Source organism: Coffea arabica, chromosome 5c (assembly GCF_036785885.1).
Source record: "Coffea arabica cultivar ET-39 chromosome 5c, Coffea Arabica ET-39 HiFi, whole genome shotgun sequence".
In the NCBI taxonomy this organism is placed as follows: Eukaryota; Viridiplantae; Streptophyta; class Magnoliopsida; order Gentianales; family Rubiaceae; genus Coffea; species Coffea arabica.
The window spans coordinates 39,692,546-39,763,066 of NC_092319.1; the positions used below are offsets into that span (position 1 = coordinate 39,692,546).

General features: G+C 33.5%; 8 protein-coding genes across 12 annotated transcripts in view; 7 read left to right on the forward strand and 1 right to left on the reverse strand.

The window, feature by feature from the left end:
• The window catches only part of LOC113688982 (protein DETOXIFICATION 40-like), a 5,807-nt gene extending 5,335 nt beyond the window's left edge, over positions 1-472 (forward strand). The window contains exon 7 of the mRNA XM_027206811.2: positions 202-472. Within this exon, the coding sequence (XP_027062612.1) occupies positions 202-270 (69 nt within the window). The 3' untranslated portion in view covers positions 271-472. The remainder of the gene's footprint in view (positions 1-201) is intronic.
• A 9,991-nt stretch (positions 473-10,463) lies between these two features.
• LOC113688983 (protein DETOXIFICATION 40-like) lies at positions 10,464-15,881 on the forward strand. The gene is made up of 7 exons (XM_027206812.2): positions 10,464-10,979; positions 11,091-11,722; positions 12,891-12,947; positions 13,849-14,087; positions 15,011-15,129; positions 15,289-15,375; positions 15,714-15,881. The coding sequence occupies exons 1-7, from the start codon at positions 10,677-10,679 to the stop codon at positions 15,780-15,782; spliced, it is 1,506 nt and encodes a 501-aa protein (XP_027062613.1). The 5' UTR covers positions 10,464-10,676; the 3' UTR covers positions 15,783-15,881.
• Positions 15,882-28,699: 12,818 nt separating this feature from the next.
• LOC113688833 (uncharacterized) lies at positions 28,700-29,844 on the forward strand. Its single transcript, XM_027206634.2, has 2 exons — positions 28,700-28,823; positions 29,095-29,844. Exons 1-2 carry the CDS (start codon positions 28,755-28,757, stop codon positions 29,662-29,664), a joined length of 639 nt encoding a protein of 212 aa, XP_027062435.1. The 5' UTR covers positions 28,700-28,754; the 3' UTR covers positions 29,665-29,844.
• Positions 29,845-35,184: 5,340 nt separating this feature from the next.
• Positions 35,185-41,354, forward strand: LOC113723420 (glutamate receptor 3.7). Of its 2 annotated transcripts, XM_072050882.1 has the most exons (7): positions 35,185-35,363; positions 35,467-35,927; positions 37,378-38,723; positions 39,088-39,365; positions 39,579-39,610; positions 39,978-40,387; positions 40,656-41,354. In XM_072050882.1, exons 2-7 carry the CDS (start codon positions 35,672-35,674, stop codon positions 41,070-41,072), a joined length of 2,739 nt encoding a protein of 912 aa, XP_071906983.1. In that variant the 5' UTR covers positions 35,185-35,363; positions 35,467-35,671; the 3' UTR covers positions 41,073-41,354. The 2 variants fall into 2 exon arrangements, with proteins under 2 accessions (XP_071906983.1, XP_027102304.2); XM_027246503.2 differs by lacking the exon at positions 35,185-35,363 and having other exon boundaries at positions 35,792-35,927; positions 37,386-38,723.
• A 4,833-nt stretch (positions 41,355-46,187) lies between these two features.
• LOC113690906 (glutamate receptor 3.4-like) lies at positions 46,188-52,122 on the forward strand. 4 transcript variants are annotated; one of them, XM_072050885.1, is made up of 8 exons: positions 46,188-46,292; positions 46,839-46,942; positions 47,067-47,432; positions 48,396-49,735; positions 49,930-50,207; positions 50,605-50,636; positions 50,771-51,180; positions 51,416-52,122. In XM_072050885.1, exons 3-8 carry the CDS (start codon positions 47,144-47,146, stop codon positions 51,878-51,880), a joined length of 2,814 nt encoding a protein of 937 aa, XP_071906986.1. In that variant the 5' UTR covers positions 46,188-46,292; positions 46,839-46,942; positions 47,067-47,143; the 3' UTR covers positions 51,881-52,122. The 4 variants fall into 4 exon arrangements, with proteins under 4 accessions (XP_071906986.1, XP_071906984.1, XP_071906985.1 ...); XM_072050883.1 differs by lacking the exon at positions 46,188-46,292 and adding an exon at positions 46,627-46,743; XM_072050884.1 differs by lacking the exon at positions 46,188-46,292 and adding an exon at positions 46,646-46,664.
• Positions 52,123-56,543: 4,421 nt separating this feature from the next.
• Positions 56,544-58,919, forward strand: LOC113690195 (septum-promoting GTP-binding protein 1). Its single transcript, XM_027208021.2, has 6 exons — positions 56,544-56,975; positions 57,134-57,254; positions 57,371-57,467; positions 57,589-57,628; positions 57,825-57,908; positions 58,534-58,919. Exons 1-6 carry the CDS (start codon positions 56,661-56,663, stop codon positions 58,696-58,698), a joined length of 822 nt encoding a protein of 273 aa, XP_027063822.1. The 5' UTR covers positions 56,544-56,660; the 3' UTR covers positions 58,699-58,919.
• Positions 58,920-62,848: 3,929 nt separating this feature from the next.
• Positions 62,849-67,410, reverse strand: LOC113688892 (uncharacterized). Its single transcript, XM_027206712.2, has 3 exons — positions 67,175-67,410; positions 63,442-63,521; positions 62,849-63,159 (listed from the first exon to the last, which is right to left on the reverse strand). The coding sequence occupies exons 1-3, from the start codon at positions 67,283-67,285 to the stop codon at positions 63,090-63,092; spliced, it is 261 nt and encodes an 86-aa protein (XP_027062513.1). The 5' UTR covers positions 67,286-67,410; the 3' UTR covers positions 62,849-63,089.
• Positions 67,411-69,210: 1,800 nt separating this feature from the next.
• The window catches only part of LOC113689721 (uncharacterized), a 2,174-nt gene continuing 863 nt past the window's right edge, over positions 69,211-70,521 (forward strand). The window contains exon 1 of the mRNA XM_027207471.2: positions 69,211-69,688. Within this exon, the coding sequence (XP_027063272.1) occupies positions 69,365-69,688 (324 nt within the window). The 5' untranslated portion in view covers positions 69,211-69,364. The remainder of the gene's footprint in view (positions 69,689-70,521) is intronic.

Here is a 70,521-nt window from a genome sequence, read left to right on the forward strand (position 1 = left end):
AATGCATAATGATTTAAAACGAATGTGACAATTAACATGAAAAATTTCTTTAACTACACTCAAAAACCTTTTGCACGTTCACTTTTGGCAACTGTCTTCTTCACCTCATCTAAATTGTGATTGTGGATGCTTTTGAGGTCAAATTAGTAAGGGACATAATAAATTAAGGTTCTTGATGCCGTCATTTGTTTTAATTTGCAGGTTGAAGCAGCTTTGAGGAGACTAGACAAATGGGAAGATGGGAAGAAAGAAGCTCTTCTCAAAGATTAAAACAAGCCTAGAATAGCAAGGGCTTCAACTCAATTCAATGAGTGTGTTTGGATTGTAAGTTATTTGAGATATTTTTATTGTAATACTTTTTGTGATGTGATGTATGTGAGATAAAAAGGTAATTGAGAAGATAAAAATGTGTATTGGAAATTGTAATGGTGATGTAAGCAAATATATTTAGACAAATAACTTACAATCCAAATATTATATTGTGGGCAGCGGTCATCAATCAAAGAGAAATGGGGAGAAAGTGGAAAGGAAAAGATTTAGAGAAACTTAAAATTGATGATTTGTTGACCATTAATTTAATTGTAGATTACCTAAGCCAGTTCTCCTCCATAATTGAATGTTGTGCACCTTGAAAGGGAACCATTCTACTTTCGGTTCCCAATGTTGGCTTAGGGTCACCTTTGGTCGCTAAAGTTATGCTGACGACAATTAGGTTTCTCTGCTCACTTTATATCAAAACTCTCTCTCTAAATTCTCTGTCTTCTGTCTAACTTCCTCCGTTCTTCTCAAACAAAATAACGCCTTACTCCATTGGAATAGGGAGGTCATTTAACCACAGAGTTTTGGCTCAGTGACTACTAAAAGGAGACTAAGTCTCTCTGTGGACTGTAGGTCAGAAGTTCGAATCTTATCTGCAGTCAGAAAAATTTAAAAGAGGTGTCAGAATATCCCATTGGTCTAATCAGGTTTATATACCTACTCATCTTTTACACAGTCTCTTTAGGTTCTCTCTCCTTGTAAAATAGAATAGATTAAATTATACAAATGTTATTGTTGTCAGAAAAAAAAATGGAAGAGGGAGACCATTTCATCTCCCTCTCTCCTCCCAATGATTTCTTTTTATGTTCATAGACAACAAAGTCTCTCCAAAAAATTTCCTTTGACAGTGTTATTCTCTACTAGGGTTTCTTAATGAGATATTTCTTTTCTTTTAGAGTTTTTCTAATGAGAATTTTTTCTTTTTTAGGTTCTTAGTGAGTTTTTTTTTTCTTAATTTTATACTTTTTGTTCTGTTTTTCTTTGTCTAATCTCAGTTTTTTCAAATCTATTTGTCAGATTTGCAATTGTTGAGTCTATTTTGTCAAATCTCAATGTCATATAAGGGATTGAAACAGTTAAGCAGTAGATTTGGCAAGAAAAGACATGCACAAATGTTCATTGGATTGTAGAGATTGAAATCATTTGGATTATGTTAGAAATTATATTTGTAATTTTTCAAATCTGATATATCTGTAGATCCTTCAGATTTGTTATTTTTATGACAAGTTTGATAATGTATTTTTTGCCGTTTGTGCAAATTTGATGGGATGGGAGAAACAAAAAAGTAGTATGTAAATTAAATGTAATTATGAATGACTATTGGGTACCCTTTGAAAGAGGTCCAAAATGCAATTGCTTATATGGAGCTTGTTTTATGATCGGCAAATGATAGAGTCACAACTTAGATTTGAATAGGTGTGAAAGTCCAAATGCAACCTTGACTTGAGAAAGCTAAGTTAGAAATTTCATCAAAATTTGTTTTGGCAATTAATACTACAAATATCAACAATATCATGGTTCAAGTGAACCACCACTAACCTGCCTAATATGGTGTAACTAGGTCACGCGCATTACTTATAAGATATATTTCTTTCTTGCACTCTTAATCACTATTTAACCGAAAAGCCAAAACAAAAAAAAAATTAATCCAAAAATGTAGATAAAAGAAACTAGATCGTAATCCAACATTGAGTCATATTTCTTTGTATTGAGATGTCAGTGGGACAGCAAAAGACATAGATAAATTAAATTTTGTCAAAGTCAACCGCTTAGAAGGGTTTTGGTAAGTAATTAACACCTTGAAAAATATAGTGATACACTTATAAAAAAGTCAACAAATTTTATTAGGAAATACGTTTTAATAATTGAAGTGTTAATGAAAATTAAAGTAATCTCTTCATACATGTGGTTTGTAATATAAATCTTACTTATAGAAAAAAATTTATAAATAAGTTAGAATTAAAAAAATAATGAACAAGTGATCTATTGATCAAACATGTATCTAGGAATATACTATTTTTTTTTATTAAAACATCATTTGTTATACTAGGTAACAGTTATTGTATATCTAAAACATTAATCGTTATTATATTTATAAATGGTGATATTTTCATCTTTTTACTTTTTAACCTTATTTTATTTTTTATTGTTGTTGTAATCTTCATAAGTAAGATAATATAAAGGTAGTATTAGAACAAAATTTTTTATCTTTCTTTCATTTCCTACAAAAGGGCTAAAATATTACAAAAATATCAATTTAAGAGAGATATGTGAGATTTTGAAAACCTAAAGCATGCTAGGGGAGGCTGCTGAAATTATCCCTTTACAAAACCAAGGTAACCAAAGGAGCCTACTACAAGAAATGTACATGCTTGTAAGATTCACGTACACCCGCCACGGATGCGTTACTATCGTTTGGGATCCTCTATATCACTATTCGGTGCCAAATTTAGTGCTAATCCCACTTATCATATGATGGTAAAAGAAATTTAAATAACTAACACATGACAAATTAAATAAACAAGACACATGGTACAAATATAGAAGTGGTATTGAATTGTCACTGAAAAAGTGGCACTGAGGATCCTGTGTGGGGATTGATTGATTCAGAAGATTCTTGACAGCCTCGGTCATGACAATCGTGGAGACACTGTAACACCTAAAAAAACCGCTCTGAAACGTTCCTTGAGACTTTCTTAGTTTTATGCAGACCAAACTTTCTTTTATCCTAATACACTATTTGGATCTACATCTCAGGGTCGTGTTGGATTAAAGGTATTAGGTAACCTTATTCCCTGCTTCTTGGTCAGCAACAAAGATTCTCTGTGATAGTTGTCGTTGGACTTCTCTGTATGATCTCAATTAAATTATGGCATGCTGATGATGTGGCATAAACTTTTTCTATGCTCTAATGCGGAATAACCAATGTCATCAGAAGCTGCCTTCATTGAATGAGATATTAGGTTTTTCTTAATTGTTCATATTGGACAATGATAATGTAGCTTTTTTTTTTTCCCCTTTACTAGGAATCGGTGGGATTTAAGAAATGGGAAGAAAGAAGGGAGATTTGAATTGAAAATTTTAAATTATAAAATTTGAACTTTAACCACTAAATCAAAATTTTTCCAGAGATCTTAACTTTAGTCATGGGAACTCAAAATTTATATAGCTTTTCGTAATTCTTTTTCCTTTTTCATTTTTTGCTAGATTTTTTTTTTACTGTTTTTTGTTCTAGTAGAAAAATGATAGGATTCATGAATGGAGAATCGGAAAAGGGAGATTTGAACTTAGAACCATTAAATCGACTTCAACTTTAATCACTAAACCGATATCTCCTCGGCCTTTTTTTCTTTTAACTAGCTTGTCTGTATCATTTGTATCTTTTATTTATATTTACCAGATTCTCTTAATTATTTACCATATGGTGTTTGTATAACATCCGCACAAAAAAGAAAAAAACTAAGAATCGATCACGAACAAAAAAATTGAGTTGAGTCCTTAGGATAAAACTATGCGATTGCGTTTTCTGCTGGTAAACATTATCGTGAATCTTTCCAAACTGACTAGTTCTTGAGTATTTATCTCACGACTGAAAGTGAAAATTTCAAACACAATCTTGTAGGCCTGACGGCCATGAAAACCAGTCTAAGTCATGTTATTTTAATTGCATAATTTGAAGTTTAAATTTCTTACAAATCCTAGTCAATAAGTTACAAGTTTATAAGAATGAAAGAAAAGCAAATCAAGTTACTAAACACTTCCATTGGGAAATTCAAAATTTCTCTTTCTACCTATTTGACATTAGATTCAATTATCAAAAGTGCTCAATGAACTTTCTAAACTGAAAATTGAATAAGTCCACAGCATATTAAAAAAAAAAAGGCATGAGCATGAATCTTTAATCCATGCTTCTTTCTTTTGTACTTTTATTTTAAAGGTTCCATCAATTTTCTTTAGCTATTATTGTTTGATATCAGTGAGGACAAAATGTGTTTCTTTAAACTAAGGCAAATCACAAACAATAAATAATTCTCCCATGGAGATCTTACAATTTCTTGTGGGCTAGTGAGGCCATCCAGTGCCCTTAGTGTACATATGATCTCCACATGTATGCCCTGTTCTCTTGCCGGCAAGAATCTGAATATCTGATAACTTTTTTTCAATGTAAACAGCTGATCAATCTGATAATTTTCATGTAAATAGCTGTGGAATCTCCCTGTCTTGATTATAATAGGACTACTGTAATCTGCACTGACATCACAATGACAAAACAATTGAATTGATTGCCGCTCGAAAGCGGTGCCATTTTGCTGTATTAAGTTAGGATATTTCAATTTTCCACATTATGCCAAGAAAGATAGGAATCTACGATTGTTAATGGGACCATCTCAAAGGTAGTGTTAATGACCACATGGTTAACATCTTTTAGATTTTTAGTATTTTTTTCGTAATTGCTTGTACAACATCAACGAAATATGTACTACTGATTGCTGAAATTATCTCACACCATCCACAGATACAATAAATTTGAAGATCTAGAAAATTAATAAAAATTACACTATAAGTGCTGACAGTACTAAAAAAAAAACAGATGTAACACTTGTAGTTCCAAAAACATATGTGTTTGTTTCAATCATTAAATTTGGTAATTAGGTACTTCAAACTCTGATATTAATACAGAGATCTGTTGAGATAGATTTAACTAGTTCCAAATCTGACAACTAAATCTGAAAATTTTGGATCTAATAATAAAATAAAAAAATTTTATGAAAAATTCTCATTAGAAACCGCTATAAGAGAAGAAAAGCCGCACTAGGAGACTTTAGAAAATGAGAAAATTTCACTAGTAACCCTAAAAGAGATGAAATTCTCACCAAAAATTCAAGAAGAAACCTTATTACAAAAAGAAAAAAAAAAAGAGCCATGCAAGGGAGACCGTCCCTCGTAGGAAGATATTGAGAGGAAAGAAAACTTAGAGAGAAAAAGGAGATTTCAGGTTCAGAGAGAATAACAGTTTAGACTGTATATATGATATCAACTCATAGACCCATGTTCTCTTTAATCACAATACTAATTGCAGAGTACAATAAACTGGGTAAAAGATGGGTTATTTTGAAATTATATGGATGAGATTGAGTGTAAAGCACAAATTTTTATAAATAATCTGCGTTTTCTTATATTGACATCTATGTTTATTGTATACTTGTGTTGGTGTATAATTAGCCCGGGCGGTGGATTCATGAATTTAGAGACCTGATTCCTATTAAAAATTTGAGTAGGTTTGACTCCAATCACTGTCACGGAATCAAGACATGCTCCTCAAGACGTTAGTGGATTCGTGAATTTAGAGATTTGATCACTATTAAATATTTGAGTAAGGTTGGCTCTGATCACTATCACAAGATTAGAGCATGCTTTCAAAACCTTTTACATATCATTTATTAACGTATCCCTCACATTAATAGTGAAATTTGAATATATAATTTTTTGTTAAAAATGATTCATTTTTACCGGTTAAATCAACTGATATCCCGTTGTAATCTTATTAAGATTACAACGGGATCAGGCTTACCCAAGATTACACTATTCAAGATTACAACGGGATCAGGCTTACCCAAGATTACACTATTCACAAGTTGGGTTACATCCATGGTGCAAAGCTGAGTCATCTGAGTATAGCAAGGAGAACCAAGGGAGATGTGAACAACGCATCTCTGTGGACCATGGAAGAGCCAGCACAGAAAAGAATTATTGGGTACTGGGCAGACCGGGTATTAAATGAGGGATCGATCACACAAATGGGAGGCAGGATTGGGAATAAACGTATGCCCCTGGATGAGTTGTGGGCATTGGCTACACGCCCAAGATTTGGAAGTAATTTATGAGTAAACCCCGGCAAGTTTCTAGAAATATTGTTGGAAAAAAATATCACAAAAGTGCAATTCTACGGTAGGCTTTTCTAAGCCTAATGTCACCGCATACATCAAATGCAGCAGCAGGGTGGAATTTTTTTTTTAATATCCTCAGTGATTTTCTTTAAAAAAAATCTTGTATCGCCACATCTTACTAAATAAAATTTTCTTTTGAGATATTTTAAAAAAATTCAACCTCATCGCCACATTTGATGTATGTGGTGACGTTAAGTTTAGAAAAACCCCCCACATAACTCCACTTTTGTGATATTTTTTTCTCCAACAATATTTCTAAAAATTTGCCTTAAACTCTAGAGGCCCAATTGGCGTGAAGGAAGTAAAAAATAGCAGTTAGAATACAAAAAAAATTGGTTTGACATAATAATTCTTGGGGTATGTGGATATGTAAAAATGAAAAACCAAGCTGAAGTTGGAATGAAGCAGCGGTATGACTGACTATTTGTGTAAAACTGAAAGGTGTATAGATTATAAAATACATTACATTATATTGTAAAAATCCATATGTATGATGACAAATCAATAGTCTTAAGCTTTAGATGCTTAGCTAACAAAAGAGTTATGATGGTTTATACTTAATTGTCAGTTGATATGGATGAGTAATCATCTACATAATGGACATAATGGCTTTCTAACTAGAATCGAAATTGAAATGTTGTCAATGAATTCGAAGTTGAGATTGAAACTAATAATAAGTAATGATTACAAGTGTAAACTTTAGTTTAGTAGTAAATATAGAATTCAAATTGTCTTAATTAAAATTGAAATAGAGAATTCTATTATGCAAATTCAAAATTGGAATCAAAATTGATTAAGTTGGTCAATTAGCATAGATGAATGATCATAAACATAATTTACATATTTGAAAACTCAGATAGATACCATAAACCTTTTTTTGGAGGGGGGTTTTATGTAGTGTGGAATTGAATTTTTTGCATTGAAGCAAATTATTGTCTAAGCAATTGAGTCATCAAAGTTATGGACATTAGATTGAAAAGATTTGAAAAATTGGCAGTCAAGTAATCGTGAAAAATGTTTGCAATCAGCCTAGTGCACAAAATTCTTGAAGAACAATTTCAAATTTGAAAAGAAAATTATGAATATGAGTAAATGTGAGTTGATTGAACAATAAATTTGGCTATTTCAATTTTAACCATTTCATTAGTTTATATTATCTTTGTATGTTAACCATTTCATTGTTTTGTTAGAAAACAATTCGATTTTATATTCACCAAATCAAAGCTGAATCGGATTGAAATCAAAATTTGATAATCTTTTGACAGATTTTATCGATATTGAAATTTGGTTAAAACACCAATATCGGTTCTAGTTAACTTTTGTAGTTCTTCTAAATAAAGTTAGTAATTGATAATCATGTCGTAATGTGTTCATGTGTGAGTAGCTATTAAGTAACTAGGCTGTTAAGTATTGTGATTGTGATAAGAATGTAAAAGGTAATTAAAACTATTAATAATCTACAATACTTATTTTGCTTCTTCTTCTTCCTTTTTTTTTTTTCAAGTCTATCTAATAGTGAAGTTTAATTATATCAATCCAAGTCATTTTGGATGAAAATTTGGAGACTCGTAGTTGGCGACTAGTTGACTTCTGCAATTTCACCCCATCCCCCCTTATTCCCTACTGAATCTTGAAATTTTCAATTTGCATTTATCGCTACAATTCGGAGAATTGCAGTTGGCAGCTTCATCAGTGGGGATTTCCAGACTCGCTCCACCAGAAAGGCCTTGTATTTGCTGTTCACTCCCTCAGACTGAACGACAATATTTCTTTTAGTTTTTGTCGCGGGAAGCTTGTGCCAGGTACCTTATCTGAATTGGTTCCACCAGAGAGGCCTTGTATTTGCTGTTCACTCCCTCAACTGAACCACAATTTTTCTTTTAGTTGTAGTGGTGGATAGCTTGTGCCGGTGACCTTATCTGAATTGAGCTCCAAACGCACAAAGAAAGATGTCCCTGCTGAATTGTCTTGTCAATGTTCTGCCTTAGGGTGAAAGTTCTTCCCACTTTCCACCCTCGAAGCGACCCAACAAAGTTGATGTGTTGTGTTAGCAAGTTTACTTTAATGTCTGTAGCTTACAAAGAAGTTTAATCTTTATGTCTCGCTCAATCAGATCTTTCCGGGAACATGCAATTGGTGACGTGAGAGAACTACCAGATGTAGGCATCCAAGGAAATTGGCTTCCAAGGAGAACTACCAGATGTAGGCATCCAAGGAAATTTCTTGGAAGCCAATTTCCTGTTACAGATATCTACATCTGGTAATGGTCTCGTCTCACCAATTCCGTATTTCCTGATAACATCTGATTGAGTGAGACATTAAGAAAGATATCTACCAGATATAGGGTTTGTTTGGATAAGGTATTATTTAAAATATTATTTGAAATAATTATTGTAACACTTTTTGTGATGTGATGTATATGAAATAAAAAGGTGATTGGGAATATAAAAAGGTAGATTGAGAAATGTGTTTGTGATGCAAGCAAAATATTATTTGAAATAATTGAGGTATCCAAACACTTCCATAACTTTTTTGTAAGCTGCACGCATAAAGGTAAACTAGCTAACACTAACATATCAACTTGTTGATTATCTCTGCAACGAATCTTCTATCCCGCACTCTCTGTCATTCTCTGTTTTATTTTTTATTATATTGCTATTTCTCCTTTATAAACATCATGTTTTAGTTCTTTTTTATTTCCTTAAAATCCAATAACTATTAATTCAGTAATACACAAAATTTAACAAACTCAAAAAATCAAAATGCATAAAAAATGAGATTTTTTATAAATTTTCTGCTGCATTTTTTAATTTTCTATTATATATTACTTTTTTGAAGCTGTTGTATTTATACAAAATTTAACAAACTCAAAAAATCAAAATGCATAAAAAATGAGATTTTTTATAAATTTTCTGCTGCATTTTTTAATTTTCTATTATATATTACTTTTTTGAAGTTGTTGTATTTAATTTTTACTAAATTAATAGTTATTGGATTTTAAGGAAATAAAAAAGAACTAAAATATGATGTTTATGAAGGAGAAATAGCAATATAATAAAAAGTGGAATAGAGAGTGGCATAGAGTGTGGGACAGAAGATCTCATTTTTTATGCATTTTAATTTTTTGAATTTGTTAAATTTTATGTATTACTGAATTAATAGTTATTAAATTTTAAGAAAATAAAAAAAATTAAAATATAATATTTATAAAAAAAAAATAATAATAAAAAATGAAACAGAAGATCCGCTGCGAATTATCTCTTCGTAAGAATAGTCCCAATCTGTTATTGACAGTGACACGGACACCATTTGCCTGGAACGGTGAATTGCTTCACATTTATGTGTTAGTTTGCAAGGGTTAATTACAATTGCTGACTAGCCCACCAGTTGGGGAGATTTAAAAGGATACAGACTTTTGGTTAAACTGTGCTATATAATGTAAATATATAACAAAAGGTTGGTATTAAAATGCTAAATATAGATATAAGAGAATAGCATGTGAGCCACAACAAATTTTATGAAAAAATTATGATCCATCTGACCATACAATTGCAGAGGCTCCCGACCCAATCTAAACTAAGGCACATTTTTTATGCATTTGATAAAATTAAAATTTAAAATTTGAATATGTTAAATTACTGAATTGTTAAGTATTGATATATTAACATTTGAGCATATTTTGTATTAAGTGATAAGTAATCAGTTTATCATTCTTTTTTTTTTTTGGAGGAAGTTTTACTTAGGTAATTCAAACTCAATTAATTAATTAAAATGTTCTATATTTTATTATCATTTGCGTCTGAACATATTAAGTAATTAAATTATCAAACAAGATCTTTCTCATGCTTCTCTTAATTAATAAATGTGATATAGACTAAATATATATTTTTTAATTTCCACAAGCTCATCCCTTGAATTGCTCATCTTTTGTAGGAAATATTCCCTCTATCATGAATTTGTGAAGTGACATCAATATTTGCCTTAGTTCCCAAGTGACAAAATAGTGACAAGCCCACATTTAGAGACACTCAAACTAAACTAGTAAAGTATGGTTTTTCATGGTCCTTTTACGTAATTCATACATTGATATATGTGGAATCTTATTATTAAGATAGTAATTCCGCATAAAAAAAGACTAGTGTTCCTATAAAAAAATTTCCAATATCCACATATGCACATCCATATGCTATTCCCTCAGCCTCAACCTCGAATTAATGATAATCTATAGCCCCTTAACCAATCATTAATTCTTCACTAGCGGCCAGCAGCTAGCAGGCCATCCTGATAGACCATTCAATTTCTCCCCATTTCTTCAAGATTACCAGCCACTGCTCCGCCCCTTCTGACCAGCGCCACCACCTGAACTACAAGATCAGACAGCTAGTAGGCTGAAGAGTTCTGATTTTACTCATGGATTCTTCATCCAATGATGCTGGTCAGCCACTGCTGCCAAGAACAAATACTCAAATCAGCAAAGAGCTTGAAGAAATATTATGCGATAATGAACAACCATTGCTGCAACGTTACCGGGCGGCGACTTGGATTGAGATGAAGCTCCTTTTTCACTTAGCAGCACCAGCTGTGATTGTTTACATGATCAACTACCTTATGTCCATGTCCACACAGATTTTCTCTGGGCATCTTGGCAATCTTGAACTTGCTGCTGCTTCCCTTGGCAACACTGGGATTCAGATTTTTGCCTATGGTCTCATGGTATCTGATTACAACTGAATCCTTTTGCCAATCTAAGCTATTTTAAATTCTCTTTAAGTTGGTTTTCTCATGATTTTGATGATTGTTTTCTTTTGATGTTTTGTGTAACAGCTAGGAATGGGAAGTGCAGTTGAAACACTGTGTGGACAAGCATTTGGAGCAAAAAAGTTTGAGATGCTAGGCATATATCTTCAAAGATCAACCATACTCTTGAGTTTAACTGGTGTTTTGCTGACCATAATCTATGTTTTCTCCAAGCCAATCCTTATATTTCTGGGCCAATCACCAGATATTGCATCAGCAGCAGCCTTATTCGTGTATGGTTTGATCCCGCAAATCTTTGGCTATGCAGTAAACTTCCCAATTCAAAAATTCATGCAAGCTCAAAGCATAGTGCAACCAAGTGCATATATATCAACAGCAACATTAGTCCTGCATCTTGTCTTGAGTTGGCTTGTAGTTTACAAAATTGGGCTTGGTTTATTGGGTGCATCACTTGTTTTGAGCATTTCATGGTGGATAATTGTGATTGGACAATTTATTTACATAGTGAAAAGTGAAAAATGCAAGAAAACTTGGACTGGTTTTACTCTACAAGCCTTTAGTGGTCTTTGGGGGTTCTTCAAATTGTCAGCGGCATCAGCAGTTATGTTGTGTTTGGAGGCTTGGTATTTTCAGATTCTTGTTTTATTGGCTGGTTTGCTTCCTAATCCTAAATTGGCTCTGGATTCTCTGTCCATTTGGTAAGCTCAAAACTGAGTTCATTTTTTTTATTTGTTTTATTTTTTTTGGGGAGAATTTTACTTTGCAGAAAATGACAAACGTTTGCGACTGACAAGGCAGGATTTTCAGGATTTGCTAGGAGTGTAGCTTTTTCAGTTTTTCTTGAATAGAATGTGATAAGTAACTTGTTGCAATAATTGCATGCCCCAGCTTTTGAGTTTATGAATAAACAGCGAAAAAAAAAGGGTTCCTTTTGATCGGCCAATATTTCTGCATGACTACTGGACAAACAATACAAAATGAAACTGCTATTTTCTTAACTAAATGCCAAGTTTAGTAGTATACTATTGCCACTTTAAGAAATTAAGTTCTACTCTAGCTTAAGTTGAAGAATAGCAAATTTAACATGTTGGATCTTGTATTAGAATAATTTTTAACGTGCATTCATAGTTTATTACCATGTATATTGATTACTTGCAAAAATTGGTGAGCCATTTATCATTATTTGTAGTGTTAACAAGTCCATCAACAGCTTTTCTTTATTTGTCATTTGTCTTATTTTGAACGTGCATTCATAGTTTATTTGTAGTGTTTACTTGGAGGGAGAAGGGAATTGAAACCAAGAACTTTAAGTTCTAAAGCATCAATCTTAGTCACAAGTTGAGTGACAGCTATATATACTATATTGATAAAATGATAGCAATAGACACGTTACAAAGGTTAGTTAAGTAAGATCTATGTCCATGCTGAAGGTTGGTTTCGGCACCTTATAGTTTAAAAGAAAATCCATGGCAGATTTCAGAACACTTAGAAGTGGCAAGGCAAAATGTGGATAATGAATAAATGCTAATAAACACTCCACCTTTTAGTTGTATACGAGTCTACAAAGTCCAATCAACTGCATTTGCTGGACAGTCAAATTGTCGTGAGCTCTGAAAGTGAAAAATAGGCATTGAATTTGATTTCACGTCAAGAAATTATTGTACAGTTAAAAAAAATGGACTGTAGGGATTACTGGTTAAAGAACTTTCTTGCTTCTCGATAAGTTCAATTCAACAGGCAGAAGGTTTTTTTATTTCTCTTATTTTGGAAAATATGCTAATGTTGCATGATATACTAATACTTCGGTATGTTTATTTATCTAGCCAGTTTTATGATCTATATGAAATTTGCTGAAATTTGTTGCAGCACAACAATTTCTGGATGGGTACTTATGGTCTCAGTTGGATTTAATGCAGCAGCAAGGTAGGCCATTGATTTTGAGATGTCGATAATTGTTCAGTACTTTTTTACTGGTACTATACATATGGCTTAGAACATGAGGAAGAAGTAAAAATAAAAGAAAGGCAAAACCCTGCGTGAAAGGCCAATTCCAAGTACTGCTAAAACAAACGAATGAAGCAATTTCGCGAATGTTGACGGTACAATTCCGTGGATGCAGCAGCATGTTTTTGGATAAATATTTCATAATTGGATTGGAACAATTGGGGTCATTTATAAAGCACATTTAAGATTACGTCAAATCAAGCTAAAGAGATCTTAGATTAGTGGAAGACATAATTTTGATTAAAACTGAGTTCAAGTTTGACTCACATAATAAATACTCCCTCTTACCCACTTTGATAGTCTTGCTTTTATTTTACGCCCGTTCCAAGTTATAGTTCACTTTTTAATTGAACAATATAGGTAACTTTTAATTTCTCTAAAATAATTTTATTTAATATACTTTGTTATTAGTAAGTATAACCTACTTTATTCAATAATTGTTTTGATTCATTCCTTGAATTGTACAATTTTCCATCCGTTGTTGTAATTAATGTAAAGTTATAAAGATTAACCATACTCCTAATATTAACGTAAGGATATTTTAGAAAAACTGTAAAATAGATTCATTCTTCTTACAAAATTAACTAATTTTTCTGAAACATTGTGAAAAAGCAAATCAAAACTATCAAAATGGAACGGAGGATTACCTAATCTGATTGTCATTTTACAATTGTTGTAACTAGATATCTTTGTCTTTGTTTACAATGTGGGCTGATTGTCCTGACAGAGAATTTAATTACATAAAGTGTCCAACAATTTCTCATTCATGTGTGTTGTAGTATATAATTTGGACTGATCAAGATTCTGAAATAATTACCAGTGTGAGGGTTAGCAATGAACTTGGAGCAGGACATCCAAAATCAGCAGCATTTTCAGTGGTAGTTGTGAATGTGATCTCTTTCATAATTTGTGTGATTGCGGCAATTGTCATCCTTGCTCTGCGCCGGGTTTTGAGCTATGCATTCACGGAAGGTGAAGTGGTTGCAGATGCCGTCTCTGATCTTTCCCCACTTCTGGCCCTCACTCTTGTTCTTAATGGCATCCAACCTGTTTTGTCAGGTAATTAACAAGTTCATTCAAGTGGTTAAGAGTCTCTGTTTGCTCTCTTTTGATCAAATTGTTTAATGACAAGGTTTGTCTACTTGGTGCCTTAAAACGACGTATAATAAGAAGTTTGTCTGGTTTTATTTTCTTTGAAGTATTACACCTCAAGTGGCGAGTGGTAATTTTGAAGCTTAATAAAGGACCCACCTTCTTTTTTATTAGTAAATTTATCGTATGCCCATAGGGCATTAAATAGAAAAACCATCACATACATGCAAAAAGAAATCAAGAAAATATTTTTCTTCATTTTTTAATTGATACCATGACAATATTTCCCCATTTGTAAACTTATAATTTCTTCTAAGCGTTTGTGGAAAAATTCTTTTGAAAAGCTCATGTGGAAGCCAGCTTGTTTCAGTATAGGTCAATTTGTTCTCTAAACTAAAATTAAAAAATTGGCTCTGGCATGATTAGAGATTTAATGTAGTGTTTTCAAAGGATAGCATGAATGAACAGCATCTAAATATGCTAACTAGAAATTAAATTTTCTAAAAATGCTTGTAGTAATTAGATAGGCAATTATTCCCTCTGTCCCATAAAATTTGACTTTTTTAGGAGAACGTGCAATTTATGTTTAGTAATATTAATAGGAAAGAGAATTTTTACTTTTTCTCTTACAGCCTTAGTGATGACCATCTTTTATTTGATGTATTGATAATTGTGGGAAATAAATGGCGAGTCATATGAAAACTAAAGATAAAATTTCGTTGCAAAATGTGAGTTGACTTTTCTAAAATGATAATTAATTTGAGACAAGAAAAAGTAACAAACATGATAAATTTTATAGAACGGAAGGAGTATAACCCGAGGTAGTTTACCCTTTTTGCTATGTACTTCGTCTACTTATTATGTTTGTCATTCTTGTCTCAAATATGAAGGTGTGGCTGTTGGATGTGGATGGCAAGCATTTGTTGCATACGTGAATGTGGGATGTTACTATTTAGTCGGAATCCCGTTGGGTTCTCTACTCGGCTTTTACTTCCAACTTGGTGCAAAGGTAAAATTATATATATATATATATATATATATATATATATGTGTGTGTGTGTGTGTGTGTGTGTGTGTTATAGGTGTGTATACTATAAAAATCGAAATTGAAGAAGAAGAATCGGTTTATTAAATTCCATTGCTTATGGATACTTGCTGGTGCACGTAGGGACTATGGTCCGGCATGTTGGGAGGTACTGTAATGCAGACAATTATTTTATTATGGGTGACAGTTCGAACAAATTGGACTAAGGAGGTAAAAATCCTACCATCATTTATTGTTAATCTTATTCAGCAACTTTTTTTTTTTTTTTTTTGCATTTTTCTTTTTGTTCCTTCGTATAAATTGAACATATTAGTCTGATTTCATATGACAATAAAAATGACTTGAAAAATGCACAATGTTTTAAAAAGAACGTGACAACTAACATGAAAATTTTCGTTAACTACACTCAAAAATCTTTTGCAAGTTCATGTTTGGCAACCGTCTCCTTCATCTCATCTAAATTGTGATCGTGGAAGTTTTTGAGATCAAATCAGTAGGAAATATGGTTAATTAAGGTTCTTGATGTTGTCCTTTGTATTAATTTGCAGGTCGAAGCAGCTTTGAAGAGATTAGACAAATGGGAAGATCGGAAGAAAGAAGCTCTTCTCAAAGGCTGAAATAGGCCCAGAATGGAAAGGGCTTCAACTCAATTCAATATTATATTGTGGACAGCAGTCATTAGGGATGGCAACGGGGCGGATGCCCGCGCTCTCGGGGCGGGGGTTGGGGTGGGGGGTGGGGCGGGGGCGGGGGAGTATACCCCCGCCCCATCCTCCGCCCCGCCACCCGCAAAACAAAAAAAAAAATATATATATATATAATATGTAAGTTAATTAGTTATAAACTTATGATAACGATATTATTAGTTAGATGTATTATATAATGTATATTAGTTTATGTAATATAATTGATATTATCAATTATATGAATAATTATACATGTCTACTAATAGAATTTATTAATTAGTTATACTAAATTTACTAATACATTTATACTAAATTTCTAATTACACTTAATAGAACAACACTTTTTTCTCAAAAAAAAAAGCACAAACACAATAATGAATTAGTGATTGCATTTTTACTAAAAGTGAAAACTTGATTATTTAATTTATATTTATTTCATCATATTGGATTGTATTCAAATAACTTCCGTTTGATTGTTTTTATGAGTTTCAATTGTAAAATTACAATGAATAATAATTTGGTGATGTGTTGATATTTTAGTACTTGATTATTTATTAAAATTTAATTATAATAAAATTATATAATAAAATTTTATTAACCCCGCGGGGGAAGCGGGGCAAGGCGGGGTCGGGGGAGCGGGAGGCGGGGGATGGGGGGAACTAATAGGCAACGGGGCGGGGGCGAGGGAGGGGTCCTCCGCCCCAACCCAGCCCCGCTGCCATGCCTAGCAGTCATCAACAAATCAAAGGAAATAGGGCGAATGAAAAAAGGAAAATAATTAAAGAAACTTGGAATTGATGATTTGTTGTCCATGAATCGTAGATTAACTAAGTTAGTTCTCCTAATTTAAATTCCTTGTCATAAAGAACTAAACACCCGTTCTCTTTGCCTTCTCTCTATTTTCAATTTTCTCTCCACCGTACCTTCAACATAGGAGAGATATCTTAACCTCAAGTTAAGATCTCCCTTTCTCTTTATCTATTTTTTATTTGATTTTGTTTGGAAAAATTGCACCAATCATCTCTCCCATATAGTTGATGAGAAAATTTAGTCTTACAAAATGAAAAAGAGCGATTTTAGTCCTTGATAAATAAAATGATCAAATTTAATCCCTAATCACTTTTCGATAGAATTTTGGCCAGAATAAATTATGTGCATGTCATGAGATCTACTTTTAAAAGGTAAATTTGATAGCTCACTTAACTATGGACATAAAAATTAAAAAAAAAAAATGAAATATGTAGTCACTTCCCCTCTGCCTCCACCATCATCATCCTTCATCATTCCCACTCCTACCACATATAGACGTGTGCGCATGGGGATTTAGAGATCAAGTGCGGTGGTTGAAGGTAGGCCTGTCAACGGTCCGAGTCTAGACCCGGATCCGACTCGAATTTGTCAAATTTTTGTGGGTCCAAGTAGGGATATAATTCCGTTACCCGGATCCAGATCCGTTTTATTAAACAAAAAAATGGGTCGGATATGGAATAATGCATTCCGACCCGTATCCGGATATAAAATAGATTAATATATATATATATTTATATACCAATAATATACCCCAAATTTACTTCTATACCCCAAAGGCCCAAACAACTAAATATTATCCAAACCCTAATACACTCTTTACTCTTTGGTCGCCGTACCTCTCAGTCTCTCTTTACTCTCTTTAGTCTTTACTTCTCTTTTGCTCCTCCACGGCTCCACCTCCAGACTCCAGTGACGAACTGATGATTGACCAAGCCGCACCTCTTCCGTTGCAACTTGGAGATCCATTGTTAAGCTGCACCTCTTCTGTTGCAACTTTGTGATTGGCTTTGTAATTTGTGATTTAGACTTGAATGTCAAATTTGCTACAAAACATGTTTTGTTTTTAATTCTTGTCAAAACAGGTTTCTTTTTAATTTTGTTGTAAAACAGGTTTTAGCCATTTTTCGGGTAGACCTGAACCCGGATTCGAGTAAACCTATCGGGTCCGGGTCCGAAACATAGAGTATAAGACCGGTTGGGTAGACGGGCCGGATACGGAACCGGTATAGTATGATGGGTCCGCATCCGAAATAATGAATTTCGACCCGGATTCGACCCGTAGACAGATCTAGTTGGAGGAGGAAAGCAGTGTACATATATTTGGAATTTTTAAAAATTTTTAGAGTAATAGTTTAATGCGTTACGAAATTTACCTCTTAACATTTGACTACATGACGTGGACGTCATACACTCCAACCAAAATTCTATCGGAAAAGTGGCCAGGGATCAAAATTGATCATTTTTTATTTGTTAGGATTAAAATCTATCATTTTCGTTCTGAGAGATTAAATTTTCTTATCAACGATATGTGAAGGATGATTGGTACAATTTTTCCTCTTTATTTTATGTTTAATAAAATCTCTCCTAAAATATTCTAGTGAGAGTTTTATTTCCCCTAGTGTTTCCTAGTGAGAGTTTTTTCTTTCCTAAACTATTCTAGTGGGAGTTTTATTTAACTTTTTATTATTTTTTCTCATAACTAAGAGCTTTTGCAAATCTATATATTAGACCTAAAATTTCTTGGATCTTTTCATCAGATCTCAATATCAATTTTGAACTTGAATTAGTTGGATAGCCAATCTGAGGAAATAGACATGCACAAATACTTATGGACCGGCTTGTGCAATTGGTCAAATCTGATGATTTATGATTTATAGTGTAATCTTTCTTATTTTATAATTTTATTAAATCTAATGATTTTTTGGATCAAATATATCTGTGATATGTTCTATATAACTTTTGCGAATATTGCAGATTTTTTTTGTCAAGTAAATCATGTTGGACGACTTCTAACTAGTTTATTTATAAGATTAACTTATATTTTATATAAAAAAAAAAACCTATGTTAGTTCTCCTACGTATATTAGTTCTCCTACTTATATTTCATGCAAGCTTCGCAGCTTCTGCTCTTCTGCAAACTTTCTGGTGGGTTCAGAATGCAATCTTCTCTTTATTAAACACAAACAAAGTCTCAACGAAACATCAAAATTTCGATCAAATTAGCAAGATCACAAAACTGCAACATCTAAACACACAAAAATTTAGAAAAAGAACATGCAATTCCTCTTGTGCAAGAACCGCAACAGAGAAGAAAAGAATTAAGTTTGCGTGGCTGATGGAAGAGCAACTCCAGTCAAGGTTGTTCACAGGTTTTATTCTCTCCCATTTGTGACAAAGGTAAACAACACCACAACAACATAGAAACCATGGCACAAATTTTCTCCTCTCGGATTCACAAATAGGGAAAAACACAGAAGAAAAACCAACGAGAAATTCGGCAGTAAGATTTCAACATTTCTGATGCAAATTAGATGATATATGAGCAGAAAATAGAGGAAAAAGATTACCTTTGGCACTTTAAAAGGCAAAACAAAGCGTAGAACGGCAAAGAAATGAACCCAGGCGTGAACAATCTGAAAGTGGAAAACTACAACCTTGCTGCAAATTTTCTTCCAGGCTGATGACTCCGCGAATTTGGACCTCAATTCGATGGCCTTATAGTTATCCTTCCTCTATTTTTCCTGGATAAAAGTTTCTCTAATGCACCCTAGGAAAGTGAAAAATCAAGAATAGTTCCAAACACTCAAAGCTTGATCGAAAAAATGATGAGGAAATAGGCTGACGGATCAGCCTGACCGCCACTTTTTGCAAAAAAAATTTTCTTCTCTCTTCTCTCTCGTTTGCTCTTTCTTTCTCCCTTTCGGTTTTTCCGCCGCCCCTTCTCTTTTTTCTCTCTCTAAAGCTATCTTTTGAAGCCTTTTATACGAAACAAGGATTGCTAAACCCTCATATCAATGGAAAACCAAATTTTGCTGCAATTTTTAGAGCCATTAGGTGACTTAATTCTGAAACTTCCTGGGTGATTCGAATTAGAGTGAGGTGGCAAAAGGTTTGGGAAAAAGAAAAGCAAGAAAAATGAGTGGAAGATGGGGCGAGATTATTCTGCAGCTGCAATCTTTGTACTACCACTCCTTCACGGCTTCTGTACGTACTCTTTTTTTTTTTTTTAGATCGGATTTGATTTTTTTTCTTTTTCCTTTCTTTTCTGTCTTTCTTTTCTTTTCTTTTTAATTTCCTAAAAATGAATTGAAATGATTTTCTTAAGAAATAAAAATATCATGAGATGGAATGAATAAATAAAACAAAACAAAATAAAATAAAATAAAATAAATGCAAAATTTTGGTGTCTACACAACTGATTAAATAGAGAATTGAGTAAATTTCCAATACAAGTCTACTAAAAAAATCGCTTGGCAAACACTCGATCAAACCCAGTCAAAACTGGGTTTAATTGCAAATCGGCAAAATAGGAACCAAGTTTTATTCCTTTTCTTTTTTGCTGACATTTTTCAGCTATTGATTTCTCATTTTTTCCTATGTCCTCTTTATTTTTTTAATTATTTTGTCTAGCAGTATAGGAGAAGGGTTTGAGAAGCAGGTAAGGGCAGGGCAATTAAAATGCAGAGCCTCTATGTTCTAAAGTCTCAATTTTAGTCACTAAACAACGTACCCTCTTCATCTCTAAATCCTATTCATCTCTCCAACAATCAAGGATATTTGAAATCAAAAAGGAAAAGTTAATAGCAAGAAAAGGAAGAAAATGTAGGTCTATTATCTTTCAAAAATGTCTAATCTAAAATAGGAGAGAGAAGAAAAAGAACAAAAGAGAATGAAATAAAGAAAGGGGAGAATAGTCGCCTATGTGAAGATATGAAATTGAAAAAGGAAATCGTCAAAAAAAAAAAAGGATAAGAATACCAAGGATGCCCGGAAGCCTGGAACCGTCGTCTGAAGTTGCCCATGATGAGTGCAGAGATGAATGCTGGGAAAATGAAGTATAATTCAAGTTTAAAACTTTTTAAATATTTGGTTTTTTACGTCTGAATGTGTTAAATAATGATAAATACAGTCCTAAACTTCTATGTGCAACTTTAGCTTTTATACATTTACAAATGAGTTTGAATTTGTTCATCCTCTTAAAAAATTTTACAATGTGCATTTGAATCTTAAAAACATTAACCAATTAATTAAAAAAAAACTTGATTTTTTGTTTTATTTTGAAATTTTTATTAAGTAGTTGATATTGATTTATTATTTGTTGACTTTACAATTAGTTATCTTTTAGGAACTTGATGGGCAAGGAATATGATGGTGAAAATAAATAACTATCACATTAACAGTCATTTTTCTATGTTATTTACTTATATATAAAATGAATAAATATTTATGACATCATGATAGTGTTACCTGATTCAATTTCATTCAAATCCATTGACCTTGATCCCTAAACTCAGCTGAGTCAAAACATATAGTAGATTACCTAAGCATACAGAATATTGTTAGCTTTAGTAGTACAAGGATGATATCACTCTCAACACCCAAAATAATTATTGTTAGCGTACAGATGAATTAGGCCTTTTCATCAACTTGATAAAGATATTAAGTTGATGATAAAATAATTATTGTTAGAGTACAGAATGTGGCAACATTACCACCAGTGTTTCATGTTGATGACAAAATAATTAAGGATTTCCTTTTACGAGTGCCTAATGGGTTTATGTTAGTACACTTAAATCACTCTTAACAAACAAAGTGAACATACACAATTTCAATTATTCCCCTCTCCTATATTTAGGCACTTTTCCAATTTTATTGTACTTTTATTTTTTAAAAAATAATACTTGAGCTCCCTTTAACGAGCGTCCAATGTGTACCTGTTAAACAAGTTGAATCATTAATAAGAGTGGTACCTGTTAACCAAGCTTACTCGTTAATAAGAGTGAAAAGCAGAGGTATTGTAGTTTTTTTTTTTTATAGTTTGAATAATGTAGTTTGAATATTGCCTTGTGGATAAATGATTTAAGATTGGTGCAAACTACACTGCTACCCCTTTCATTTGCAGTCCTCAGACGAAAAACTTCTCTAACAACTGGGGATGATTTCTCTCCTTGTGATTTTTTCTCTTTTATTTAGGTAATAAATTTTCTCTCTCCTAGGATTTCCGAATAAGAATTTCTGCTTTCCTAGGGTTTTTCTAGTTAGAGCTTCCTCCCTCGAAGAATTTTTTGTTGTGAGAGTTCTTTGTTTGTTTCTTTAGTTTTTTTTTTCCCTTGGATTTGTTTTTTTGTCTTTTGTCCTAGGATTTGTTTGAATTTGTAAAACATTTGGTTCTAAAAATTATATCTTTTGTTCATTTTTCATGTTAAATGATTTCTTCTATCCTTGTATGTGGCATGTTTATGATGTAATTACTGTCACTGAATCGAGGAAACCATCTATTTATAAAAAAAAAAATGTAAATCAGTTGAATTTGAATATAACAAATAAATGTGAATGACTAGAAACAAAAAGGTAACAGGAAGCAAACCGATCGGATTGAAATACCCAATTTGCACTTTGCATCAACTCAAAAATTCACTTGCTTAAAATTTAAAAAATGTTTTATCGTACTATTTACGTTAATTGGTAATTTTACACTACACTGTCAATTCCTGTGGGATATCGTACTAAATTCTATGGCACCAATGCAGCCAGAACCATGCAACTTTTTTACACTGCAGAGTAGTCATTTCAATCAAAGAAGATGTTCTGAACCTATCATTGTCATAGCATATTTCCAATAAGCGTTTCTATGTTGATTTGATGAAGAAAGAGAGGATCTCCCTTATTAGAAGACTCAGATCCACTTGAATATAACCTAAAACTCGGTGTACTGTTTGGTTGCTTTCATTTTCTGATACCAACCTCATGTTTTACTTCTAAATTTGGAATATCAAGATGAATGGTCGCCCCAAGCTATCTCAAAGTGTCACAACCTGAGATTACTCTAACCGTCTTCTGAGGCATACATGCATATGTGTGCATATATATACTTGAAGAACCGAAACAAGATAATTTACCTTTACACGTTCCATTAGTCATACTCCCAAAATACCAAAAGGGCTTGGCATTTTTGATACATTGCAAGCCAAGCTTTCTTTTGGTTTTTGGGAAAAAATGGCTACATTGAGAATAATGTTTGTGTTCTTTCTGGTCTCACTTATGTTTTCGGCAAGTCTTGCAGCCGGAAATGGACGAAGGTTCATCAATTATTCTGATCTCGTCCCTGATACAGTTAGATGTTCCCGCAGAATGGGCGCCAATTTCGATAAAAATTGCCGTCCGAACGATCCAGTTAATCGGTACACTAGAGGCTGTGAGGCAATCAAAGGTTGTCGACAAGGAGGAATTCCATGAAGGGAGGGATTTGCCTCAAGAAGTGGTTCGTGAAAAGGTCTCCAATGAGTATGTCTGGAGTTAAACAAAGATAGAAAGTTCAAAACTTTTCCACCTTTTGGCAGTTTAACTAATAGCTACAAATTCATTTGTCTCTAATTTTTTAGGCCTTGCGGCTAAGTGCCTGTCTTTATTTGGAGTTGAAATTTTGTCCTTTTTTTTTTTCCCATATGTGGCATTAATCTTCTGCAGTCTAGTGGAAGAACAGTATACGTCTTGAGAATGTGGGAATTCTTGTATTTCAATCTCGTCGAAAGTTTTTGATATTAATAGAATTTGTATTTATTGTATGCAACTTCAATATACGCTGTTAATTGCTCGAGTATCTCAATACTACGAGTTTAAGGAATATGGATATCAGAGATTAGAATTAATATATCACCATGATTGCATTTTATAAGAGTCTTGTAGTATCTCCAATCAGAATCTACCCAAAAAAAAAAAACCTTAACTATTATAATTGTACCGCTCCCAAAATTAGGGGCTGCAAATGATATCAAGACAAAACCTGGCTATTTTTTCACTATTCGGGCCCTCAAAGGAGTGGGCAAAGGCAAACCTTAGGAATTAAACTTGGCCTAGGGGAGGTGAAGGATATCGGCTTGCTAGTTCGATGCATAAAGTCAACTGGCAAGGTATTATGATTATACTTTCCTAAAACATAGAGCAATATAAGTAGTATTTTCTCTGTTTCAATGAAAGTGTAATATTTTTTATTTTAGAATGTTTCAAAATATTGGTCATCCAATCAAAGTCAAAGTTACTTTTGATTTTTTTTTCAATGTTATTCTCATCTTTATTTATATTTTATACTAAATTCAAATTTTAAATCTTAGAGAGCAGTTTTGAAAACAAATTCACTAATATCACTATCAAGTTACTATTCTTAAAAGGCTGAAATTTCAAAATTTGACAAACAATTTTAGACAGAGGAAGTAATATATTTTAATATCTTCGTCAAATGGTTTGAATGATTAAGTCAAAAATAAAATTCAATATGTATGATTCTTCAACCTTGTAAGCTATAAAAGTATACTAGTTTTTTTTTATTTTTTTGAAGGAGAAGAGAGAGTGATTTCACTATAAAAATTTTAAAATATATATATTTAAAAGAGAGTCTAAGGCATAGTTATTAAACTCGGCCCGGCCCGGCGGTTCGACCGGTCAACCCGGCGAACCGGCCAATTGGATCGTTTCTGCATATGAACCGTTGACTTTTCAACGGACCGACGGTTCAACCGGATTAAACCGAAAACCCGGCCAGTTTTGTGGGCAGACCGAGTTTGAGGAAAAAATGTTTGTCCAAGCCTTTGCTTGGATTCGAACTTCCAGCCTTCAACTTTGTTTGTGCGTAACTCACCACCAGACCACTTTGTCATTTGTTCATTAATGGCCATTCTTATGCTATATGAATGTTTTGTTAATTTCATCTTTATTTTTTTTTAAACTCTCTCCAAAACAAATGTATTTGGAATCTTTTAATAAAACTTATGACCCTTATATTCTATAAATTATAAAATAGATTTCAAAAATAACATATTACATAATTTATTTTAAAGACAAATATTATTTTTTAAATATTTTTTTGCATTTAAAATTTGTAAATAATCTAGATAATTACAGTAAACATCTACACTTGAAGTTTGGTGGATTACTAATTAAATTTATGTTTTGCTGATTCTTATATGAATTAAATATTCTATAGCAAATTAAATTAAATGAATATTTGTTATGACATTATTTATTACAATTTATCTCATATATCCTATATCAAATTTATAAAATATAATATTTAAATAAATATAGTGACCCACTGGTTCAACCACTCACCCACCGGTTGAACCAGTGACCCGTTGACCCACCTCCTTCGCCGGTCTCCTCTCCGGGCCGAGTTTAATAACTATGGTCTAAGGTTTACAAGAAAAAATGGGAAGGAAAATGACTCGAGAGTCAAATTAAAGGCTTCATCATCACTATTTAATGTCTTTATAATATAATCTGAGTTGAGAACAAATTATGAACATCAAATACTAAGAAGGATGAGCAAACGTCAAGTACCGAGCTGCTTAATGATATAGCAGTGGAAGGGGCTTGCATCAATGTTTTAAAATTCAGATAGTAGAGTGACCCGAAAAACCTTCCCGTTTGCATTTGATCGCCTCAACCGATTTAACTCCGAATCAAAGGTTTAATAATTTTTGTATTTATTTTAGCATTAAAAATTTTGAATAAAACTAAAATATTTATTTTACAAAATAAGATTTTAATAAAAACCAGTTGAGCCTTCCAATTTTTACCGATTCAACTGATTTTTGATCGAGTTTGATCAGTTCTATTAATTATTTGGATTATTCATTGAATCGGATTAGAGGCATGGTTGGTTTGCGATTCAACAGGTTGAACTCGCCAATCTGATTTGATTTTCAAAATACTGGCTTGCATCTTTTAACTACGAGGTCTCGAGTTTTAAACTCATGAGAATGAAAAATAAAACGAATCGGATACCTGTGATTTATACCCAAAAAATTTTTTTCCTTTCCTTCAGAAAGTGTAAGGCTCCAAAAGTTTGGAAGAAACATGGATCAACATTTGTTTCAAGAATCGGCATTGACGTATTAGGCTTTGCTGTTGGGTTTCAATAAACCTGGAAGAGTCATTTCCTTATAAAATCCAATTGGAAATCTAACTCATGGCAATTCAATGGGCCGTATTTGAGTAAACCAGCTTGCTGAGCGAAGTTTAGTAGCAATGATCAAAATCTGCCAGATTTTGAAGGACCATTGTACCAAACTAATCATAATTTATAATTTTTTTAAAAAAATTTTAACGAAGAAAGGGTGAAATTTAAGAAATGGGGAGGGTGCAGAGGGGGTTAGAACCCATAATTTATACTTCTCGTTCCCTATTCTAAATTATGTATTTCCATGTAGCACTCGGACCAAAAATACATGATAAACCTAAGCAGAAAATTGAAGAGTAAGAACATCATGTGGATGGATTCAATTGTTCCTCAAATAAAGGGTTTTTTTTACCAACTGTAAATATATAATAATATTTTTTTTTGTTGCAACAATAGCATTAATATAACATATTTTAATCTAATTTAAGAGGATGGAAAGCCTAACGGACCGAGAACCCCGTCGGAGGCAGTTACTAGAAAGTGTCAGCCAATCCTTGCCTCCTACCTATAACACCAAGGCTTTAACCAACAGCCCAAGAGGCTATTGGCGTAAATACATAATAATATGGAAAAGACAAATTATTTCAAGCATCCATAGAACCAAAGGAGCTTAGTTTATGTCAAAAAGGTCTTGGTCCAATGGTTAAAATTGAAACTTCAAAACATAGAGATTTTAGATTTTGATCTTCCTACTCTCTCTCTCTATTTCTTAAATCCTACTCTTTTCCTATTGCAAAAAAAAAAGAAAAAGCAAAAAGGCCTACTATTCATTTGGGGCGAGCCACATTATTCATTTTTTTCTTAAGTAAAACAGAAATGGTGGGACAAAGCCTTACCGGACGTCGTAGCAATATGAACTCTAATAGGTCCCTACCTAAATTTTGGCATAATATGTGACAATATCAACATAATCGCATCCATCCAATTGAAATGCTACGTCGAGAACAAAATTGGATAACAAAGCGAAGTTTGTATTACATATATTGTGTTATTTTGGCACACCTTTTTGTGTGACTTACTTAAGATAATTTTATTGGGGCAGGGTTAGATTGGATGGTAATTAAGGAAGAAGAGATTGTACGTAGGAAGTTCTGAATTCAAGTTCTTCTATTATTAGAAAAAAAAAACAAATATAATATCTTTCGTCAACGAGGCTTTGGTCTAATGGCCAAAATTAAAATCCTAAAACATAGAGGTTCTGGATTCTAATTTCTCTACCCCTCTTGTTTCTTAAATGATAAATCCCACCCTTTTCCTATTAGAAAAACATTTTTGAAAAAAAAAAAAAGGAAAGTCGTTTTAAAAAATAAACTTAAGACAACGGATGCATCAGTTGGGGGAAAGTTGGAGAAAGTTATTATTTTGAATGTGATGGAAAGAAAGGGAAGCAACAAACTTAAGGTCCTTTTTATTTAATTTTTATTTTTCATTTTTGTGTGCAAAATTAAATAGAGGTAAAAATTATTAACCTTAAAATGACCCATTTTTTAACACTTAAGAAGGCTCATGCTGGTGTTTTTTTTGGGGGGGGGGGTGTTTATGTGGACCTTAAAATACTTGTGATCAGTTTATCATGCTACAACGATACACTGGATCAAAATAAATAACTTCAATTCTTCAATTTACTTCATCATCAGATATTTTATCATCCAAAATTCATATATACTCTTTTTTTTCTTTTTTTTTTTAACCCTCCCACCACTTCTTGTACCCTTTCTAGAATTTGAATCTTGAATTTGATAATAAGAAAGACTCTAAGAATCCTTCTCTAACCATCGGACAGTCCCTCAAAGTTAACATAATTATCACAAGAGAAATGTACGTAATTTGAGTTATTACAATTGACTCCCCTTATGTAGGACAAGGTCACAAATTTTAAGGGAAAGGTTCTAATCATTTTCTCTTTAAATGAATTAGATTAATGCAAAATATTAACAACAATCCTTGCTCACTTTCACATGGGTTCATGAATTAGATTAAAGCAACCTAAGAATTAATCAAAGTTAGCATCTGAGATATGGCCCCATCTATAAGGTCCTAGTCAACTGCCCTGCGCCCACTCTCCAGCTCATTACGCCATATTCCTGAGCTGGTATTTGTCGCTGTTCAAGAATTAATGGATTAACACTAATTAGTCGGCTCAACCATTCGTGGCGAAAATTTCTTCACATTGAACCTTAATTAATACATGCCTACAAAGGTCTTTGTTCGACAGTCTACAATCAAGTAAAATAATATCCAAAAAAGTAACAATTCTTGCATAGGCTAATTCATGAAGAAAATATTTATGATAAGTAATTTCATAAACATTTGTAATGGCTTTATCCAAAATGTATATTGCTAATTATAATTAATTTCAAGCACTCTTAAAAAAAAAAAGCTAAACATATAACCTTTTTGAAAATAAGTTCTCCAAGCACACACTTTTTCATCTTTTATTCTCTCAAAAGCAAGTGATATTTGCACTCCAGTCGAGAAGACCTTATTTAGTGAATAAGGTTGAAAATTCAAAAATTAGAGGTCCTCGATTTTAATCCCTTTACCCCTTCTCGTTTTTTAAATCCTATCCCTCTCCTGTTAAAAAAAAATAGAAAGATATTTGCACTCCGAGTTTTCTCGTGTCATGCCAACCTAACTTTTTATATGTGAAGAAAAGTGGAGTGCCAGAGGAGTACTTTAAAGTGAAAATATCATTTCTCTTCTTGAAACTCATCCAATTATAAGTAGATTTAACACAATAGGAATTGGTTTTGACCAAGTGTTCACCGGACTTGTCGGTCCCCTAATAAACGTTGCCTTGATTGCCTGCAACAAATATTTTAAGGTTGTCAAAAGCCAAACGTAATGATTCCAAAATTTTCTCCCATTTTGTCCTCTAATAATTTTGGGATTTAGAAAGGTCCACGAATTGCTTTTTAATGCCCTTTTCTAAGCCATTCCTCTGCACCACAGTGAATCCACCAGCTTTTGGTTTCTCCATCCTCCTGGTACATACTCAAGTTGCATCCTCCTCTTGTTTGATTAACTTCTTTTTCTTATATTTCTGAAGAGTTGTTTGATCAACATAGACCATGTGCTTTAGACAGATACAATTTCTTGCTATTTGATGCTCTTATATGTCCTGAGTTTTGTCAATCCTCTTTAGGTAATTTGATTCCCAGTTTCTGATATGAAGTTTCTAATCAACAATCTGCTGATAACTGTTTCATTAGTCGAACTGCATCTTTCTCTTATATTAGTAACTCTGCTCTTTTTCAGAAAATTGAGATCAATCCCATCTGGAGTTCGCCTGAAGCTTTTGCTTCAAAGCAAGCTATGAAGGAAATGGCTCAAACTAGGAGGCTTAATAAGGAATGTGAAGAGCCAACATTTGGTGTTGGAAGCATTGGCAAAGTAAGAGTTCTTATGATGCAAGAGTTGGATTCCGTGTCTTCTAGACGAAGACCTACCAATGCTACTGTGCCAGTTTCAGTCTACTGTTGTGAGAAAAGAAGAAGATCAGTACAAGTCAAGAAGACTAAATCTGATCAGAGAAACAGCACTAGTACTGGTTGCAAAAGCAGCATTTTAAGCAGTGATACAAGAAGATCATCAGGAATAAGCAGTCGAAAGAAAGTTCATAATCAAAGTCCATCTGCTCAATCCATTCCTATGTTGGAATCAGAAGACATTTCTCTGGAAAGAACTCCAGCCAGAGGCTGTCAAGAGAGGCGAAAAACTCGAATAGTCGAAATTGTGGATCTAAAATGTGGGAATTCTGGGAAAGGATGGTCTTCTCCTATTACTGATCAGCTCAGAAGGCTCAGTTTCTCAAAGCTTTCTGATTGATCTTGCAATAATTTCATCAAAATCTATTCAACTTGTTAAATGGTACCGCAGAGCTGCTGAATGCTCCCGAAAAGCAAGCCATTTGTAATAGATTTAACAAGTCACATTCGCTTTTTGTACATGTCACAAAATTGTAAAAGGGTTTGTCAAGGAATGTCATTTCCAGGACATTTTCATGTAGACAGCTTATACGGATTCTTATTTCAAATAATTGTATCAATGTGCAATACACAAGCTTCTAAATGAGAACTTATGGATGAAAATTGCTGATTGGATGAATATACACACACATATAAATACATATATATTATTAATATTTTCTACACTAACAGTGTATACTCTGTCAATTTTGGATGAATGACAGCTATTTAAATTTTGAATTTGAAATCCAACTGTTGCATATATATCATATATTTAATAATAATAATGTATACACTGTCAGTATATATAAAATTTATCCATATATATATATATGTGTGTGTGTGTGTGTGTGTGTGTGTGGAGTACATATTTTTGGAACTTTTACTGATTTTGTAGACAGTTTACTCTTTTTTTTTTGGGTGTAAATTTTCTATATTTTGTTTAGGCCTACTTGGAAAGTAGATTGCAGCACACTTGTAACTTGACTGGTTTTTTCTTGCTTGGACGGGCAAACATCTCTCTTAGTTAGGCCCATCCTTATTAGGGTACAGAATAAAAGTTGATAAAACTAGCCCAGTCTAGGACCCGTAAAACCCCAACAAAATATCCTAGCTGGGCTCCTCCCCCGTTCCTAGAAGAGGAATAAATTTTCAAGCGTTTAATACTGTACCAATTCGAACCTATAGAACTTTCAAACACGAAAGTGACTGTACCAAATTAAATTTTGAGTTCGCCTGCAAAAATTGACTGAAAATGACGACATGTTAAAGTAATATATATATATAAGCATAGAAATTTCTAAAATTAAGGAGATAAACCATTATTTAGTTTGTATCTGAGCGTATAAATTATATGTTAATTAGGGTATAATTTTTCAGGTATAATTTTATAAGTTAAAAACAAACGCACTAGTTTGTAAAATAACTTGGTGGACTCCGAAAGGCCAATTATCTTAAACAAAATAATTTGAAGAAAATTAAATTAAAAATACTCGTGCATTCTATATTAAAATATGCTGTCGTTGTGGTGGTCCACGTGGTTTTTTCGTTGTGATACGATTTTTTATTCATTATTATTATTATTATTATTATTATTGTTATTAACATTGGCTCTATTGAAACTCGAACTTGACCTCATAGTTTTGGAGATGACTTTAGTATCACTGAGCTAAATCTCTTGGTAAAATGAACGTACTTAGTGAACCACCATGCGTTATTGAGAGATACCCTGCAATGAACACAAAGACTTGACAGCTTAAAGTCGAAATCCTTGGGGGGTTTAAGGCATAGAATCCAATAGAACAAGTAACTAGTCTTCAATATACAATTTATCTTGAAAAAAAAAAACTTTTTTTTCCTTATTTATCATAATATGCCCTGATTCCATAAACAATCCTTCGCTTATAGTAATTTTAAGAAAGGAAAACAATAGAAAATCCATTAGCAAAGCAAATAAAAAATGTCAAGAGTAACGAAAAAGATACAAAAATGAACACTTAATTTTGAAAATAAAAAAATCATTACTAATAAGATCAAGAACTGCATAAAAAAGGGCAATTTACTGTGGAATTTCATTCAATGAAAAACCAACTTATGAATACTTTTTAAAATAATAATATAAATTTTTATACATTTTGCTTCCTTATCCTACTTTCCATCAAGAGCACGTGCACTATCCAAGTTTTGACCCCAAAAAAAAAAAAAAAAAAAAAAAAATCAAGCCCTTGAGCATAAACTGAAGGTGCTTAAATATAGATTGTAAATAGTAGTGGTTTGTTTAGATAGTGAAATTATCCCAAATAATATCTTGCTCACATTAGAAACACATTTCCTAACCCATCTTTTTATATTCCCAATCATCTTTTTATCTCACATACATAACATCATAAAAAGTAATTAAAAAGGGGTTACATGCACAAGTTTGTTTGGATAGTAAAATTATCCCAAATAATATTTCGCTTGCATCATAAACATATTTTCCAACCCATCTTTTTATATTTCTAACCACCTTTTTATTTCACATACATTACATCATAAAATGTGTTACAATAATTATTCCAAATAATATTTCAAATAATACTCTATCCAAACAAATTATAGGAGGGATGGATTCAGTGATACAGGTAGATGAGTGTAAGTGAAATGTTTCGAATTTAAAACTTTTCACTTACATTAAAAAAATGAGAAAAAAAATTGACCAAGTATGAAAGCAACCAGGAATTCCAATATGGTGGCCTAAGATCCAACAACCAAATATGCTAATGCCACAATGAGCAACAAAGGGTCGAAGTCAAAGCACTAGTCTACAAAAATCAAAGTCAAGCATTAGGATCCACAAAAAGTGAAGTCAACCTTATGCAAAATCAGAGAATTGATTACTCACGGGCAAAGAACAGAAAAACAAGCGAAGAGAAAAAGTTCCGGTACTCGGGGCTAAAAGAAACAATCTAGTATTTCCTCGACTACTTTGATAGTCCTATTTTTTTTTCATCTGTCCCAAATTATAGTTTACTTTCTAATTAAAAAATGTAGTTGTCTTTTAATTTCTCTAAAATATTCTTATTTAATATAAATTGTTATTACTATAAACTACTTTATTTAATATAGATTGTTAGTATTGAATATAACATACCCCATTTAATGCATTTAGATTTTCCAAAACATATTCATATATGAAAAGCTAACTTTATTTAATGTAAGGGTATTTTAGAAAAATAGCAATCTAAATTTGTTTTTCCAACAAAATTAACTAATTTTTCTTAAATTGTGTGAAAAAAAACTAAAACTATCAAAATGGGACAAAGGGAGTATTAAAATTAGCAAATATAAGTCAAAAGAATGGTAATTGCCCAAATTATTTAAGTGAGATGTTCCTTGGAAAACAAATACTAGTTCAAAAGAATAACAACTACACAAATTCAAAATGTCAAGAAGTATAATAACGACTATCAAAAACTAATTTTTTCTTGGAGGGGATTGGGGGTGGGGAGGGGAGGAGGAGGGGGGAATACTATAGCGAATAAATGTAAATAATTTGTCTCGTTCTAGATTTATAATTGTTTCTTTCTAGATTTATGCCTTTTTTTAAGTGACAGATCTTAGATCCTAAATCTCTATTTACAATCCCTTCTACCTCGTTACCTAACTTAACCCTCTCTTCTTAAAGTTATGCTAGGTGACCGATAAATAAAAAAAAAAAGAAATTTCCAACTTAATTTGGTTTAGTCGTCCAATCCTCATTAACATGGGATTGGGATTCGCTCTTAAAATTATAATTGGTGATCGGTAAAAAAAATAAGGAAATTTCCAACTTAATTTGGATTAGTCATTTAATCCTCGTCAACTTGGGATTGGGATTGGGTATATGAGGGCTTTTGATATTATGACATGTTACACAAGGAGTTCATTTATAACGGGGCAAAATTGACAATTCACGCTTAACCATTAGATTTGATGCTTTCCGTCCAATTTTCAATTTAGTTGAAACCATGAAAAGCTGTAGTGTAGTTTTTTAAATCAGAGAGAGTTAAATTGAATATTTAACAAACCACAGGAAATTTTCTGGTATTTTACCTTGACAATTTAAATCTTTACTTTACTACTAATTATCGATGTTGTTTACTGCTCCACGTTTGGCTTGTGCATGTATGTTGTTTCAACTTAACATTGTTGTTGTGTATATAATACATTACAACCTTTGTGATTTAATAAATGTAATGATATTATGAAAATAAAATAAATTTGACAAAACATAATGGTCTTAGTATTTGTTTCTCTGAATTTTAAGCTATAAATTAACCTCAAAGTTCAGAAAAGTTTGAAATTTTTTACATTTATGACTTTTAAATTATGTGTTCTAAAGCCTATTGTCTAAAGCAAATGAAATAATACAAACATTGTATTATGATGTTGACGATCTAAATTTGACAAAAAAAATATTTTGAAATAATATAATTATGTGATGTAATACTAATATATGTGTGTGTGTAGTATACAAGAGTCTAAACTGTATTCTACAGTTTGAGTATTTGAATTTAATTCAGGCTATTCTACAATACAATTGAGGGGCGCAATTATAGGGAAAAGATAATCTCATCCAAAATGGTGTCAAATCAAAAAGAAGTTTTGCTTCTTGTGTATTTCTAGAAAAAGAACAAAAGATCTTTCACAACCACTTTTGGAAATTGTACTCTTTAGTGGGTTGTCTTTCACTTCATTATCAACTTGCAAGGACCCATTTGCCCGCCTTAATCATTTGCCAAGAAATAAGTCCTATTTGGATAATAGATTATTTAAGATAATTTTTTGAAAAATATACTGTAACACTTTTTTGATATGATGTATATAAAATAAAAAATATATTAATAATACAAATAAATAAATTTTGATAAATAATTCACTATTTTTTTTAAGGAATAATTCACTGTTCAAGGGACAGATAGTCTTAGACTCTATATTGTACATCAATGTCGAGGCATCCACCATGGTTTTAAGTTTTGTCTCTATTAATTGACCCAAAAGAGACATTTGTTATTCTTCCGTTGTAAATGAAGGGCTTTCATTATGATGCTATGAGGTAGTAAACTAGTAATTCATACATTGATCTTACATATTAATTGTGGATTACCTGTAATCATATAAAAAAGAAAAAGGTAATCCATACATTTATTTCCTGCAATTAGGGTTCATCACGATTCTTTAAGTTGGTAGTTTATCCATTTATTTCTCGTCACATGATATATAAGATACACATTTTCTTTAATCAAAATACCGTTAAACCTTCATATTTTTCGTAGTTTTAAATTATGTCGTCTCAAGTTTATTTACAAATATATGATGCGTTCTACAGCATAAAAGAACGAAAAATGTAGCGCATTCTATATTTCTACTAAGATGTTCATGTCATTTCCAAGGAAAAGTTCAGTTTTGATTTTTGGATTATGTAAAGGAAAAAAATATTAAAGACTTGCTTATTTTATCTTTTTAAACGCAATATCCTTTCAAAATACCTATGAAACATAAAGTAGCCAAAAAAGATTGAGGTTCAAAGTTTGGAAACTAGGGTAATATTCTTCTTCCTCATTTTTTTTTAACAATAAAGTTTATTCTTCTGTTTTATAATAACATTTCATAAAAAAAAATATAAAAAAAGTGTAAAGGTTTGTAGCCTTTAGAAAAAACAAAATACTCTAGACTATGAACAATTAAATGTCAACTTTGCCCTTTATCTTATTTTCTTTTACTCAGACCAAGGCTACAAATATCGCGCTAGTAACTTCTCGGAGAAAATTCCTCAAAGTACAAAAAAAAAAAAAAAAAAAAAAAAACTTCTCTGGGAAAAGACTTTTCATTTAGCTAAGTTCAAGAGTGCATTAAAGCATGCATCTGGTCATTGTACTAAATATATCAGCTTCCATCCCTTTCATGAATTGTAGCCTAACTCCATAAAGTCCTCTCCTTTAATTGGATTCTTTGTTCTACGCTTACCAAAGTTTTCTCCACGATTTAAAGCAGATTCCCATTTTCTGTCATTCGATACATTTTTCCAACTTCTGCATTGTACAGACAAATCCCATTTTGAATTCTCTTTTTCTTCCTTTTAATCTTTACTTTCCAGGTCAAGTCTTCACCCGTAGTAAAAAGCCAAGTTTCAATTTTGCAGACTGCTCGACAAGGATGGTCACGGTGGATGGTTTTCTCTGCTCCATAATAGCAGATGGTTAAAGGGTTGCATCAAATTCACATTTTAAGCAGTCCCTTTTCATTTCTTGCAGTATTTAGCAGAAAGAATAAAATAATTTCAAACTTTAAGAATTATTTCAGTTAGCCTTTTTTCCTTTTGGTGTTATTGTTGTGCTGTTTCAAACATGAAACTGACAGTGCTGATGCTAGTAATCTTTCTGCTATTGGTGCTACTTGACAATTCTGTGGACTGTCAAAGGCCTAGTGTTGTAAAAATTGGTGCAGTTTTTACTTTCAATTCAGTTATTGGCAGAGCTGCAAAGGCTGCCATGGAACTTGCTGTTTCGGATATCAATGCTGATCCTCGAATCCTGAATGGAACCCAATTGAAGTTGATTAAGGAGGATGCTGAATGCAACGTCTTTTTAGGATCCATGAGAGGTACCTATCTAAAGTCTCAATTGCTATTTTTGTTAACACACATATTTTTATCTAATTCTGTCTGGTATGTGTTTGAAATAATTATTTCTTGGTGCTGAATTGTATATCTCCTATGGCTCAAAGATGCGAGGCTACTATTTGACTATGAACTCTGTAGTGATAGTTTTGATTTATTTCTAAGGACATTGGTTGATTTACGAGACTGTTATGTGAAGATTTTTACTGTTGTATTGTATGGATTAGAGCAGGCTTAATCTAATTCAAGTATATGAAAAGAGAAAGGAAATGTAAAGAACCGATGAATGAAACATCTGGCCAGTTTATGCAAATTTTACCCGCCTTTGCAATTCAAATTTGTCCTTGTTTAAGATGCTACGAGTCCTCGCCCTCTCAGAAGGTTGCACAAAGAAGTATATATGATAATTGAATCTCAGTTCCATTTGGATTATGTAAGGTCTTCTACACAGTTGATATGCTCTTTCTATAGTTTGTGGCGAAGCCAGAGTGTGCTCCATATTCTACATGCATCTTTTACATCCTTCAGATCTAATTATTTCTTGAATCTAACTGCTTCTCCCTTTAATAACCTTAAATTAACAAAATTATGATGCCTTTCCAGAATCTACTATGTACAGACTCTGCATGCTTAGTGTGATGGCTATTACCAAATTAATTATTGTCCAAGTGTTGCATCATCCTCACCCTTGACTTCAACTGGTATTTTCTTCCAGATTAAGGTTTTAGCTTATCAATTGATGCCTTTCTTTTAATTTCTTTCTCATTTCATATGTTGCAATTCTTTAAATTGCTATTCTTGTTTCTCCCCAAACTTCAACAACTTACAATTTTTTACTTGAAAGAGAAATATCCTTAAAGAGGGAACAAAAAAAAGGTTACATGCGTTAAGAGTGAGAGGGGAGTGATACTTTCTCTTTTGCTGGCAGTATGTAATCCTGAGAAGCTCACTCATTCCTATAACCTTCCATTTTTCAGTATCACAGATGGAACAAACTTGAGGGATGGCATTTTCTGCTCTTATTACTACATATTTATTGTCTACTATCCCTAGACTTGTTTGAAGTGAAATCGTCTAAACTAAGAAAGCAAAAGTCATGTTATCTTTTATGAAACTTTGCAATCTTGTATTCCATCACCTGACTGCAGTGTGCCTAGCTTGAGGTTATGAGGTATGGCTTCTAGCTATAAGGGGCAAAAACATTATTCAATAAGCGTTCTATACCATCATCTTAAATTGTTGAAAGAATCTGAAGTCGAACATGAATAAGTTTTGATCTGGAGCATACCAATTTAATCCTTTGTTAGTTGAAGATAAAAAATCTTCTGCTTTTTGCTTATAGTTTGTTTTCCTTCTTCAATATTAGGTCTTCAGTATGCAGGTCAGAGTTCTTACTTATAGATTATGCTGTCTTGATTCAATAGCTTCTGTCAGCATTTCAGGTACTTGATAATGAAGTAGTTGCAATTATTGGCCCAGAGTCTTCTCCGATAGCTCATATGATCTCTCAAATTGCTAATGGGCTTCATGTGCCCCTTGTCTCGTATGCTGCCACTGATCCAACTTTATCAGCCTTACAATTTCCTTACTTTCTACGAAGTACACATAGTGACTTTTATCAAATGGAGGCTGTGGCTGATTTTATCAACTTTTATGGATGGAAAGAGGTTATTGCCATCTTTATTGACAATGATTATGGAAGAAATGGGATATCTGTTTTAGGGGATGAGCTCACAGAGAAGATGGCTAAAATTTCTTATAAACTAGCCTTACCATCTCAATTTGATGTGAATTTTATTACTGACGTTCTTAACAATTCCAAGTATTTAGGTCCTCGTGTTTATGTTGTGCACATTAATCCTGACCCAATGTTGAGATTCTTCCACATAGCACAGCAGCTCAACATGATGACTAGTGAATATGTTTGGCTTGCAACTGATTGGCTTTCTTCCACTTTAGATTCACTATCAAAAGACAATCAAGATTTGTTCAGCATTCTTGAAGGTGTAATTGTGTTTCGGCCTCATACTCCTACAACCACCCTGAAGAAAGCCTTTGTGTCTCGGTGGAGGAAACTACAGCAAAGAGATACAGTACATTCAGGATTGAATGTGTATGGACTTTATGCATATGACACAGTATGGGCAGTTGCACATGCAATCGACAAAATTTTAAAACAGCATATCAACATTTCATTTTCTTCCAGCGGCACATTACAAGATGCAAAGACAAATAGGATGCAGCTCGGGAAGTTTAAAGTTTTCAATGGTGGAGAACTTCTGCTCAAAATTTTGTCAGAAACAAACCTCACTGGCTTAACTGGCCAGATTCGATTTAATGCAGATAGGAACATTATCATAACTGGTTATGAGGTTGTCAACATTGTGCGAATGGTAACCCGCGTAGTCAGTTATTGGTCAAACCATACTGGTTTCTCTCTTTTGCCACCTGAATTCCGCAAGGAAAATCAGACCAGCTATTCCCATCCAGATCAAAAGATTGACAATGTTACATGGCCTGGTGGGATGACTAAAAAGCCACGTGGATGGGTGATTGCCAATGGCGGAAGGCCACTCAGAATTGGAATTCCCAAGAGGGCCAGTTTTACAGAGTTTGTAACTGAATTGGACAAAAGCCACAATGTTCAAGGTTATTGCATTAACCTGTTTGATGAGGCACGACAACTAGTTCCATATGATGTTCCTTCCACATTTGTGCCTTTTGGCAATGGTCTTTCCAATCCAAACTATGATGCTTTGGTGAAAATGGTGGCTGATGGTGTAAGTATCACACATGCTTTGCCATTCATTTAATTTATCTAAGATTCTGATATTGTTAGATACACAATTCTTAATCTTTACTCTTCTAGACTTAATACACATTTGGTCAAGCATAAATCCATTATGAATATAGCTACAGAGAACAAGTATCAAAAGAGAACACCAAAGTTGGCTAAAAGTGAAGATTTGTCATAAACAATTGCAATGTGCAGAAAGTTATTTTTGCCAAAGCCTAACTGATATTACTGACATTTCAGTGGCTTATCTTTTGTTTCCATCTTCATTTGACATGTCCAATGTGGAGGGGATCTATTACTCACTCTTTAAGGGCATACTTGGTTCATTCTTTAAAGGTATGTTGCAGGTTTTTGATGCAGCTATTGGGGATATTGCTATTGTGACAAACAGAACGAGGAACGCTGATTTCACTCAGCCCTTTGCTGCTACTGGGCTTGTCATAGTTGTTCCTATTGACAATTCAAAGTCAACTCCTTGGGTCTTTGTCAAACCCTTTGCATTGAAACTTTGGGCTGTCATTGCAATCTCTTTTGTTGTAATAGCAGTTGTTATATGGATACTTGAGCATCGCGTCAATGATGAATTTCGTGGCCCTCCTAAACAACAGCTTAGAACAATGTTCCTGTAAGCCCTTTTTCAGTATTCATTCACTCATTTCACACTTGAGACTTGCACTTTTGATTTCACTAATTTTCATGTGACCATATTGAACTTCTGTTGCTTAAGCAGACAAAACCTGAACCATGTAAGTTCCAGGCACCATTTCACTCTTGATATTGTTTTACTAAATTTTCGTTTACTGAACAGTAATTAACTCTGATCAATTTGTTGATGCAGGTTTAGCTTCTCAACTCTATTCAAGACAAATCGTAAGTACAGTACATCGGTAGTTGTGTTGACATGTTATATGTAAAACTAATACTTGCATGGATCCATATCAGTTAGTGTTTGGTTTGTAAAATGTTCTTTTAGCTAGCATTGTATAGGCTATAGAGATTCTGAACTAGCCTTAAACTAGAGAAGAAAGTGTGTAGGGCATGTTGCTATTTTGCTGAAAGGCTTTTCACATCCTAGTCTCTCTCATATGCTATCTGCAATTTCTTTTACAAAACCTAAAACATATGATCTTCTCTATCAGCATTTCTCTGTGTCTTTGGAATTGCTTGCATTTTCTGTCAAATACAACTAAGTACACGTAGAAATGTTGTGTAACAGTTTATTTTTTTCTAATTTCAGAAGAAAAAACAATAAGCCCGCTGTCACGAATGGTGATGGTGGTCTGGCTCTTCCTCTTGATGGTTGTTACATCAAGTTACACAGCAAGCTTGACATCAATCCTTACAGTCCAGCAGCTTTCATCATCTACTATCACGGGAATTGACAGCTTGATTGCCAGTGATTGGCCTATTGGTTATCAAGTCGGATCATTTGCTTATAGCTATCTAAAGGACAATCTCAACATACGAAAATCAAGACTTGTGTCTCTAGGCTCCCCAGAAGAATATGAGAAAGCCCTCAGGCAAGGGCCAAAATCTGGAGGGGTGGCTGCTATAGTGGACGAGCTTCCGTACATTGAATTGTTTCTTTCCAACCGCACTGATTTTATAATTGTTGGACAGCCATTTACAAAGGGTGGTTGGGGCTTTGTAAGTGGCGACTTTATGATTTCTTGCATGCAAATCTGATTTTATTTGGATAGTTATATCTGAAGCCGAAGAAAAGCAAATTTGTTATGCAGAAATGCAGAACAGTACACAACTCTGGAAAAATGTGGCATCTCATCTAGTTTCTCGGTTCTTCAGTCATGTTATAAGCTTGGAATAATTTAAACATTTTGTCTCAAACTTGTAAAAGCTACGTTTCTTTTCCTGTGGGCATCTTCTGTTTGTTTATCTTACTTATCTTACAATTCAGGCTTTTCAGAAGGACTCCCCCCTTGCAGTGGACATGTCAACAGCAATCCTAAAGCTTGCAGAGAGTGGGAAACTCCAGGAGATCCATCACAAATGGTTCTGTAAGCCAGAATGTCCAGCACAGAGGATACACAACCCTGATCCTAATCAGCTGCATTTAAGAAGCTTTTTGGAACTGTTTATACTATGCGGTGTTTTCAGCCTTGGAGCCCTTTTACTGTTTCTATTCAGAGTTGCTAGGCAATATGCAAGGTACCAGAAGAAGCAGATGGAAACTCCTACTTCTTCAACCACACTCTCATCAAACGTACATTGTTCAAAGGTCCTTCACAACTTCTTTGACTTCATTGATGAGAAGGAAGAGGCAATCAAAAGATACTTCAATCAGCACAACAACTCTCAGTCTCAAGTGAGTTGACAAGCTAAATTCCTACCATCAAGCTTGTAACTTTTTTCAGTTATCCTTTGTTGCAAAGCTAAGTTCCTACCATCAAAAAGAATCCTTAGCCATAGACGGTGTATATATGTACTTTTAGGTTAAAGATTTTCTCTTGTATTCCTTGACACGACCTAGTTAGCTACTTAGTTGTTGAGTCTAGCTTACAGTATAGTTTGTCCTTTCAATGTAACAAATGGAATAGATCTAACAGATCTAACAGGTTGGGACAAGAGTTTACTGCAACAATTTCTCATTGCTGAACTGGTTCACAATGTTCTACGCATAATCCTGCAACCGGTTATGATTCTTCATGTTGTTCAAAAACATGTAGCTTCGTCTGTTTGGACCGTGGTACATTTGATTACATCACAGAAGTATCAAAAAAAAAAATATTACGGTGTTTATTCCAAATAATCTTCTATCCAAGTACGCTATTGGAACCATATGTTTAATGCACCGAGTCAGTCAAACAACTGCCTCTTTAACTCTATTTAATTTGTGGGCCAATACGTATGGGAAAACGGAAGGTGCTGGTCCCTTTTCACTTAATCCAACTGTCCTGGTCCATCTCCTCATGGGCTCACACGCTCAGGTGATGTACAATATTTTAGCCTTTGGTGATGAGAGGGAGAAAGGTCCAAATACATTTTTATAGGAAAAGGATTTCTAATCTATACCCCTACCAACAAAAAAAAAAAAGAAAAAAACAGAGAAAGAGAACAAGTTTTGATTTCATGTTTAGGTGATTATTGAAAAAAAATTTATAAAAAAAAAGTATGGGAGTGTTAAAATGTTGGTCATTGCCCTTTTTTTTTTTTTTTTTTTTTTTGGCTCTTAGCTAGATAATGATGAGATTAAAAAAGTGAAGAAAGGAAAAATTGGTTTTAAATCCAAGACATCCAAGTTTTGAGTCTTAATTGTAGCCACTAACTAAATCAGTCCTCTGCGGCATCATCACCTTGCTTCAAAGCAAAATAAAGGATATTTACAATCAAATCTCCTTGCTGTTATAATTTTCGTCCACTACTTTGTTGATTTGATGGTTTCCAATTTTCAACCTCACCGTTCATATTAAAAGTGGACTAAGGCCTCGTTTGGAGTTAGCACGGTCTACCAAAAAAGGGCTTTTAAGCATTAAAAATCCTTCTTAAGTATTTGGTAACTAATTTCTCGAAACTTAGCGAGTCCAATTTTTGATAATTTAAAAACACTTATGTCAGAAGTACTTTTTTTTATAAACCATAGCAATTTTAAACCAGGCCTAAATCATTTAAAATGTACAAATGCTAATCCTTTTTCACCTTTTCAAATAGATAAATGATGGCATCTATTCTACACGCTTCCAAAAAGACCACATGAAAAAAAATTAGAGATGTTGTGAAATGAATAAAAAGCCAGGACTAAGACTCTACATTTCTACTGGCATCCACAAACAAGAATTTGGTTGACGTGTGAACAACCATTTAATGGTTGAAGGTGCTTAGGTGCACTGGTGCTACTTTCACTTTTTCCTATCTATCCAATGGTCATTTATATGAGTGGATGGCATTTTTCAGAAGACAAAGCATCACTATAGCATTCTTTTTTTTTTTGGACAAGGGTGCATGTAAATATGATTCAAAGAAACCAAAATTATTTTTTGAAAAAAATTCAATTAGGAAATGTTTTTGAAAATCAGTTAAAAATTTCTTTTATCGAAAATAGCCATCAAAATGGAAGCTTTAACATAGTGTACATTTGGTACAATTTGCCGTATATTAGCTGCTAATTTTTTTTAGTGCAACGATAATATTTGTATAATTTACTCTAGCCTAGTGAGGAGGAGCCAACGGAATTTTCTTGTCAGAGAAAATCACAATTAAGTGACAAGATAGAAAGCAAGGGTTGAACCCTTGACTCCTTGACCTCCCACCTCCACCAAAACTTGTTTGGATAATGGCTTTGTTTTTCGTGAACACATTTCCCTATCACTTTTTTACCTCACATACATTAAATCGTTACAGTAATTTTTCAATGAAAAATCTATGAAAAATACAATCCAAACACAACCATGTCTAGGTTGTATCAACGGCCCAAGAGACTGTTGGCGCCATATATGAGCTGGCACATTGCACCCTGTTTATTTCCAAGCAGATGCCTATTCCTTCCCCTTGTTTGGCCCATCTGGTGAATCTGTAAAGTTGATTTGGACAGGTGACAAAATCTTTGCATTTTAAACAAAGCGATGTTACCGTTTTGATAAAAAAAAAAAACAAAAAAAAAAAAAAACAAAGCGAATGCTTGTCTTTAGAGAAAATATCTTCTCCAGAATCAGAGAACAGTCCCAAAACATCCACCCTACATTACAGTTCCATATTTCAGATAGGCCAGTAGAGAATATCTATTTTGTCTCCTTCAATATATATATATATATATATATATATCTTCTTGTCACTTATGCTTTGGTGATTATCCTAAACTAGCCAAAATAATACTGTAGTATTTTCTATAACATGATACGTGTAAAATTAAAAAGTATTTAGAAAATGTATTAATATAATTTTTTTTTGCGAACGGGAAAGTAAAGAATTTCTCTAAAAACTAGCAATCCAAACGAACATGGTTAACACATATGGAGAGATTTTGTGCTACAATCAAAATGAGTTAATTTACAAATTGTTGGGGGGAGAAGTGAAGCTAATTTGCAAAAGGGTTCGTGAAATATCAATAATTTAGTCTCCATTTCTTGAGCACAATAGAAACACTAGTGCTTTTGAGAATTTCCTTTTTTTCAAAATAAGAGAATTTTAATGCTCAGACGAAAGCTGCAATAGTGCCAAGAAACACCTGAAAACCATGCAAGACATAAAACAGACAGGAAGAGATTCCTTTCAAATCAAAGAAATCAATAACAGTTAGCAGTGTGAAACTCCAAAATTTCTGTAAATACAAATGAATCTTTGCAGCTCAAAATCTAATGAGTACCAATTAGAAGTTCCAAAAGAAAGTTTAGATTCAACCAAACCCATCTTAAAGATCCCAAAAAAACCAAAAGAAAAAAAATCCATATTTTAAATAAATCTGTCCTACAAATGTAACAATTAAATGCATATATCTATAGCAACAAGCTTTTTTTTTAAAAAAAGAAAACCGTAATTCAAACTACCTATATTGTTTTTTTTTTTTTTTTTGTGGTCTTATTTGCTTAGTTTATAGGAAGCTCTAAACCTTACAAGGAAGAACAGAAACGAAAAGAACTTTAGGGTCGAATTATGTGTTTCTTTTTTTTTTTTTTTTTTGTCTCAATTTACAGGAATTAAACTTTACAAGGGAAAGGGGAAGGGAAGGTTGGAGTCTGGAAAAATCTTTTGACCAATTAAGTCTTTGCATTGAATGCTGTGGAAGTCTTTGCATTGAATGTTATGAAAAAATAAATTTCTGATGTTACATGTCCTCTAAAGGTAAACTACACGGTAGCAAATGGATTTTGACAAAGTCAATTTGCTCGTGTTTATTGTGGTTTTGATGAAGTTTTGAAGTCCCTTTAACGTCTAAAATTGAACTAATAATTATTCGTTGCCTCTACCCAGTCTTTTTTGTTTTTTCAGCTACAATGGAAAAAAAAAACATTCACGAGAATTGTCTGAACAATACAAAATTTTAGATGGGTAAAAATTATAAATTGGAGTTGCACTTGAATTACAGTGCTACAAAGGCTGCAATGGCGATTGAAACTCGTGATCATATTGGAGATAACAACATCAAAAGTTTGGTTTAAGGGAGGTATTGTTGACATATTTTAAACCGAGCAAAATTTAAAAATTTAGTAGTTTTAGAATTATATTTTTTATTTGATAACTATATTAGGTTTGATGTCAAAGTTGGTTTAGGAAATCTATTGAGTCATGTTTTTATATTATAATTAGAATGTGATTCGTGATTATATATATTTTTTTGTTTAAGCACTTGGAGTCCTAGATTTGTAGATGATGAAAATTAATGAATTGAAGCAAAATATTTTGTTTCCTCCCATGTCTTTTTTAATGTTCATTACTTGTGAGATTTTAATGTTACTTCTCCTGCGTGATTTTATGTGCTAATATGTATATGAAATAAAAAGATGATTGCAAAATGTGTTGATAATGCAAACAAATAAACTTCCCAAAATAATCGACTATCCAAACAAAATGTTTCAAAGAAAAAAGAAAAAAAAATGAGGGAGGTTACAGATAAGAAAACACTAAATTCTTTTAAAATGTTTTGGTCACAGTGTACCCAAAGATGTGACGTGGACAATTAAGATCCTGATTATGTAATTTTTATTCCAATAAGCTGATGTAAACTGTGATTTGTGGCTGCACTAGATTACACCTCTCCTTTGGCTGCGTTCAATAAATATTCCAAGAGTCAATTGTCAATTGCCAATTGCTTATATTCCAAAATAAACAGTAAGAGATCATCCACGTGTTCCATGCAAGAGACAAATGGGACCCATTCTTCATCATCTAACCTAATAATGACATGGCATTATCTTGACCATACATCATGTTCCTCTCATCTTAATTTGGTAATATTCTATTACTATTATGAAACTGACCTAAATCCTAGTGTTAACTACAACCTACTTGTGGAAATAATACACAAGACTTCTAGTAGTATCCCAATCTATTTTACCACATTTTTCAATTTCCCACCTCAAAATTTAACAATAATTAGGTGAGCCCTGAATTTTTTTCTTATTCTATTAGCATTTTGTAAAAATAAAATTTGGAGTCAAGAACAAAAATCAAAATACAAATGTTAAAATGCAATATATCAACTTAATTATTATTTTAAAAGCACAAATTTTTTTTAGCAGAAATGAAGGATTTGAAATTTGAGACTTCTCACTGACGCTCCCTTCTCTCTTAACTATTCCAACTTATGTGATGGCATTACATATGATAAACATTTCCGTTTGATACTTGAATTATAGTATATTATTAGAACAATTACAGGAAAGAATAATTCTTTACTGAGATTGCAAGACTGTTCTCATGTTTTGAGCTCTTCTGAGGGCAACCATCCACTTTATTAACCCATATAAATTAATCCAAGTGACTGCAAGAAAATGGTCATCTTGTCCTAATACCCAAAGTTACTCCCTCAGAAAGAGCCACAAGTACAAGTCTTGGACCATTTTTTAAGTGTTGAAAGTTGCAAATTTTGGATTAAGTTCAGGTAATCTAACTTGTCATCTTCCAACAACTCTCTTCAGGTCTGAATTACTCCAGTTAACAATTGTGTTTAGTATCATGTCTGCAACATTTATCAATTGACTATATTCCAACTTGTGCTGCAATATTTTTTTTAGATGTTCTTCTCATTTTCTTTTGTCTACTGTTACTTATTTATACTGGGTTAAGTTATGAATATTTATACTTGTTGGATGGTAAAATATGTTTTCGTTTACCAAAAACATGTATTAGCAAAGTCGAATACAAAGTGATGTGACGTGAGTATAATCTGATGGGATGAAAAATGTTAAATAACTAATATACGCTATCATTTCTTACAAAAGGGAAAAAAATGAAAGAAAAGAAGAAAATGCTGGTGCGTAATCTAACATGAGTCCATACCATTTTATTTTGGAAGTTTGTGCACATATTCCATGATTATTTTGAACTGTGAGGTGCGAGTTGGTTAGGTTGTTTCAGGTTCAAATTACTGCACTTTCGTTGGACTCTAGTTTTAATGAACCTTCATTTTTCTTGGCCAAATTTGCAGTGAACTTTCCTCTGCTTTGTAATACCTCTGGGGTGTTTGCCTTTTGAGGACCGATACGAGGGTCCTTAATTCTTGGACCTCTATCTTCCAGTTCTTGTCGTGAGGTTCTTTTCCATGCTTCATCTTTGATCAAGTTCTTAAAGCTTAAAAACCCATGTGAGGAATCTTGTATTCTTTTCTGAGTCTGTTGTTTGAGGAGCTTTACTTTCTTGCTCTTCTCATCTGCAGGACCATAATTTCATTGAAGGATTTTTTGTCATCAAATGACTTAAAGAATCAGATATAGGATTCTTGCTTTGTGGGAAATGGAGCTCATTTTTTGTCTGAAGAGAGCATTTCTGGTATGGGTTTCTTGTCTGTGGGTGACCGTGGTGGTGGTTGGTCAAGGTGCAAACGATAGTTCAGCTGCCAGACCAAAGGAGGTGAAAGTTGGAGCTCTGTTTACATTGAATTCATATATTGGAAGATCAGCAAAGCCAGCTATTCTTGCTGCTTTTGATGAGATCAATTCTAACCCAAGCATTCTTAAGGGGACAAAATTGAAGCTCATCTTGCATGATACAAATTGCAGCGAATTCCTTGGAACTGTTGAAGGTAATATTGGAAGGGAAGATGGAAATTCTTGTCTTAACTAGTTTCGTATGGAATTAGACCATAATTTGTTTCTTTTCCACTGCTCTATACTTAAGTTCTAGTTGTTGTTATCAGAAATGAATTTTTTTTTCTTTTTTTTTTGTGACCATATGTACTGGTGAAGTAAAAGAAGGATTCCTGCGGTTGGCTGTTTTAAAGTAATTAGGAATCAGCTTAATAAGTGGAAGTGAGTTGAGTTACATGCACTTTCTTGCTTGTTGCATGTGCATTTTTCATCAATCAGGCTTTAATATTGGCTGTCTAATATTGCTCAGTTGGCAGTTGTCTATTCTTAACTCAAGCTATTCTATCTGAAGGTATTCATAAACAAAACTCCCGAGTCAAAGCAATAGCCTTACTACAAGCATAAATGTTGCTAAATTGCAAGTTGCAGAAATATCATGCATCATGTTTCCTCTTGGATTCTTCTTCTAGCTCGGACAGACCTTCAGTGATCAGATGTCTGACTTATTATCCATTCGTTTAAATTATGAAATCGCAGCTTTGGCAACTTCTTGTACTTGCTTCTTTCATCCGTATCATATAGGGAAAACAGTACAATCACAATTCTTTTGTTGCTTTAAGTTGTTATGTCTCTGCAGCACTGACATTAGAAGTAGAGAATGAGTTATCAGGTTTTCCTATTTCCCCTGGAATGGCTGTGCATGGCAACAAATTATTTGTAGTTTTACAACTCAGAGTTCATAGCTAATTGAATTATCAACTTTTTTACACCTAAAAAATTTGAGATCTTGAATATATTAAGAATGGCGATGAACTAGTTATCTTCATATAAGTTTGAAATGTACTTGGTATGATCAGTATATCTAATGGCTCTGCCTTAATTTTTTTTGAACATCTATGGGTTTCTGAGTAATTGAAAAAGAGGAATCGGAGGAAATGACTGCATCCTCATTTGTATAGCTTTGCAGTTGATAGAGGATGATGTGGTTGCTGCAATTGGTCCACAGTCATCAGGGATTGCCCATGTTATTTCTCATGTTGTGAATGAACTTCATGTACCACTTCTGTCATTTGGAGCAACAGATCCAACTCTTTCTGCTTTGCAGTACCCATACTTCCTACGAACTACCATGAGTGATTATTTCCAGATGTATGCAATTGCTGATATGCTTGAGTATTTTGGATGGAGGGAGATAATTGCCATCTTTGTTGATGATGATTATGGTAGAAACGGGATTTCTGTATTGGGAGATGCACTTGCCAAGAACCGTGCAAAGATTTCTTACAAGGCAGCTTTTACTCCAAATGCTCCCAGAAGTGACATTAAAGATTTATTAGTTGGAGTGAACCTGATGGAGTCACGGGTTTTTGTCGTACATGTGAATCCTGATTCTGGCCTTACAATCTTTTCAGTTGCAAAGACCCTTGGAATGATGAGTGCTGGCTACGTTTGGATTACTACTGATTGGCTTCCTTCTGTTTTAGATTCAATGGATTCAGTTGATTCTGATACAATGGATCTTATACAAGGTGTTGTTTCTCTTCGCCATCATACTCCAGAATCAGATCTCAAAAGAAGCTTTTCATCTAAGTGGAAAAATTTGAAGGATAAGGAAACCCCGAACTTTAATTCTTATGCCTTGTATGCTTATGATTCAGTGTGGTTAATAGCTCGTGCTCTTGATGTTTTCTTCAATGAAGGAGGAAATATCACATTTTCTGAAGATCCCAGCCTGCATGACACTAATGGAAGTGCCCTTTATTTGAATTCCCTGCGTATATTTGATCAAGGGCCGAAGTTTCTCAAGATACTTCTCTCTATGAACTTCACAGGTTTAACAGGTCTGATACAGTTTGATTCAGAGAAGAACTTAATCCGTCCTTCATATGATATTCTTAACATTGGTGGAACTGGTATACGAACAATAGGTTATTGGGCAAATTATTCTCATCTCTCTACTGTTGCACCAGAAATTCTATACACAAAGCCTCCAAATATTTCAGCAAGTAACCAACATCTGTACAGTGTAATATGGCCTGGTGAAATGACAGCAAATCCTAAGGGATGGGTATTCCCAAACAATGGGAAGCCTCTGAGGATTGCAGTTCCCAACCGGGTTACTTTTAAAGAATTTGTTAGCAAAGATAATGGGCCTTCTGGAGCGAAAGGATACTGCATTGATGTATTTGAAGCTGCTATAAACTTGTTGGCTTACCCTGTCCCCCACACATACATTTTATATGGAGATGGCAATAGGAATCCTGAATTCAACAATATTGTTTTTGATGTTTCTCAAAACGTAATTATTCCAGCACCCTTTAATTGGTACCCCCCAAACAACCACGTGCATACATATGCGCGCACGCGCACACGCACGCGCATGCACACACTTTCATCTCCTATTTCAGTAGCAGCAGTACCGTTCGACTTGTAGTTTATATCTAGTGCTGCAAGTTTTTCCTTTTATTGACATTAGTTAACTGGGTTCTGCAGAAATATGATGCAACTGTGGGGGATATAACCATTACTACTAATAGGACAAGGATTGTAGACTTCACACAGCCTTACATGGAATCTGGACTTGTTGTAGTTGCTCCAGTTAGAGAGGTTAAATCTAGTCCATGGTCTTTCCTCAAGCCATTTACTTGGCAAATGTGGTGTGTGACTGCAGCATTTTTTCTATTTGTCGGTGCTGTTGTTTGGATTCTTGAGCATCGGATGAATCCTGAATTTCGTGGTCCACCGAGACAACAACTTATAACGATCTTTTGGTTAGTATCCTGTACTTAGACATACCTCCTAATACACTGGTAGAGCTTGTGCAAGTTGTGTTCTAGATCGTCATCTTCACATTTTCTGCCAAGTACTCCTTTATATTCTCATTAATGTGGGCCTGATCATGAGCCACTTTGCAGGTTTGCTGTTATGTGTAGCACTCAGTGAACAACTCTACAAATTGTTTTCTCTTAGTGTACTTTTGCTATTATGCCATGAAATTCACAAATTCACCTAGCTCAATTTCAAAGAAATATGCTTTTGATAAATGAATGGTTTGTGTTGCAAATTGTCTCAGTAGCTTCCTGATGAATTGGTGGAGATATTAGCTTTTCATCGAGCGTTTCTCTGGCTTTATGGATGCTAATGTACTTTATGGATTTTTTGTTGCAGGTTTAGTTTCTCAACGATGTTTTTTGCACACAGTAAGTAGATAAATACCTATTCAAGTGTTCTTACTTAATTGTGCATTCTTTTGAGTTACTAGTTTTTTTTTTTTTTTGGGGTCTTGGGAAGAGCAGTGGTTGAGCAATCCTAATAGTTTTGTTTGATTGAGCAGGAGAGAACACCGTCAGCACCCTTGGGCGTTTAGTGCTGATCTTGTGGCTCTTTGTTGTCCTAATTATCAATTCAAGCTATACAGCTAGCTTGACTTCAATACTCACAGTTCAGCAGCTGACTTCACGTGTGCAGGGCATCGACAGTTTGATTGCCAGTTCGGATCCTATAGGGATACAAGATGGGTCATTTGCATACAACTATCTCGTTGAAGAACTACACATCGCACAGTCGAGGCTCCGAATCATGAAAACCCAAGATGAGTATGTTGCTGCCCTTCAGAAGGGTCCAAATAATGGTGGCGTTGCAGCTATAGTTGATGAGCTTCCTTATATTGAACTATTCTTAGTCAATACAAAGTGCACGTTCAGGACGGTCGGACAAGAGTTCACGAAAAGTGGATGGGGATTTGTAAGTTAGAAATTCTTATTTCTTGAGGTTATTGTTTGCTTAAGCATGCTGAGAATGTAAATGTGAGACATCTTGGGATAACATACTAAAACTAAAGGCACCTATCCAATGAAGTCTAGTTGTGCGAGCCAAGATTGGTGTCGTTACTTCAATGGATAGATAAACATAAATCGTGTATTCCTAGTATTGTAATTTGAGTATCAGTATCATGCTATTCTAAATTTGCTTCGTCCAGGCATTTCAAAGGGACTCTCCTTTGGCTGTTGATTTGTCCACTGCAATTCTTCAACTATCTGAAAATGGTGATCTCCAAAGAATCCACGATAAATGGTTGTCTAGTGATGCATGCTCTTCACAAACCAATCCTGTTGATGAAAACCGGCTCTCTTTGGACAGCTTCTGGGGCTTGTTCCTTGTCTGTGGTATAGCATGCTCCATCGGTCTTCTTCTGTTTTTCTGGAGGATTTGGCAGCAATACCGTCTAGTCAACAAGGATGACGAGGAAGAGGCAGCTCGGGAACGTGAACTTCCACCGGATGATGGCAGCAGACGATCAACGCAACGTGCCACTAGCTTCAAGAGCATACTTGATATAAAAGAAAAAGAATTCAAGGAAATGCTTAAGCTTAAGCGCAAGAGCAGCGATCAAAAACGAGCTCCCAGCCAAAGCTCAGACGGGCAGCCGATTTCACCATCTTGAAGAGAATTATTCTAGGTTTGGTGTTTTTCCACAATGCACCTTTGCTTTTAGTGTAGAATGCAAACAGTTTGTCCCCATTATTAGTATAAAATACAGCAAGGTATGCTGGAAAATCCAAGCAATGTCAAAGAAGAAAAAAAATTTTACTGCTTAGTAGGAAAAATATGTGGGGAAATTCTGGTGTAGATGTCATGTGTCTTCTGGAAACTACAGATGAATTAGAAAAGATATATTTCCCTTCATTTTTGGGGCCAATTCTTCAAGGAGATTTGAAGGATCTGAGAGTTGTGACAGCCCTTTTAAGCCTCAAGATTTCTTTCCAATCCTCTAGGATGTGATATTAGTCTTTTCGGTGTGGCTTGGAAGTACAAATGATCTGTCTTAGCAGCTTTGATTGAAGCTAGGAGCTGTTACTAAAAATCAGTAAGAGCAGATGAAAAGTGCTTAAAAGCAAGTTTCTTTATTTTCAATGAGCAGGGGAGTTTAAGTGGTCTAGACTGACTGTCTAAGCTGCAGAAAATTCATTGTTCATTTGTTTACAATTTGGAATCTTGGAACTGAAATTGAGAATTGCAGTTAAGGGCTGGATTATTTGTCATTACCAACTTTATTAGCTGACAGCAATTAAAGCCCTAACTCGGGGTCATAAATCGAAGCCACTGATTTTAATTCTTAATTTTTTTTCATTAGAAATAGGTTAAATGCAACTTTCTCATAGACATTAGATCCGTATTATCCATTCAACATGCCAAGCTTTCACATAATTCAGGCATAGGGATTAAGCTAATTTTGTTTACTTGGCAAAGTAAACCGAGATATTAGCGATTGCATCAAATAATTGCCTTGGTTTTAAATTAGAACAAATTGGTTATATTATATAAATCCATTCCAAACTAGTCCAGACGAATCGTTTAGAGATACAAAATTACCAAAAAAAAAAGTTCAAAAAGGAAGTTGTTATCACAAATAAAAAAAACTCAAAAAATCCAATATATTCAATGTCAAATTTGAAAAGTTATACCATATTATTAAAAAAAAAAATTCATATCTTCTGATACTTTTTTGGGTCCCATATAAAAGGCCGTTTAATGGTCATGGATGACCTACCAGCCCAATTCAGAAAGCCCAGCCCATCAGAACACCTAACGCAAGATGAGTTCCAATATAGCGTGTACCGATTGGGACTGGCCTAATGATCATTGATTAACCTTAATACTCCACCCAGCTTTTCTTTAAAGGCTTTTAGTTGATAGAAACATTACCCATCATGAGGTTCTTGATTCGATTCTCAATTGGTTTCATTTTCTCTCTCTCTCTCTCTCTCTCTCTCTCTCTCTCTCTCTCTCTCTCTCTCTCTCTCTCTCTCTCTCTCGTAAGACTTGAGGTCTTCTCTTGAACCAAAAAAAAAAACTTTATCCAACTTCTCGTAATACCAAAAATTATATTTCCAAGCCAGAATTTCCTCAAAGTTGTACTTAAAAAAAAAAGAAGGCAAAATCACCCACGGATATAAAAGCGTGACACTCGAATTCTTGTGTCCAAAATTTTAAGCATCCAAGGTTTTTATAGATTTATTAAATCTTACATTGTATTGGATTGCCCTTCGTGTTTCTAGGGTTTTGACCAGACGTAATTAAAGTTTTTTTTTTTTTTTTTTTTTTATCAATTGATAGCTTATACCATATTAGCTTTTGCCCACCTCAATGCGAAGTAGATTTAACAAGTTATTAGGGAGGGGCTACCTTTACATGTCATGGTTTATGTTTTTGTTCGTTCTAAAATTCTTATGGTTTTAAAGAGAGATAAATATATCTATACTTATTTATTGCACCCTTAATACAGTTTCAAAAAGGAGAAGTAGAAGTCATACATGGTCCTATAATACATGATCTTTCAAATGATCTTTTACTTTTGATAGCTATTCCTCTTTTAAAACTCCAAACTCAACCAAACAAGATTGAGGGCAATTCTTCTAGCCTTATGGTTGTTAAATCATTCAAAACGTGGACATGTTGTTCCTTGTCTCCCCACTTCGTGCAAGGAAGTTTAGAAAAGTAACATTATTGCACTTTATTTAACATCAATGGACATAATAATTCTTTAGAAAACAACTTGGAGGTGCTAATAAGATTCCTTTGTATGGTTTTCAAGTTCCCAATCCTTCAAATTGAAAGATATATTGCAAGTGAATTATTTGTCCCTAACTATAAAGTGTGTGTTTGTCTTTAAGGACATGTTAGTATACCAATAAATGCTTCTCACATGCTTTGATGCCATATCCTATTTGATCATGTTATGGAGGTAATTATGTTTGGGATTATAGAGGCACATTAGGTGTGTGTACTTATTGAGGTTAGATTAAATGCATAACTATACCCTTACATGCTTATATAAATTAATAATTTGAGATTAAATAATTATCTTGCTTCGTGAACATCTAAATCCTCGCTAAATTCAGATCCAACAAAATTTAATCAGGTAATTCCTATAGCATATTCTTAGAAAAGAATGTTCATCTTGTTATTGTGTTTTGTTGTACTTTTTACATAGTTAATTGACATAATTAATCATCGACAAAGTTATGAATATTAAAAAAAAATTGGAATTTATAAAATACACTCTTTCAAAGACTAATTTGAGTATTTTTTTTTACTGTATATGGCCAAGCTTGGTTTGTATGATATCTTTTTTTTTTAACATTTTTTTTTGGGATGGAGACTGAATCTGTCCTTAGTATTTTAATACTGAACTTTTAAGGCCATACATTGATTTCTGTACCGGCCAAAGATTCCTGCACATCGCTTACAGTTCAGTCCAAACTCCAATAATCTTATCTACCAAAACATAAACAATGGAAAAAAAATTATTCAACTCGCATGTATATAATTTTTTCTAGGTTTTATCCGATACTGGTTTTTCAACACTGGGGCCAAGGGGTTGAAATGAAAGATGGAAGGACAATTATCGACCAAGATCAGAGCCACATGAAATAATATCTAAGGGTGTAACTAACCTAAATTATTGAACTCTTCTTTAATTTTTTGTTATTTACCGTCCCATCCTTCCTTACATTCGAACTGTCAGGCACATTATTCGAATTTCGAATCCTGAAACCAAATAGTAGGAAAGATTATAAGAGTCATCTCCCGGCCACTGAATGACTCGAATAATTTAAATGATTGAGCTTTGTCATAATTACATTTGAAATGAAATTAAATAGATCTTTTGAATTCAATATCCTTCCATGTTGACATCTTCTGAAAATTAGTCACTTAGTTTTTTTTCCCCTCCTTATTCTTCATTTTCTAGGTGCAACAAAATTGATCTCCATTTAGTATCCTATAGTCTTTTATACCCAAAAAAGAATATTTGACACTAAGAAACTTTTCAATAATTCTTTCAATTGATCGTGATGAAAATAAATGTAGAGTGATACAAACACTTTTTTTTCCCCCAAGAGAAAAAGAGAAATCAATAGAACTTTAAAAGATCCAGAAAAAGTCTATGCAATTAGAATGATGTAACAAAAGCCTACTAAAAAGTGAGAACAATCTTGGCCTTTCCTGTCTTGGTTCTGAGTGGGGCTAATTTCATGATTGATGTTTGTCAAATTGCGTGTATGGCCTGAAATTGATTCTGTCAATGGTGGGACTATAACGTCCTTGTAACAAAGAAACTATTGTTGGAAGAATCTTGTTAGAGTTTAAAAAAAAAAATACCCAAAAATGTTAAAGAATATAAGAAAAAAGAATAGAAGAAGAAAGATTAGTTTTATCATGCTTAAATGGCTTATCATTTCCTCCTCAATGGGTTGTAATTTCAAGAATAAGTTTTGTTCTAATAAAATTTAATTATTCTTCTCAAATAACCAATCTAAATTGAATTTAACAAGGGATTAAGTTTTTTTTAGCCATAATAATTACTTATTCCGCATTTCACTAAGATGTTTTATTGTCTCTGTCCAAGTAAGATAATGTCGCAATTCCAAAATAGAAGATTTTGTTAAAGTACTTTAGATGTATATGTGAGTAGTAAAGAGTATTTTAAAAATTTTAATTAGCAAATTTATCAATATTGTTCATCCCTTGCATCGCAATTTTACAAAATCTATAGTGTATGAACCTATATTTCGTGGTCTATACTCTAGAGCAGACCAAATTTTCCATGTAGATTTGTGAGAAAATCAAGAAGAAATAGAAAGAATCATAAAATACCAAAGAAAATGAAAATGCTTGAGATGAAAATTCCAAAACCCCACGTGGTCCACTATTCTAATAAATGATGGCTCGTGATCCATTTTTCTCGCCGAGATTGATTAAAGTAATTGTGGAAAAACAATGATGAAAAATATAAGAAACAAAAAAGAAATAACGTAAGGTTTGGATCTTTTTTTTTTTTTTCTAACATATACAAACAAATGATTAATGTCCCCAAATTCCTATGAAACATAAACCTAAATAAATCCAAAAAAGCCGGCCATTGGAATAAAATTTTAGACTTCGCAGCCCACAAAATCAGTCAAACAATCCCCCACAACAAACGGTCGCCTGTCATCACCACACATCAATTGTTTGCTATCCCCAAAAAAAAAAAAAAAGAAACCCAAAATTAAGAATACCAAATTTGAAAAACATTTAATAAAATGAAATATATTCAACAATATCATATGAGAAGGGCATTAGGAGCCTGATTAGAACCTCCATTTTCATGGACTAAGAGGGCTCCTAAGGCCATTCTATCATCATCATCATTTCATCATCAATCTTGATTTCATTGAAGAATGACTCAGCTTAGCCGTCAAAAGTTTCACTTCAACATGAAAAAAGCGATTCTGTGGCGAATCGCCGTCCTTAAGCAGTGTCTCAAGTCATTTTGGAACCAGTTTCTTGCTTGTTGGATAGGAAAATCTGTCAGGTATAGACATTTGCAGCAGAAGATGATCAGTTCTGCACCTCATTCAGGTGTCATTGGTAGTGGCTTTTCTTCCAAAATCATGGGTTCACCTTCCCCAGATATTGATAAAGATTCATCTGATTTAGTTACTTTGAAGATTAGTCTCTGGGGTGATTGTCAAATTGGCAAAACAAGTTTTCTGGCAAGTCTTGAATCTTGGTCATTTGAGCTGATTTTTTTTTTGTATACATTTTCTGCTTTAGCATTGTGGTTGATGCCTATAATTCTTTTAGGATCAAAGTTTTTTAGATTTTTTGTAATCAACTCTTGATGCCATTTTCTTTCTGTTCTTGATCAAAGGCAAAGTATGTCGGAAGAGATAATGGAGTAGTCGTCTCTGCAATTCCAGGGATAAATCAAATGGACAAAACTTTATCAGTTAAAGGGGCTCGGATTTCTTACAGTATCTGGGAAGTAAGAGGTATGCATTTTCCATGATTTCACTTTCCTGGGCTTTTGTTCCTTTTTTCAACCTGAATTAGTAGTGAAAGATCTGTCTTGATGTTCCGTTTTTGGCAAATTTGATCAACAATGCAGGCGACAATACTTCTCATGATCACATTCCAGTTGCTTGTAAAGATTCTGTAGCCATGATTTTCATGTTTGATCTCACAAGCCGGTGCACATTGAATAGGTATAAATATCTAGCAATTTCACTTTCAAATTGCACCAGACATTAAATAGTTATATATGTGTTCCCTTTTTTTTTTCTTTCCTTTTCTGACACAAATATATGATTCTTGCTGTAATTGCAGCGTGATCAGATGGTATAAGCAAGCCAGAAAATGGAATCAGGTAAAGATACTTGCTTAACAACAATGTTTCAAATTATTCCTTTCTTGATTTTTAGTGCCCAGTCTCGATCCCCACTTTTTCTGTATCCTGCTTTCTCTCTTTTTTTTTTTTCTTGACCTTTTTTCAGTCTATAATTCATCTGTTCTTCACAAAGCAAGGGAACGTTTTTTGTTCATATGATCTTTTGGTTATGCAGACAGCCATTCCAGTGATGGTTGGAACAAAGTTCGATGATTTTATCCAATTACCAATAGACATTCAATGGACAATTGCAAGTGAGGTAATCATGTAATTAAATTTTCAATAAAATCTTTGTGATCTGCCTAATATTGATGATCATCAAGAAGAATTCATATTCATTAATCTCCACAAACATAGACAAGCGAACCATAGAATATACCAAATGCAGCCTTGTTCTAGAATACCTAGGTCCTTTCAATTTCCTTGATACATGTTTTATTTTAATCTTTTTAGTGACAAAGAGAGAAGCAAGGAGGTTGCCTAGTCAATTCCAATGATAAAACCCACTTGACTTTGCAATGGAAATCATTGTACTCCACAACTTATATCATCCAGTGAATTTTACGTGGATTGATATTTTCCACTTGTTGTCACTCTCAGTCACCATCAGGCATACATGTACATGTAAAAACAAATTAGAAATCACATGAGATTACCTCTAGTGTAATCATGCACTAAAGTTGTTTAAAAGCATAAAATGATGATAAGTACACTAATCGGATATAATTTACGTCAAGAATCTTATTTTTTTTTTCATCTTAAACTAAGGTTCGATTTCTTATTTCCTTAATCATATATGAAATGAGGGTTCAATTTTGGCCTCCCGATTTGTATATAAACCCTTAGACGCTCACAAATTTTGCTTCTTTTTTTTGTTTGAGCAGGCAAGGAAATATGCAAAGGCACTCAATGCAACCCTTTTCTTTTCAAGTGCAACTTACAACATAAATGTGAATAAAATCTTCAAGTTCATTACGGCCAAGCTGTTCAATTTACCATGGACTTTGGAGCGCAATCTCACCATTGGAGAACCTATGATTGATTTCTAGAGGTTCTTCCCCTTTTTTTTTCCCCCCTTACTCTCAACCGGTCACTGGTTCTGTCACAATGATACTGCAACCAGTGAAAATTCGCGTTGTTTACTTCCCCATGAAAGTCATGGGAGGAGTTTTGTAGCCTTTTTTGTGCTCCAAGCTTTGTTTTTTGTGAATGCTTTTCTTTAATTTTCAAAGCAAAAGATAAGGCCAAAAGCCACCTTGTTCGTTGTTTACTTTGTTTTGGTTATGATGGGGCTTGATCTCAGCAATTAACAAGGACATGAATCAAGCAATAGATTTGTGCCCTTAACTAGTCCAATATTGTGATGATGGCACTTGATATTTGGTCATGGATTGAATATCATGCCCTTGGATTTTCTATGATTTTGTCCACAAAAAAAGAAAAAAAATGGTTACAGGTTCAAAAACACGTAAAGTCATCAGGGAGATTGTATGATTCTGTCAAAGCCTCAAAAGAATAATTGTATCCGTTATTGATTGTTCCATTTTAGGTGAAGAGTCAAAATCCGGATCCCCTTTTGGAAGGTCTTTTCGTTAAATTTTAGCTTTATATGTGTAATCCGGCTCATATTCTAACACGTACCCAAATCAAATCTTAAAAAAGACCCCACTAAGACTTGAAATAGCAACAATTTCTTAGGAGGAAATGGTTTCACACACCTAAAAGGACTAAACCTAGTCAGAACATTATATTGTATAATACCATAAATTTTGAACTTTCTTCAAGAAATTGCTAAGCATCGTTCAACATGAGTTTATCAGTATCGGTTTAAGAAAATCAAATCTACCATCATCACATCCAAGTTCTAACAACAAGATTACCAAAAATTTTGCCTTTTGGTTGTTGATCATTCTTTTAGGACTTCAACATGATGCAGCTTGATTTCTGATCGACTGAGGAATCTATCAATTTTGCTTCAGTGATGATTAGAGTTTTTTTCCCCCTTCTTGCCTATAAAGAGTAAGTTTTGACATTTATTAATAGCAGAAAAGGCACATCTACAAGTAGAAATCAAACAAAGAGGCCTTTGTATTTAGAAGGTTCCATTCAGAATTTTGATAGTAATTTTCTTCACATGAATTTTTGGTGTTTTGCTTAGTTTAAGTATGTGTTTGTAAATAAAGCCGGTTATGTTGACGTTAAAGTCGTTTTAAATTCTTAATGACTTAAATTTCTTTTTGGTTCGAATTTGGCTTGATAATTATCTAAAGGGTATGTCCAACGGTGTCCGTTTGACATTTATTAAGATGCGTTTCGAGTGTGAGATTTTTTTTTGAAAGATAAAATTAATTTAAACAAGTATTTAAATGTAAGGGAGAGCATTCTTTATTAGTGTGTGGATATATATATATAGCAAATTAAGTAAATTTAGCGTGTTAATAACTATTAAATGGACAGTCTATTAGAAAAACCCATTTTTGAATTTTGTCAAGTCAAATCTGAATGGACATATGAATGACATTGGAAGCCTACATTCACGGAACAAAAAAAAAAAAAAAAGACCTAGGCTTTACCAGATCCATTTGTCAAAGTCAAGATTCCTCATATATGTTTTTTCTTCAAATATGTAATTTCTTAGGTCAATTTTTGTCAGACTTGTAATTTCTCGTATCTGTTTTGTCAAATTTAAAATTTTCATTGGAACTTGAATTAGTTACATATTAGATATGGCTGGTGAAAACATTCATATAAATTGTTCATTCGGGGTTGAGGAAATATATCATTTGAAGACATCATGGAATTTCAAAAGTTTTATTTTTGTTGTTTTTTTTTTCTCTATTAGAGAAAAAAAAATTCCTTCTCTGATTGTATGTTCTAATGCATTTGCTTTCAAAAATCCAAAATGGTAACCTGTAGAGAATCGACACGGCCTCTTAAGGCTTTGTATAATGTCATTGGATCCGAATATCAACATGTACAGAAGCCCAAGTAATTTCTGGTGTTGAGCCCACTATAGTTTGATTTATGTTGGGCCCAAACTACCTTACAAAACTTTCAATTAAATTTTGGTATCTTCCCATTTTCCATAAATCTGACTTTTTTAGTTTACCACTTTAGGAAACTACTTAAAAACATTGGTTGCATATTAATCTCTTTCCTAACATTATTGATCACTCTAAAACTTTGATACTATTATATACACCTATATAAATCAAGTATTGAACTAATTATATAAATATATACATGTGAGTAACATTATTGATCGCCCTAGAATTTTAATATTATTATATATACGTATATAAATCAAGTACGAATCAATTATATAAATAATTAATCTTTTATATACTAACAGTGTATACACTTTTTTTTTTATATGTATAACACATGCAAAATTTGTATTTCAATCGTGATAGTGTATACGCTGTCAGCACATATAAAATTAACTATATACATGTGTATGGATACACACACACATATATGCCTTACAAAACTTGCAATTAAGTTTTGGTATCTTCCATTTTCCATAAATCTCACTTTATCAGTTTCTCACTCTAGGAAGCTACTTAGAAACATTGGTTGCATATCAATCCATTTCCTAACATGATGATCACCCTAGAACTTTAAATATGCATCCAAAATGTCATGTGCTAAACCAAAGAAAGTTCTCTCACAAGTATTTCTAGCAAGCTTCTTTGATTGCTAATTTCTCTAAGCAGATATGAGTTCTTCACCTCCGATCCCACCAGATACAGTAATTACTGTATCACCAGGACCAGCCCCAAAAGACCCCTGTTTGGATAGATGCGTTGTAATAGGATTTTTAAGCATTATATTCCTGGCTTTTGCAATTGTTATAACTGTGGCACTAGTTTTCTTTACTGATGCCAAAGATCCCCAGTTTCAAGTTGACTCCATCATGGTTTCTCCTCTCAACTTATCCAGCAATGTTGATGGAACAAGATCACATTGGAGCATTGGAATCCTGGTGAGAAATCCAACTAAATTCTACCATCTCGAGTACCAAAAATTCTACGTTTTGGTTTTGTACAATAAAACCGAGTTTGTAACTGGAAAATCTGTTGAACCTTTTCATCAAAGAGCCAAGAACAAGACCAAAATTCTTGTTCAGACAGAAGCAGCATTGTTGGATGGAGTTGATAGAGAGGGAGGAGTTGTCGGTTTCGATTTGAAGCTCCTGGTGAACTCAATCTACTTAATCAGCCAAAATAGACGACAATATTCTTGGTTCGATGTTCTTTGCAGCAATTTGATGTTTGAATTCTCTTCGCATGCACCCAATGGAACAATGGTGGGAGGAGCAAAGCAGTGTTCCATCAATTGAGGCTAATGCTAGCTCGAGATTTTTCTGGTCATCCATGGAACAAGCCAAATTAAATTTCTTGAGGAGCTTTGATTATTTGAAGTCAGTAGATTTTTTTTTTTTAGGGTAGTTTGCTCAATGTCTTGGTAACAAACTTATCAATTTCTCATGCTTATTTAAAAAAAAAAAATTGTTAAAAGTCATCTGGATGTAGCCAAATTCTGTCTTTTGACATATATCTAAACACGCTAATGTACACACTGATAATGCCTGCGAAAATTTGGGTGTATCAGTTTTAGAGTCCTGAACCCTTCAAAATCTTCAGTTTTAGTTAGAGTCCGAAGAAAGATGGTTACATTATCATCTTCACCAAATAGAACGAAGGATTCTATGACACATTCCTCAATATTTTGTTCACATAACCTAAACCTCTAGTAATTCAGCTACGCTTCAAGTGCATAGGTTAAACCCTAGTTTCATCAAGTAAGCCTAGCAGATTAGGCTAGCTTTGCATGCTATCTGACTTGTTAAAGAAACACAACATTCATTCATGATGTGGGCGCACACATTTTCTACCTGATATATCAAAGTCTTGCTGATTAGGCCCCAAACACCGAAAAACATATAATGCCTGGCCATTTATGCTATTGGACTTAGTACTCGTGTATAGAGAAGAACATCCAATCATGACACGACAAAGACAGTACTCATGTATTGAATCACGTAAAGCTTGCCCAAACAACATGATATGCAAGCCCTATGAAGAAAGGAATTCAAACATATAAAAGCTCAGCCATTTTATAGAGTACTCAGCAAAATAAAAGTCGCAACAAGTTCATCCAAAACTCTAGCGGCAATAAAATGACAAAATGCACCCATTTTCGCGAGGGAAATTACAGGGATCGCACAACATATGATATTCAAATTAGCAATGTAACAAAGTTCTTATGATAACTGAAGATATTCCTAGCATATTGTTCAAAGTTACTGACAAAAACCATTTTATTTCCATCTTTTTTTGGATAGTGGCCAGACTAGTGATGGTTCTGGATAAGCTACACCTAATCATTTGACAAAGAGACTGATAAGTAGCACAAAAGAAACTTTTTGATAGAATTTTTACTCAAGTTTCACTTCTCTTTGGGGAGGTTCAAATTCCAAGTAGTAGAATGGCTCAGTAGGTTCTTCCCTGCACATTAGGCAAACATGTTAGTTGTCCAACGTATAGTAAGGATATAATCTTCTGGCCATATAGCAGACAAAAGACTACATATCAAGGCACAACACATTTGCCAAACCTAGGCTCTTTAATAACATTAAATATTACTCAATACATCCAAACAAAATTCCAACGATAGTTATGCATATGCACTCAATCCATAGCATTTTATGTTAGGCCTAAGATAGACAGTCTCCAATTATTTCAGAACTTTGACCACTTTAGCTACAAAGCAGTCAAGATCAAACTCACCCAGGTTTGGAACGCATGCACTGCCAGAATAGCTTGAAAGGCCCTGGAACCGTTTTAAAAGGATTACCTTCAAAGCATGCCTGCAACATTCAAATGTGGAAAACTCCAAATTAGAAATAGTATAATATGCACTTAACTCAATCCCTTGCAAAAAAAAAAGAATTTGTTACAGTGTCTGCCTAAAGTAATAAAAAGAACTGAAATGCAAACAAAAGACGTGCAAGTAGAAATAAGACATGACCAATCAAGTTCGTCAAGCACCAAAATAAAAAAGGCGGGAGGGGGGGGGTGGTGTTGCCAAGCAAAACTAGTGCATTTATTTAGCTGGAATCCGTAATGTAATATGACCTCAAATATGGAATAAAAGGAAGCCATAATTGTAGTGCAGCCAGAAAAGTCAACAACTTGCTTTCATCTCCTGAATAACACAACTAATAAGAGAAAAAATTCATTTTTGTCTCTAGGGATTAGTGATGGATCAGGAAAAGATCTTTTCAGATCAACATCAATGGACAAATTTCCAACAAGTTATTTGTCATATGGACAAAAGAAAAGCTTGTTTACAAGAGGTCCAAAGGACCTTACATCCACGTTATTCTCTCCCTTGCCAAAGAAGATGCAAAGCAATTTAATCATTCTAAGTTTGTTAGGATAAACTAGAAAAGAACTTATTGACTATGTTTAATATAGCCAGCTGCTATAACTTATCCTTTATGCTGCAATTGAGGCCACCTTAAAGGTGAAATTCACAAAATCATAGTTGACCCATATAGAACATTAAGAGAGGCTAAAATACCTGTATAACTCCTTTTACTCTTCACATCAGCAGAGTTCTTTGCTTTTCAACAGATAAGAGCAGTTTCAAGTGCATGGCTAATTCAATACATTATAGAACAATAAGAAAAAACATAGCAAGGACTAGCATATCATCTCTATTCATCTACTGTCAAAGCCAACATTGAGAATAACAAATTAATCTGGTAAACTTGATTGATTGATTTGCAAATGCCACTAGTCATCAGATTTATCATCACTCTCAGAATTTTTTTGGGTGGTTAAAAGCTGAAAATCATGTGGTTTGTACGTTCCAGCATGCCAAGGAAATTTCCAACATTTGTCAAAGGATCTTATTTTGCAAATAAGGTATCTACTAAATGCTATCTTTTTCAGATATTTCATTTCTGGATTTACCAAAGCTTTTATTTCTGCAATCATTAATACTCAATAATTTACACAAGCAGAAAAATATAGTTTACAACTAAGCCTCCCTTAGCATAGTTCCAGTTCAAACTAAAACAAAAAAAATTTCAACCATCTTGTTGACGTTCTAAAATGTACAAAGTAGACTCATGAGTCTCAAAATCATCATGAAAGTGAAGTTTCTTCTGCTTGTGAAATTGGTACTTAAGCTTAAGATACAAACAGGCCAAGTAAAAAAAAGAGGACAATATGCTTTTAGTTTATGGGGAAAAAGAATTAAGGCAGAACAATACCAAAGGGTGATAAACTTGAAAACTCTGCAACAAAAAAAATGTTAAGAACATGATAACTTCATGAGTTCTCTCTTTCTTCAAGTACAGAATTAAGGCTGCAGAAAACGGCATCCACTGCCAACTTTATGTTATTGTAAAGTTTTAAAGCCCAGCAGAAGTTGATGCATAAACTGATTAACCACATGTACAAACATTATAAGAAAACCCAAAGTTCACAGTCCCCGCCTGGATAAGCCAGTCACCCAAAATAATGTAATGGACTGTTTTACGCTCATGTAACGGACTGATATCACACTTCAAGGATTAGTTAACCATTAATGGTTCATCAGGCACGAAGTTATTTACTGACAATCAATTATTTTATTGAATTTTCATTAACTACAATCAAATCGTAGTCTCTCAAATTCTCTCTGTTACAATCTGCAGCATCTTATTCTTCTTCTTCTTCTTCTGCTGTCCAACTCTTTCTTTTCTTTTTGTAAAAGCTCTCTCTCTCCCCACCCCCCCTCTTGTCTGCAATTTCTCTTGCTTTCCTCTCAATCTTGTCAATAGTTTATTTTGCAGATTTCTGTATTACAATGATTTTGCCTTTTAATGCTTCAAAGAGCATGTTCAGTCATTGTGTGCCTTGAAAAAGATTTCAGAGAGAGCTACCAGACATTTTTACTGTAAATTGAACTCAAAGGACAAAAGCTTCAGGTAGAAATAAAGTTGACCTCTATATATATTTTTTCTTTATTTTTTACAAGAGTAAAGACATAGTGGAATAGAGAAAGGATGAAGGAATAATAGACTCTATGTCTGAGACAAGAATTAAAAGCACTTTGACCACTGGGATTCAATCCCCTCCTTCTTCTCCCTTTCAAGAAATACATGCTTCTGATAGTACATAGAATATACTTCTCCAAATGTGTATTCTCCCTTCCTGCCAAATGCAAGCTTTCTTCTAATTCACTAGTATCAAAGTGCCGGAAGTCAGTGTCCACTGCTTGTAAAAATTACTGATAGAACTATGGATATTGACTAGGCAAAGCAACTACCAACCATCACTTCAACTTATGATGTATCCTCCCTTCATAAAACTCTAAAAGGGTGGGGTGGGAAGGGAACTCCATGGAAAGAATAAAAAGGAAAGAAGAAAAATCAAACTCAACGCAAAGGTTGAGTGATTCTCTTCCAAACAAGCTTCAGACCTGCAAGAGTTTACCAATTTTAACATTCCTCTTAGCTGAGCTTATTTGAAGATCGTGATCACTATCATGCTATCCTTAAACTTTATTCTTCATTCCAAACATCACAAGTAAGGAAGCCAACTATTACAAATAAGTTCAGAGAAACAAAATGCGTAACTTAAAATGTCAAATTTCATCCCTCTATTAGATTTGCCTTCAAAGGGAAAAATCATGAACCTTTATGTGAATCCAACATTGACATCAAGAGATGGCACAGAGACAACAATTCAGGAAGCCTCCAAACAATGCGAAGATCCTGTATTGGAGGCTAGTGATAACAAAAATGAACAGGTCATATATCCCTCGTCGACAAAGAACTGATAATGTGTCTACGCTAAAAACCTGGGTCTCAACAAGCCAAGACAAACAAGAGCCCTCATAAACAAGCAGATCAAATCCTCGCATCAGTGCTCAAATCATCTACCTTGCCTTACAACAATAAAACTGTAACAATGCAAGAAAGAAAGAAATATTCCTACTTTATTACCTTCAAGTACTCATGAAACCAAAAATATTCCACCAATTTTAGTTCTTGAAGGTCACATACAAATATCTAAAATTCTCAGAATCTTTCTTTTCTCCAATTTCTGAATCAAATTCGAAGTCCATGTCAAATATCTCAATCAAATGTTAACAAGCATCAGTCACGTCAAGTTCCAGTTTTTACATTTTCTGTTATGCCCAACTCCATGCTCCTGATACTCAATAATGTCATCTCTTTTCCTTACACAATTATATCTACATATTAGATAAACAATTCAAAATGCAACCAAAACCCAACAATTTAATCTCAACATTAGCATTGAAAATGAAAGTACTGTAAATTTTCTTGACAAATTCTTAAACCCAAAGCACAGTAGACCCACCAAAACAAAAATTAACTTAAAAAGATAAGAAATTTACTAAAAGCAAGTAAAACCCATTAATCATAGCACATCCCACAGATGTTCAAGAAGGGCTTAAGCAAAGTAAAAAGATTTTGAAAAAAAAGGGTTCAAGGAAAGTTACTTGGATAACATCTTCAGCACGGTCATTGCATCTATGGGGCTTTGGTTGTCTGTGGTCACCCTCAGGCATTCCCCATGGACTTTCTCTTCTTGGTACTGGCCTTTCACTCATCTTCTTGCTCTTCTTCTCCTTGTTCTTCTGCTCAATTGAAGCTACAACCTACAGTGTATGCATCTCTTTCATTTGGGAATGAATTTCAATCTTTCGATATTGCTCCATTTGGTCCCTATATTTTACCAAGCCTGGGCAGTTTCATCCCTATTGTTTCTGAAAGAAGAAGATGTGTTTGGGCAAAATTGTAAAAATAAAATATCAGCGGTCTTTTGCTATTGTTTTCTTCTCGTTTGCTATTGTTTTCCATGGTCTTTTTATTTTGGTTCTCTTCTCCCCTTGCGTTTTGCAGATGGCCTTTAATATGCACATCAAGTTTTTATCTTATAAGCTCCTTCCGGGTGGCAGTTAAGCACATTATCTTTCGATAATTAGCTTATTAAGTATAGAAAAAGTTTTTGTTTAACCTTAAAATCTTGGCTGATTTGAAGGGTATCTTGTGACTTCTAATTATCATGAAACTCATAAGATCGTATGTTATGAGATCAATATTCAATGGTGCATATTGTAGTTCATGTATTGAATGTAATTTATAAATTATTTGTTAAAAAATTTTTAATTTCTATTTTTTGTCTCAATTTTTAAAAAAGAGAGCTCTCTTTTTTGTTTTTATCTTTCCTTTGTTTTTCTTTTAATATGTAGTTTTAGATATTTTATGTGTTTTAGGCATTCTTTAATTTTCTAAAAATTTTATTGTGTTCTTGTGCTCACTGATTTTCATCTAAGTCCATAAATTATATTTATAATTTGTCCCCTAACTTTTGCATAATTATGCTAGGGCCTCAACATTTGCAAAAAATGGATATAATTTCTCATTTTTGGAGTCCTGGCCTTTCTTTATGATGTTAATAATGTGTATTTTGGTGAATTAATTCTGACTTTTCAGGTATAATTAGGGGTTTAAGTAAATTTATTAAGTTTAGGATTTTAATTTAAGCCTACTTATGAAACTAGTACGAATACTCTTTTGTTTGTAGATTTGTAAATCACTTTGGTAGTCTAATTAGCCTAAATTTGAGCAGATTGTGAATAAAAAGTTAGTAAAAAAAGGTACTGTTTTGTGCAGTATTTGGCCTCATCACATGGTCTTTGTCAGGCGCTTAAGAAAGGCTGACAAAGGCCCCTGCCAGTTTTTTTTTTTTTTTTTGTTGACTGAGCACGGCTGGAGACAGGTTTATTTAAAAAAATAAATTTTTGCACCGCTGACCGCACTAAAATTTCAGAGGTTCTGACCTTGTGCAGAATTCATTCTGCAGATATAGAATGAGAAATAGGGTGTGTTAGAGATACATTCGTGTGATGTTTTTTTTTTTTCCGCCTATATTTTAAGCAATTAGCCCAATTTCACGAAGCATTGGTCTTTTTTTTCAGTTGAATTTTTTTTTTCATTTTTATAGATGAGTCTACATGTAGTTCCCATATGGCCCCCGATTTTTGCACAGGAAACATCAAACTGGATGGTGCCACAGCAAATGTATTTGATTAGACAACAAATAAAATTTGAAGGACTACATTGGTGAAAAAATCATTAAAAATGAAATTAGTTTTACTAAAAAATTTTAAGGAAGAAAATGAGGAAATTCCCTTTTGTAAATGTTAGCCCCTACCTGTCAATGTTGATTCTTCCCATTACTAAATTTCAAAATTTTTCCTATTTCTTATCCAAGCTAGTCTAGTGTATCCATGTCTGGTAGAATAGCATTTATTTCTTTCTTTTATTCAATAGTTTAATCAATAGATCCGATTAGACATTTTCTGCTTACTGCATGAGCAATAGCATATGTTCAATCCTCTACCAATATTTGTCTATGGTCCAAATTGAAGCTCTTCAAATTTCAGAGGTAAGTTATGTCATTTTAAACAAATTTTCTTGTTACAATTAATTATTAAATTAAGTACAATCAAGTTGGTCTAGTACACCCCATTGAAATGCTTAACCTTCCTCCTTCATATCCCTTTCCATTATCAAAGTCAACCATCTAACGATCTCCAATCAAGAAACTAGAAGAAAGATCATTCGATGCTCAGAACCCTTTATTCAATTACCCTTTGCTAACAAATTAAACAACAAGAAGCAATATGGGAGCACCTCTAAGGATCATAGATTCTGCACTTTTCATCTACTTCCTCATTATAGCAATTGCGGTTCCACTTATTGATGGCCAAACAATTCTTCCTATAGACCTATATCCCAAGTTCTTGATCGAGTTAAAGAGCTGGTTCTTCAAACAAATTGACCACTATCTGGTTTTTGAGATGCCTTATTTCTATGTTGGAATTGCATGGTTTGAGCTTCTCTTCCAGTGGCCGGTAGCTTTGATGTGTGCTTATGGCATTGCAGCTGGAAAATCTTGGTTCAGTACTACGTCTCTTATTTATGGTTCCTCCTTTTTGACTAGCCTGGTATGCTTCTGCTGATCAAAACATGATTCCCCTTTTATATTTAGTTAATTATTCCCTCTTTTTACCAGTAATAATGTTTTGTTGTTAATGGCGGTGATCTGATAATTATGTAAGCCATCAACTCCCATCAAAAAGTTGGAAAAGTGGATTGCCTAGAATGAACCAAAAAGTAACCCAAAAAAAAAGGGACAAGAAGAAAAAAGAAGAGCAAAATGGAAGAAAGCATCTCACGTGATTTGCACGTGGAAGGCCAAAGAACATCAAATTTCACCCCCTTCTCACTTTATATATAAGTTCTTTATAGTATAATACTGCAAAGTTAATAATGTTTTGTTGTTATGAGAAATTACTTTCTATGTAGATAACATAACTACTGTTTCTTTCTTTCTTTTTTTTTAGGGATAATTTCGGAAATCTCCCCTTTGGTTTCTGATTATTTCACTACCATCTCTTGAAGTTTTGAAAATATTACTAACCTCTCTTGAAACTTATATTCTTGTAACAATTTACCCCAATTCAAAAAAAATAAAAAAAGTAATTTTAGGTGTGAGAAGATCATTTGATTCCAAAAGTGCCCTTCACCTATAATAATAGTAATTAATTTAATTATTTGATCTAACTTATTATTTCACTTATGGGGTCGTTATTACACATGATTAATACAAAAAAAATTTCATCATTTGCAACCAAAAAGTAACAACTTTCGAAATTTAACAACACAACTTTTATTCTTACCTTAAGATTCTTGTTATCACCATGGAACTGAAGTCTCATCACATCCAATTTCTTTTAATTGTCAAGTGTATTGCAAAGTAGCCTAGTATTGGAGTCAT

Coding starts and splice junctions, on each gene's coding strand:
- LOC113688983 (XM_027206812.2), top strand. CDS start 10,677: ATGGATTCTTCATCCAATGATGCTGGTCAGCCACTGCTGCCAAGAACA. Junction 11,723..12,890: donor CTGGATTCTCTGTCCATTTG/GTAAGCTCAAAA, acceptor AATTTGTTGCAG/CACAACAATTTCTGGATGGG. Junction 14,088..15,010: donor CATCCAACCTGTTTTGTCAG/GTAATTAACAAG, acceptor TCAAATATGAAG/GTGTGGCTGTTGGATGTGGA.
- LOC113688833 (XM_027206634.2), top strand. CDS start 28,755: ATGCCCTTTTCTAAGCCATTCCTCTGCACCACAGTGAATCCACCAGCT. Junction 28,824..29,094: donor TTGGTTTCTCCATCCTCCTG/GTACATACTCAA, acceptor GCTCTTTTTCAG/AAAATTGAGATCAATCCCAT.
- LOC113723420 (XM_072050882.1), top strand. CDS start 35,672: ATGAAACTGACAGTGCTGATGCTAGTAATCTTTCTGCTATTGGTGCTA. Junction 35,928..37,377: donor CTTTTTAGGATCCATGAGAG/GTACCTATCTAA, acceptor AGCTTCTGTCAG/CATTTCAGGTACTTGATAAT. Junction 38,724..39,087: donor TGAAAATGGTGGCTGATGGT/GTAAGTATCACA, acceptor GGTATGTTGCAG/GTTTTTGATGCAGCTATTGG.
- LOC113690906 (XM_072050885.1), top strand. CDS start 47,144: ATGGAGCTCATTTTTTGTCTGAAGAGAGCATTTCTGGTATGGGTTTCT. Junction 49,736..49,929: donor TTTTTGATGTTTCTCAAAAC/GTAATTATTCCA, acceptor TGGGTTCTGCAG/AAATATGATGCAACTGTGGG. Junction 50,208..50,604: donor CAACTTATAACGATCTTTTG/GTTAGTATCCTG, acceptor TTTTTGTTGCAG/GTTTAGTTTCTCAACGATGT.
- LOC113690195 (XM_027208021.2), top strand. CDS start 56,661: ATGACTCAGCTTAGCCGTCAAAAGTTTCACTTCAACATGAAAAAAGCG. Junction 56,976..57,133: donor TTGGCAAAACAAGTTTTCTG/GCAAGTCTTGAA, acceptor TCTTGATCAAAG/GCAAAGTATGTCGGAAGAGA. Junction 57,909..58,533: donor AATGGACAATTGCAAGTGAG/GTAATCATGTAA, acceptor TTGTTTGAGCAG/GCAAGGAAATATGCAAAGGC.
- LOC113688892 (XM_027206712.2), bottom strand. CDS start 67,285: ATGAGTGAAAGGCCAGTACCAAGAAGAGAAAGTCCATGGGGAATGCCT. Junction 63,522..67,174: donor GTGCTGAAGATGTTATCCAA/GTAACTTTCCTT, acceptor TGAATGTTGCAG/GCATGCTTTGAAGGTAATCC. Junction 63,160..63,441: donor TGCATGCGTTCCAAACCTGG/GTGAGTTTGATC, acceptor CCTAATGTGCAG/GGAAGAACCTACTGAGCCAT.